Source organism: Drosophila ficusphila, unplaced genomic scaffold, assembly GCF_018152265.1.
Source record: "Drosophila ficusphila isolate 14025-0441.05 unplaced genomic scaffold, ASM1815226v1 contig_607, whole genome shotgun sequence".
NCBI lineage: Eukaryota > Metazoa > Arthropoda > Insecta > Diptera > Drosophilidae > Drosophila > Drosophila ficusphila.
Genome location: NW_025064537.1, coordinates 1284981 through 1337874, shown reverse-complemented (window position 1 = coordinate 1337874; position 52894 = coordinate 1284981). Strand labels below are relative to the sequence as shown.

The window sequence follows — 52894 nt, the reverse complement described above, 5'->3', positions numbered from 1 at the left end:
TAAAAATAAATTTTTGGGCATGTAAAGTAAATAAAAAACCTGATTAATACACAATAATGAAGCCCCATACGCCACAACAAAGCAGGAAGAAAGCTTGCTTATGCGTGTGCAAGGACTGATTGTTTACCTGTGTAAATTGTGAACTTTCAATGGAAGGTCGCTGGAATATCTCTGTTCGGAAACTAAATGTCAAACTGCATGAGAAATATGTAAGTATGTATTTATTTTCTTCTGTGATTTTGCAATCGAGTCAAGCGCTCTGAACAAAGAAAAGTGCAAATGAGTTCAACTAAATGGCTATAAATATGCACTCAGAGCTAACCACACCAACGCATAGTGCATTGGAAAAGCACTCTCGCCTGACTGTATGCTTTCCAATCGCTGCAAAAGTGGATTATAGAAACACGTATAGAAATCAGTTTTGGTTTTCTCTTTATTTTATAAGTAATACCTAAATCAAACTTCATAATTTGAAACGCACTAAGGCTTAGCAACTAAAACGTGTAAGTCTGAATTAGTTTAGGAATATTTAGAAGCTAAGAGTAATATCTTTTTTTGTTTGTGAAATTATAAGCGAATTAAAATTATTATAAAGTTCACAAAGTTTTCGCCGTTTGAAAAGTCGATGCACAGTTAAAATGCACAGTGTATTTCCAGGTGGCTTTTGTGGTTCTCTCTCTCGTTCTTTCCTTTTTCTCTTTTTCTTTGCTTCCAGCAACTGCTGTGATTTCAACCGTTTTTTCCTTTCCTTTAAATTCGAAGATTTCTTTTCTCCAACACTCTCCTTCTTTTCGCCGTTATTTCTTGCTCGCCCGCTGCCCCTCCTCCGATGCCCTGCATCAGTTCTTGCAGGCGGCCGCCTTCTTGTTGTTGTTGGTGTTCATAAGTTTTGTCAAAATTTTCCTGGAGTGTCCTGAAGGATCAAAATGGTTGGTGTGTTCGCTGGCCTCCTTTTTGGAACGCTGCTTTCCACTGTGTCCGGAGAAGATGTGCTTGTCATGGTCAAAGTTGTAGTGCTCGTACTCATCATCAAAGTGCGCCTCGGACATTATGATGGTTTTTGGTTGCAAAAAACTAACTGCGTTCTTAGTTTATTTTCTTTAAATTGTTTCTGCAGCTTGCAGACTGGCTTTAACTAATCTTTTTCCACTTTTTTTTTGCGGAATGAATTTTTTTCGGCCGGGCTACGGCCTTTTATAAGGCACGGGAGCTTTTTGTGTGCGGTGAAAGCTCCCTCTCTGTCAGAGTCGCCAGGCTTTCTTTTTTATATAGGTTTTTTCGGAATAAGACATTATTGAAGCTATTGTTAGCCAAAAATTATATAAAAGTTGTTTGGTTTTCGTAAGTTTTTATTTTTTTATTGATACATTTTTTATTTGACCTTTTTTAATAATTTATAGAGACTTTTTCGTCTCTGACAACCCTGTCTCTCTCTCAGCGAGAGAGTCGCTCTCTTTTTAAACATTTTTGCTGCGCAATTTAATTTTTTGTTGTTTACAAAGTGCGCGGTAAACAAAAAAAAAACACTTATGTATGTATCGCCAAACATAATATTTTGCCTTGTCCATTTATTTTAAATATTAAAGAACTTTTTATAATACCGACGTTTCAAAAGAATTATATAACACCCGCCCACCTTGGCCCTCAAGAACCGACCCCCAAAGTGCATTTACCCAGCATTTATTTCTCCACATTTTAATTATAGAATTAAATGCAACATGAGGTCTGGATGATCCATCACTACACCGTTCAAAATGTTTTACATTTCTCAAAAGTAATGCTTTGTTTTTTTTTTAAATTATTTACAAAAAATAAGCTAAACCAATACATACTTATTTTTATTTTACTAAACATACATACATATGTATGTACTTAGTACATATTTTTTATTTGCGTGCATTAGAACCTGATCGGCTGACCCAGTTCCCTCCCACCCGTATTGTATTTGTTTTCTTGTCTAAAAACCAAAAAGCTTTTAATTTGTTTGAGTTTATTTTTTTCTATAAATTACAGATGTTGCGTAGCCTTCTTGCGGTGATAAGGTGCCAACTATCGTTTTTGTTAGTCATTTAGCAGGTATTCGTTCAAAATATTGCTCTGGAAACGACGCAATAGTTCGTTATCACCTTCTTTGATAAGATAGATCGGCACAAACATTACTCGTTCAAGAACCTTCCACAATAAGTGTAGCACAACATTGTTTACAACTTATTGGTAGCACATTTTTTGTGATTGTTCGTGATGGATTCTTTTTGAACTTAAACAAGGGAGAACGGTACAGCCGAGTGCCCTATAAGATACCCGTTACTCAATTAAACAATATGCGTGACAAATTTAAATCTCGACGTCTATACCACCAGTAAAGGTGACACTCCATATATGTAGGCTGGTTGGTGTAAAAGACCTCCGAGGCTGGCCGGCGAAAAAGTGAGCGCCGCAGATGAGGTCGTAAGTGTTTCCTTCGACCTGTTACATTTTTTTCTAAAAATATGTATACCCTTTTAGTCAAAGACCAACAGGTGATCACTTTGCACGTGACATAAAATATACATATTTTTTATGAATGTTACGCGTCCCATACTTGATATTTTCAGCAGGATTCTCTTCTAACAAAAGGTTACAGAAGTTACCATCATAGTTTACCATATACTGATTTGTATGAAAAGTTTCTTCGCTTGTCATTAACTTCTTTTGGTAGTATCAACTGTTCGTTTCTGCTGAATTTCTATTTAATTGTTTCCTTTGGTAGTAGAGTTTTCAGTCGCTTATCGGTATTTGTATCCCTTTTGGCTTTGTTTTTGACTGCCTTTGTTTTTTTCTTAGACGTCGAAAAAGTCTCAATCACGGGGAGGTCAAAGTCATCGGGAAAGGCACTGTCCACCGTCTCCGAGAGCTCCAATTGCACCGCTTTCTCCGTGTGAACCCGCTGAACGTGTTCTTTCATTTTGTCGGACCGATGACTTCTAAACCCACACAGCTGGCACTTGTACCGACTCGGACCATTCTCAGTATGCTTTAAAGCGTGACGCTTGAGGTTCTTGCTCTGGCTGAACTTGCACCCGCAAATCTCGCAGATGAAATCCCTGCCCTGTTTGTGGGTTTCGATGTGCAGCTTAAGGTTCTCCTTGCGATTGGCCCGGTGTTTGCAGCCCGAAACAGTGCAGGCGAAGAATTCCCCAGTGTGGAGCAGTTTGTGGGACTTGAGTGCCTTCATGTGGGTGGTGCTGTAGCCGCAGACGTCGCAGAGCATCTGCTTCTCGGGATTGTGAACCAGAATGTGGTTACTGAGGCCCTGTTTCCACTTAAACCCCTTGCCGCAATGAGGACAAATGTGCGGCGTTTCCGTGGAGTGTTTCGGTTGGTGGACGAGCAGGGCAGCTCGGGTGGTGAACCGAGTTCCACATTGAAGGCAAAAGAAGGGCTTACGCAGATCACCGGAGTGTCTCCTTAAGTGCGTGTCATACTCCCGCCAGTCCAAGAAGCCCACTTCGCACAAGGAGCAGGTCAAATGCGAGGGCTCACAGCTCCCCATGTGCTCAATCATCTTTTGCACCTGGTAGCACTTGTAGTCGCAGCCGATGCAGTAGTTAACCTTGCTGCTGGACTTTACAGCTCGTGGGTTCTTAAGCTAAAAACGGAAGAAGTAATATGATGAGCAAAAAGGGATTAATATGTATCGCTACCTTAAAGTAACTCTGTCTATTCTCAAACATATCCTCCGCTTTCTTTGCAGGCTCTGGATTTACTTTCACCTCTCCAGGAGCTGCGTCCTCTAATGTTTCCTTGACCTCGCCCGAAGGCTGCAACTGGTAGAGATTGAGCAATTCTGTGACAGCCAGGATTTGCGCCAACTCCCGGAAGTGCGGCTCGTGGTCCTTGGACACGGATACAATGTCCTCGTAGAAGAAATCTACAATTGTGTGCAGGCACTGTGTGCAACTAAAATTTCGGATAGTGATCTTCAGCGGATTGTGAATGGAGAACTGCTGCTGCTTTTGGTTGGTGTTGATCAACTGGCTCTGGGCAGCCAGCACGCAGAAATGGACGCTCAAGCTGAGGGAATCATCTGAATCCAGTTCGAGGAGCAGGTCGCAGAACTGTCCGGTTCTCCGCTGGTTGTTCAAGTAATTTGACACCTTGGAGTGCAGTGGTTGGTGCAGCGTAGGTATGGATTGCACGGCCTGAGGATGCAACATTTTCCCAGTTTGGTGTTTTGTTTGATTTCAAATCAAAACAAGTAATGTAAATGAATGGACGCCAAAACAGCTGTTAAATAGTGTGCCCAAAAAGCGTTAGTTGAAAATACCGACAAAAAATACTGTCCAGTATACTCGGACGTTAGTTTTAAATTGAATAATTTTGTTTTGTTACATTTAAAATCATCTTATCATTTTGATCCTATTTTTTTTTTTTAGCAAATCTATTAAAAATGAATTGCTTAAATAACAAAATAATTGGGGATTCCAGGATTACTGGGACGATACTGTTCCACGGCGAATTAAGTAAATCTTGAAGTAATAGGAAAGTTAATCTTATTATTAATAGTACAACTTATTATAAATAATTAAAAACCAAGTAGAACGCACTTCTACAATAAGTGATAAAGTCATTACAAAACAAACCTTTTAAAAATTAAAAAACAAATACATCCCACCAGCGCATAAGAACAAATATGGTTGTATTACAAAAGATTATTGCCTTAAATGGAACTCGTAATGTTTATTCAAAACTTGGCCCTCAAATATCAACCGCTTACTTGGAAAGTGGGAAAGCTAACAAATAAAGAACTCATTTTATAAGCTCTTCTCGGTTCGGTTCTCGCATTGAGCTTCAGTTAATGGGCGACTTTGGATGTGAATTGTCGGAAACGGACTGATTTTAAGCTTTTTACAACAATTTAGTTAACCGGTGCGCAGTCGAATCAAATCGTAGCTCTTCCATTGTTTATCTTCCTATAGGAAATACGCGTATTCAACCTTCGAATCTAGTTGTTTTCTCAAATATCAAACCCCAAAGAACATTACACTGCCAATTAAAGTATAGTGAGAATGAACCAGTGCATGTAATTTGCAAATCGCTGAGAACTTGCGAACTTATTGTTTAGAATCTTATCAGATCGCGGTCAAACGTTCTACTTTCGCATCCACTGAAAATTCTATTTAGTTTGCTCAGTAAATGTAAATCGATTATAATCCTTCGGCTAGCATAAGGGCTAATTACTGGGAATCCCAGCGTAAACAGAGAATTTAATAACCTGCACGCAATTGAGATAGAGTCTAGGAAGTCGAAACTTTTCTTGCTAAGCTTTCGTGTCCGGTTCCAATTGTTCTAACAACCGCCAGCCCGACCATATAGAGCACATAGATAAACGCCGACCTGGCCCACTGGATTCGGGGTCTGGGTTTCAATTCATTAAGTCCGGAGCTCTCGACGCTAGCGGTTGATCAGTTCTGATCTCTCGGGGTGTCGTGTTTATATTACTGCTCTGATTCCGAACCGCTGATTAACGTCAGTTGCAATCAGCTCGAATCAGCAGTAATTCAATCAGAGATATGGTGGGAAAAGTTCTACAGCTTGCGGTGGCGGTTCTCCTTGTCTTCTGGACGAATGCGCAGACCGAATCCTACGAGGATCCCAACAGTCTCAAGCTTTGGCTGACCATCAGTGCCCGCAAGAGATTCGTCGAGGTTTCCTGGAGCAATGCTCCGGCGAACAAGGGTGATCATGTGCTGGTGACGAGACAGGATGCCCTCAGCTTCCAGAAGAAAGCCTCTCCCAAGCGCACTCCCTTGGCTTCCTTCAGCAGCGAGGAGGGCAGTGGATCCGGCGAGGGAGCGCCCAGCTTTGTGCCCATCAGTGGGTTCACCATTAGACCGGAGGCCAGAACGGCCAGAAACGAGGTGGAGCAGGAGTTCTGGGTGGCCAATGGAGGAGCCACTGAGGTGGTGGCGGCCATCCAGCCGAGTCAGGGTCTCTCCAGCCAGTGGTTCACCACCGGGCTGCCGTTCGATTACGAGCTCTCCAGGAATGCCACGATTCACACCTCCTGCTATGGCTTCTGGGCCAGCTACATTGACGCCCAGGGAAATATCCTGGCCAAGACGTGCCTCAAAGTGTTTCCCCGCTGGATGAACGAGCTGAAGTCCAAAATCGGGGAGATGCGCCTGCGGGATCTGTTCATTCCCGGAACCCACGACTCAGGGTCATATCGACCCAACTTCGATCCGCTGCTCAGGGAGAGTCTGGTTACCAAGTATGCTTTGACCCAGGACGACGACATCAGGGGGCAACTGATGCACGGGGTGCGCTATCTGGACATCAGGGTGGGCTACTACCGGAGCTCGCCGGAACCGTTCTTCATCTACCACGGGATCACCAAACAGCGTCCCCTGCAGGAGGTCATCAACCAAGTCCGCGACTTTGTCTACGATACCAACGAGATTGTCATCTTCGGACTCAAGGAGTTCCCAGTGGGTAAGTGTGTTAATTAATGGAACATAAAAAAAAACATTATAGGAAGCCTGTTTACTTTTGATCAATTTTTATTTTGATTCTGAAATTTTTAAAATTTATTTTACTAGATTTTTTCCTAGTCACTTCAAAATATTTAGATTCTTAGGCAGCTGTTGCTCGTAAAGTCTTGGTAGTTTTGAAATAAATATAAAACAGATAAAAGATAAACTTTCGATCTCACGAAGTATTTTTCTGGATGAAGATCACTAGACCGTCTGTTCGTCTGTATTTCGTATTTCGGCAAAACTGCGTATAGGAGCTTGGGTAATGTCATTGATCATGTAGATCGCAGTGATAAGAGAATAAGATAAAAGCGTTTAAAATGAAAATGTTTCATCTGAGTAATGGGATGCCTGCTTGTTTCTTTTCAATTTAAGAATCCCGCAATGTTTTAAGAAAATCAAATCCTATCCCAGTGAGTTCTAAAATTGTTCTTTTTGGTCTTTCAGGCTTTGGTAAAGGTCTTGGTGTTCACCGCCTGCTCATCAGCTACTTGCGGGATCAGTTCCAGGACATCATAGCTCATCCGTCGCTGACCTGGCGCGCATCCCTACGAGACATTTGGGCCCGGAAGCAGAACGTGTTCCTGGCCTACGACCACGAGGCGATGGTGGAGGAGTTCCCAGAGGTCCTGTTCGGATCCGTGGAACAGCGGTGGGGCAACAAGCAGTCGTGGCCACAGCTCGAGACCTATTTGCGCAACGTCAATGACTTCGACGTGTCGTGAGTTCATCTCAAGTTCTCGATTAGATAAAGTATATTTATCGCACTTTACTGCCGCAGTCGGTTCTCCAGTCGACCGGTGTCCGATATGGCGGAGTTGACCCCGGAGACCTGGGACGTCATCCTGGACAAGCAAGGTGGCCTCCGAAAGATGGCCGATAACGTTAACTGGCGGATCTCCCAGCTATATCGAAATGAACTGGGCACGAATGCCAATATTGTGTCGGCGGACTTCATTCGGGGCACCACCCTCGTTGAAACTGCCATAGAATATAATACTCGTAAGATCTATATGTGAATAGAAGCCACTATTTTCAGCGGTGTAATAATATGAAGGAGAGGTCAGTGGTTGGGACTGCTGTTTCTTTAAAAATTAAAACCAACGATGAGCAATCCAAGCACACGGCTGATTTTTGTTTAACTATTAGTAACAATAAAAAGGGAACTAAAATACATGGTTTCTAACAATTAAGTTGCCTCATTATTTTATAAAATGTATCGGCTTTTCGAACTTTTTTCCCAGCAAAAATAAATTTTATTTAATAAACTATGTATAAACAAAAAAGCTTCCAGCCTGCAAAACCTTTCCCATATTTTTGTTGTTTAAATGTATTCGTAAAGTTTGCAATAAATATTTCTTTCGTTGACCTCACGGCCTATAGTTTTTTATATATAAACAAAAACTATGTTTATATAACAATATCTTAATTTTGCGAACTTTTTTGTTTTTCACTTCCACAGAAATTTTTCTGATTCTTAAACTCCCGGCACATACATCAAATTTTTACAGCACATTTTGATTTTGACTTTTCATTTACCCAGATCGTTTACAGTCATAAATTGCCCAAAAACGAGACCAGAAATAATTTTTTTTTAACTTTCGTCGTACCTTAAGTGGAATTTGTAAGTCCGATAGTTTGGAAAAATTTAAATTAATAAAATTTTAAGAATTTCTTTATTAAAGAAGGTAAGTATAGCAAAAAAAAGTGATAACTACTTAATAATTTCTAAACATTATAAAATGAGCGGTCGACATTCTTTTATATTTTTAAGAAGATTTTTCAAGAAGATTTTGTACCTGCAGGTAATCAGTTAAGATGAAAGCTCATTGGTAGGAGAATTAAATACCGATACTTAGCATAAAAGCTAATTTCGGGAAATGCTTGTGTAAATAGAAATTTTAATGAAGAGCGAATTGAGGCTGCGTATACGAAGTCTAAGAATTTAGATTTTCATTTCCATATACATGTAGGTATGTTTTTCTGCAAGTATATGGATACAGCACACCCAGCCTTCATTAAGTTCGGAGCTCTCGACGAGGACGGTACATCATGGCAAAAATTTTGATGCTTTTAGTGGCGGTTCTTCATGTCTTCTTGGCGAAGGCGCAGGCGGAATCCTCCGAGGATCCCAACAGTCTCAAGATTTGGTTGACCATCAGTGCCCAAAACAGATCCCTGGAGGTTTCTTGGGTCAATGCTCCCGCGAACAGGGGCGACCGAGTTCTCGTGACAAAACAAGACGCCTTCAGCTTCCAGAAACAGAAGACTTTCTGGGAAGTCAACGGTGGAGCCACCAAGGTGGTGGCGGGCATTAAGCCGACTCGTGGACTCTCCACCGAGTGGGTCACCACGCGCGTTCCCTTCGATTACAATTTGTCTAAGAATGTGACTATCGGAACCACCTGTTACGGATTTTGGGCCAGCTACATCGACGGGAAAGGCAAAATCCTGGCGAAATCCTGCCTCAAGGCTTTTCCTCGCTGGATGAACGAACTGAGGCCCAAAATAGAGAACTTGCGCCTGCGAGACCTACTTATTCCCGGATCCCATTACGCCGGCGCATATCGTCCAAACTTCGATCTGAAGAACGAAACTATTTTGACAAAGACTCGTCTGGCCCAGGATGAGGAGATTAGAGGACAACTGATGCATGGAGTGCGTTACCTGGAACTTTATGTGAACTACCATAGGAACCGGTTGGATACCTATAATCATGAAATTTTCACAATGCCACTTAGGACGGTGATCAGGGAGATTTCGAACTTTGTTTCAGAGACCAATGAGATTGTTATAGTTGGAATTAGGGAATTTTGGGGTAAGGTTGCAACACAATATTAACTGATAAAAAGAAAATAAGATAAGATTAAGTCTGAGGCCTAAAAATCATTGTCATTTCTCAAGTTTTGAAAATCATAATGTCCTTGATAGCAAACAAAAGATTAATGTCTAATTAAAACCCCCAAAGATTTTTTTACGGAGTTAGCCGAATTTTTGCGGGACGAGTTCAAGGATCAGATAGTTGACCCTTCGCTGACCTGGAACGCAACATTGGGAGAGATCTGGGCTAGGAAGCAGAACGTGTTGCTGACAATTGACGACCCGGAAGGGTTGAGTAAATCCCCTGAACTATATTTCCAGTCCCCTGAAGAACGAAGTGGTAACAATCGGACTTGGAAAATAGTTGAGACGTATTTCCGCGGTCAATACGCAGGATTGTGAGTTCATATACAAAATCAATTTCCGGTTTACTCTTTAATTATCTTTGTTCTTTCTTTTCCCCGCAGGAAGGATTCAAAGGATCCGTGAGTTTGTCGTATAGTTTATACTATATGGGTTAATTTATCCCATTTGGTTTTCCAGTCGACCGGTGGCTGATTTGGCAGCTTTGACCGCGACGGACGACGACCTCTGGTATGGCCGTGTTGGATTGCGTGAACTGGCCGATGACGGAAATCGGAGGTTCTCCCAGCTATATCGAAATGAATTGGGCAGCCGAGCCAACATTGTGTCGGCCGAATTCATAAGAGGCACCACACTCGTGGAAACAGCCATAGAAATCAATACTCGGAAGACTAAATTGTGAAGGAAATGCTCTTCTCGGTCGTTTTATAAGTGTTTATAAATCTACGATATTAATTTTATAACCGAAGTTGCAATAAACAGAGTTCTACATTTTTGTAGTTATCGAATTATATTAAACCCAGAAGGGAAAGCTAAAGTCGATGCGTCGACTTTCAGATGTCGCAAGGCTGAAAAGTTGTTGGGCATAAACCTCAAAATAACTGAACAGAAAACTCTGGGAGCCGCTGAATTTCGAGGTTTGAAGCATAAATGTGGGTGTATCTCATTTCCTTTAATCCTACAAAAATAGATGCCAATATTCTAGCTTAATTTAAATTAAAGATAGGCGTAATATAAGAGCTTATAGCTTATATAGCTTTTATACCCTTGGAGACATTTATATAGTTAGTTCGATCTTTCGCGTCGGCGATAAAGTTTAATAAACAGTCCATCTCCAGTTTTCTCAAATTTTCCATAATTTTGCACATTTTACAATATGTAAATATCTTTTAAAAAATACATTTTTATATTTATTAATGTAATGAGTTGATGATGAAGAACATCGAAGCTTTTTCGATTTTTTTGTTGATTTTCTATATGATGTAGTTGTCCGATTTAAATTCGAAATTCAAGAGTCTTTAGAAAACTCTATATTGAAAAAATTGTGCTTGTATATTAAACTAAAAGTATAATTTTGGATGGATTTCTTTAATTTTCCTATTGCAGGTATGTTATAGTCATCCGAATTTCATTACTTTTAATGACTAGTTTATAAAAAACTGATAGATGGACAGACGAAACTTCCAGATCGGTACAGATAGTGGTGGGGATCTAGAATATAAATTTTGTTATGGTGTCTCCTTTACCGCGATGCAAACTTCTGACTGATATTTAAATACTCTGCAAGGGTATTAAAAAAATTTTGGCGCCTCAGAATCTCGCTGTTTTCTAAAATCTTGAAAAAGCTTTATCCCAATATTCAAATTTTGCAAATTATAAATACTTGTCTTCCCTGAGCTTTTAGCATACATGCAAAGGTCTAAAAACTACAGGCTAGATAGGCATTTTAATGGCCGCCACGCGACTTGGGAATCTAAACAAAAAATATTTGCTTAGACAGTTTTTAACGTTATTATACTCTTGCAGAGGGTATTATAAATTCAGTCAGAAGCTTGCAACGCAGTGAAGGGGAGACCTCTGACCCCTTAAAGTATAAATGTTCTTGATCAGCGTCACGATCTGAATCAAACTACGTCTGTGCGTCTCTCCGTCTGTCTGTTTCCATGTTAACTAGTCTCCCAATTTTAAAGATATCTTCCTGAAACTTTATCAAAAGTTGTGTAATTTTTGTACGCAATAGGCCGGATGAAAAAATGATGCGAAAAAATTATTACGCCGATGTTTTTGATCATATCGATTTTTTCGATAATAACTACTGTTGAATTTCGAACTCAATTTTATTGAAATCGGATTACTATATCATATATTTGCCGAAAATCTATATAGAACTAATGGACATGAAATGATAACGTCGTTGTTTTATATTTATATTTATATTATATTATACATATTTTATATTTTTATAAAGCGACCATGATATTTTGAGTGCCAAGTTTTTTAACCCGCCTTGAATCAGAAACAAATTTTATAATAGGAAAGACCGAGAAAAAAAACAGTTTTAACTGTATGGAACAAAATTATATTATCGATGTATTTTTATCATAAAAAGACGATTTTTTGGATATAATTTTCTAAAAGCTCCTGAAATTGAAAATAAATTTCAAGCAAATAAGACGGCTAATTGTGCTAGAAACAATAGTTGAAAATAGGCAAAAATTAATAGAAAAATCGTCATTACTTCGATGTAGTTTAGCCCTTATGCATTTTGCTCGACATTTGTGGTAACTGCAAGGGTATATCAGCTTCGGCTTTAACTTTAAGTATAAGCATCTATCTAAATGTGTTAATATATTACTATTATATACAAGAAATTTCCTTCTGACTACAAAGCCTGATTGTTTATGCTTATCCAATATAATCGTAAATAATGCTAAATTGCTAAAAGTCTAAGAATCTATGTTTTATAACACAATCATTTTCTGCACGCTCTCTGTATGCAAATGTATATAAAGCATATGGATACAGCACACCCAGCCTTCATTAAGTTCGGAGCTCTCGACGAGGACGGTACATCATGGCAAAAATTTTTCTGCTTTTAGTGGCAGTTCTTCATGTCTTCTTGGCGAAGGCGCAGGTGGAATCCTCCGAGGATCCCAACAGCCTCAAGATTTGGTTGACCATCAGTGCCCAAAACAGATCCGTGGAGGTTTATTGGGTCAATGCTCCCGCGAACGAGGGCGACCAAGTTCTCGTGACAAAACGAGACGCCTCCAGCTTCCAGAAGAAACTCAAGAAAAGGAAGACTGTCTGGAAAGCCAACGGAAGAGCCAACAAGGTGGTGGCGGCCATTTTACCGAGTCGCGGACTTTCCACCGAATGGGTCACCACGGAAGTGCCCTTTGATTACGATTTGTCCAAGAATGTGACTATCGAAACCACCTGTTACGGATTCTGGGCCAGCTACATCGACGCGGAGGGTAAAATCCTGGCGAAATCCTGCCTCAAGGCTTTTCCTCGCTGGATGAACGAACTGAGACCCAAAGTAGAGAACTTCCGCCTGCGAGATCTGTTTATTCCCGGATCCCATTTCGCCGGTGCATACCGTCCAAACTTCGATCTGAAGCGCCAAACTATTATGACGAAGACTCGTCTGGCCCAGGATGAGGAGATTAAAGGACAACTAATGCATGGAGTGCGTTACCTGGAAGTCCAAGTGGTATACCATCGGAACCAGTTTGACTCCTATAATAATGACATGAACACAATGCCACTAAGAACGATTATCACGGAGATTTCGAACTTTGTGGAGCAGACCAACGAGATTGTCATACTTGGGATTAAGAAATATTGGTGTAAGGTTACAACACAATACTAACTGATAACAAGAAAATAAGATAAGAATAAGTCTAAGGCCAAAAAATCATTGTCAATCGGCTAAAAAAAGTTTTTTAAGATCGATTTGAAACTCATATTGTCCTTGATAGCAAGCTAAAGTTTAATGTCTAATTAATATTCCCAAAGGTTTCCATCTGGGGACGTGTGATGATGGGGAACAGAAGTTAGCCAGACATTTAAGGGACGAGTTCGGGGATCGGATAGTTGACCCTTCGCTGACCTGGAACGCAACCTTGGGAGAGATCTGGACTAGGAAGCAGAACGTGTTGGTGACTTTCGACGACCCGGAGGTGTTAAAGAAATTCCCTGAACTGTATTTCCAGTCCGTTGAAGAACGGAGTGGTAACAGTCGGACTTGGGATCGAGTTGAGACGTATTTCCGCGATCAATACGCAGGATTGTGAGTTGATATACAAAATCATATCTCAGATTACTCTTTACAAATCCTCTTTCTTTCTTTTCCCCGCAGGAAAGATTCGAAGAATCCGTGAGTTTGTTTTATAGTCTATACTATACAGGTTCTTTTATCCCATTTGGTTTTCCAGTCGACCGGTGGCTGATTTGGCAGCTTTGACCGCGACGGACGAGGACCTCTACTACGGTCGTGTTGGATTGCGTGAACTGGCCGATGACGGAAATCGGAGGTTCTCCCAGCTATATCGAAATGAATTGGGCAGATCTGCCAACATTGTGTCGGCCGAATTCATAAGGGGCACCACACTCGCGGAAACAGCCATAGAATTCAATACTCGGAAGACTAAATTGTGAAAGAAATGCTCTTCTCGGTCGTTTTATAAATGTTTAAACCTCTAAGATATTAATTTTATAACCTACATTGCAATAAACGGGGACAGAGTTCAACATTTTATTTAGTCATTAAATAAATGTGGGTGTATCACATTTCCGTTAATCTTATGGAATAAATCCCAAAATTCTAGCTTAATTTAAATAAAAGATAGGCGTAAGATAAGAGCATATAGCTTTTAAAGCTTTAATACCCTTACCGTTCGATCTTTATAGCGTCGGTGATAAAGTTTACTAAACAGTACATCTCCAGTTTTCTCAAATTTTCCATTATTTTGCACATTTTTTTCAAAGCTTAACAATATGTAAATATGATATAACATCTTTTAAAAAATACTTTATTATAAATATATTTATTAATGTAATAAGTTGATGGTGAAGAACATCGCAGTTTTTCCGATATTTTATTGATTTTCTGTTTCCTTAAATCTTGAAAAATCTTTCTCCCAATATTCTAGCTTTTGCAATTTAAAAATACTTGTCTTCCCTAAGCTTTTAGCATACATGCAAAGGTCTAAAAACTACAGGCTAGATAGGCATTTTAATGGCCGCCACGCGACTTGGGAATCTAAACAAAAAATCTGTGTTTCGACTGTTTTTAACGTCAATATACTTTCGCAGAGAGCATTATAAATTCAGTCAGAAGTTTGCAACGCAGTGAAGGGACACTTCAGACCCCTAAAGCATACATATTTTTGATCAGCATTACGAATTGAATCGAAACACGTCTGTACGTCTGTCTGTTTCTATGTTAACTAATCTCCCAGTTTTAAAGATATCTTCCTGAAACTCTATCATCAGTTGTGTAATTTTTGCACGCATTATAAGGTCGGAATTATTATTTATTTTCATATCACGATTATGATATTTTAAGTGTCAAATTTCATAAGAATAGGAAAGACCGAAAAAAAACAGTTTTAAATGTATGGAACAAAATTATACTATCAAGGTTTTTTATCATAAAAAGACGATTTTTTGGATATAGTTTTCTAAAAGCTCTTTAAAATAATAACTTTAAAATAAATTTCATGCAAATAAGAAGGCTATATAATTGTCCTAGGAACAATAGTAGAAAATAGGGAAAAATTAATTACTTCGATGTTGTTTAGCCCTTATGCATTTTGCTCGACATTTGTGGTAACTGCAAGGGTATATCAGCTTCGGCTTTAACTTTAAGTATAGGCATCTATCTAAATGTGTAAATATATTACTATTATATACAAGAAATTTCCTTCTGTTACAAAGCCTGAAACAATTTAGTAGAATACTGGGACGGATTGTTTATGCTTATCCAATATAATCGTTAAATAATGCTAAATTGCTAAAAAGGGATGTGGTGTATAGAAAGTCTAAGAATCTATGTTTTATAACACAATCATTTTCTGTACGCTCTCTGTATACAAATGTATATAAAGCATATGGAAGCAGATCTACCAGTCTTTATTAAGTTCGGAGCTCTCGACGAGGACGGTACATCATGGCAAAAATTTTGCTGTTTTTAGTGGCGTTTCTTCATGTCTTCTTGGCGAAGGCGCAGGCGGAATCCTCTGAGGATCCCAACAGTCTCAAGATTTGGTTGACCATCAGTGCCCAAAACAGATCCGTGGAGGTTTCTTGGGTCAATGCTCCCGCGAACGAGGGAGACCAACTGCTCGTGACAAAACAAGATGCCTTCAGCTTTCAAAAGAAACTCCAGCCCCATAAGGGAGATCAAGAATTATGGGAAGCCAACGGTGGAGCCATCGAGGTGGTGGCGGCCATTCAACCAAGTCGGGGACTCTCCACCGAGTGGATCACCACGCAAGTGCCCTTTGATTACAATCTGTCTAAGAATGTAACTATCGCAACCACCTGTTACGGATTTTGGGCCAGCTACATCGACGCGGAGGGTAAAATCCTGGCGAAATCCTGCCTCAAGGCTTTTCCTCGCTGGATGAACGAACTGAGACCCAAAGTAGAGAACTTGCGCCTGCGAGATCTGTTTATTCCCGGATCCCATTTCGCCGGTGCATACATTCCAAACTTCGATCTGAAGCGCCAAACTATTATGACGAAGACTCGTCTGGCCCAGGATGAGGAGATTAAAGGACAACTAATGCATGGAGTGCGTTACCTGGAAGTCCCATTGGTATACCATAGGAACCTGTTTGACTCCTATAATAATGACCTCTTCACGATGCCACTAGGAACGATTCTCAAGGAGATTTCGAACTTTGTAAAAGAGACCAACGAGATTGTCATTCTTGGAATTAAGGATTTTTGGTGTAAGGTTGCAATAGAATAATAATTGATTACAAGAAAATGAGATAGGATTTTTAACCTAAATCATATGTACGAATAAGTCTGAGGCCAAAAAATCATTGTCAGTCGGCTAAAAAACGTTTTTCACAATCAATTTGAAACTCATATTGTCCTTGATAGTAAACAAAAGTTTAATGTCTAATTAAAATCCCCAAAGGTTTTCATCTGAGGACGTGTGATGATGGGGAACAGAAGTTAGCCAGACATTTAAGGGACGAGTTCGGTGATCGGATAGTTGACCCTTCGCTGACATGGAACGCATCCTTGGGAGACATTTGGGCTAGGAAGCAGAACGTTTTGCTGACCTTTGACGACCCGGAAATGTTGAAAAAATTCCCAGAACTATATTTCCAGTCAGTTGAAGAACGGAGTGGAAACAATCGGACTTGGGAAATAGTTGAGACGTATTTCCGCGATCAATACGCAGGATTGTGAGTTCATATACAAAATCATATCGCAGTTTTCTCTTTACTTATCCTTTTTCTTTCTTTTCTCCGCAGAAAAAATTTAAAGAATGCGTGAGTTTGTCGTATAGTTCATACTATACTATATTGGTTCATTTATCCGATTTGGTTTTCCAGTCGACCGTTGGCTGATTTGGCAGTTTTGACCGCGACGGAAGAGGACCTCTGGTATGGCCGTGTTGGATTGCGTGAACTGGCCGATGACGGAAATCGGAGGTTCTCCCAGCTATATCGAAATGAATTGGGCAGATCTGCCAACATTGTGTCGGCCGAATTCATAAGGGGCACCACACTCGCGGAAACAGCTATTCAATTCAATACCCGAAAGACTAAATTGTGAAAGAAATGCTCTTCTTTTTATAAATTTAATAAATGTTTATAGCCCTACGATATTAATTTTATAACCGAAATTGCAATAAACAGAGTTCAACATTTTATTTATTTATTAAATTAAATTAACCAGAAGGGAAAGCTAAAGCTGAAACGTTGTTGGGCATAAACCTCAAAATCATATGACAGAAAACTCTGGGTGCCGCTGAATTTCGTGACTTGTAAGCATAAATGTGGGTGTATCTCATTTCCTTTCATATTACAATAGCTCTTCCCCCATATTCTATCTTATGCAAATTAAAGATAAGCATAAGTCAAAATCTTATAGCTTATATACTATAGCAGACATTTCTATTGTTAGTTTGATCTTTATAGCATCAGCGATAAAGTTTCTCCGTTTTTTTTTTTTTTTTTCGGTATGATGTAGTCATCCTTCTTGTGCGATACAGATGGTATATATACTTTATATGGTGTCCTTAAATCTTATATCACATTTTCCAAAATCTTGAAAAAGCTTTATCCCAGCTTTTGCAATTAAGAAATACTTACTAAAAACTACAGGCTAGATAGGCATTTTAATGGCCGCCACGCGACTTGGGAATGTAAACAACAAAATCTTTGTTTAGACTGTTTTTAACGTTATTATATTCTTGCAGAGGGAATTATAAATTCAGTCAGAAGTTTGCGTCGCAGTGAAGGAGACAACTCAAACCGTTTAAAGTATATATATTCTTCATCAGCGTCACGATCTGAATCAGACTACGTCTGTCCTTCTTTCTGTTTCTATGTTAACTAGTCTCCCAATTTTAAAGATATGTATCTTCCTGGAACTTTATCAAAAGTTCTGTAATTTCTGCATGCAATATATAGGTCGGAACAGGCCGGATCTGGCGACCATATCGGATAGCTCACATACGAGAGATCAAAAAAATGACAGGAAAAATTACGATGCCGATGTTTTTGATCATACCGATTTGACTTTTTCGACTGCCATTGAATTTATATAGCTGTCATATGAACAATAGTTGGAAATATGGAAAATGAATAGAAAATCGTCATAGCTTTGATGTTGTTTAGCCTTTATGTATTTTGTTCGACATACATACATATTTAATGATTGCAAGGGTATATACAGCTGTGTTCATAATAATAGCAGTGCTGATGACGTAAATGTTTAAGATCGAAAAATCATAGTATAAACACTAAATTGGGACAAATTTGGTTTACATCAACATAATATATTTAATTTTAATTATGTTAACATTTGTTTCAGTTTAATAACTCCATTTTTTTCGAAAATATTCATAATAACAAAATAATAACGACAAAATGTGCTGTTCATAATAATAGCAGTGTTACCAAAAAAAATTAAAAAATTTAACAAATCTTAAAAATAACTTAATACAATTAACAATAATGATAAATATTAACTAATTTTTTGTCGTAAAACCTTTATTGGCTATAACAGCTTCACACCTACGTGGCATGGAGTCCACCAAGTCCTGGCAACGCTTGGGGGGAATCTGCGCCCACGCATCCGGTACAAATTGCCAAATCTGCGACTTTGAAGTCGGGGATTTCTTTGCCACATATCGCTTGATGTCCCCCCATAAATTTTCAATCGGATTTAAATCCGGGGACTGTTCTGGACACGACATTAATTCAATGTTTTCTTGAATAAACCAGCTCTTAGCCAATTTGGTGGTATGTTTTGGGTCGTTATCCTGCTGGAATGACCATTTTAAGGGCATATCCCACTGTGCATAAGGAAGCATAACATTTTTGAGTATGTCCACATAGACGTGTTGGTCCATGATCCCATAGATCATATGTATGCGACCCACGCCGCTGTACGAAAAACAAGCCCATACCAATATTTTAAGGCCACCGTGCTTAACGGTCTTAAGAGGGTGGTTTGGGTGGTACTCAGTGTTTGGGGGTCGTCGGACATACTGTCTTGAGCCTGTCCCACCAAACAAGACCAGTTTGGACTCATCTGTCCAAAGAATACTGCGCCATTTCGTCACTGGCCAGTACAAATGGCTTTTGGCAAACTCCAATCGAGCTTGGATATGCCTTTTACCAAGTAATGGCACCTTTCGGGGGCTTCGCGCATTTAAATTTCCATTTACTAATCGAAGGTGAATGGTGACGTCGCTGATCCCCAACTTCAGCTCCACTTTTACATCCCTAGAAGATGCAAGAGGATTCGCTTTGCTGAAGCACACTATTCGTCGGTCCTTAATATCGGTTGTTTTTCGTTTGGGCCCACGTGTTTTGGACTTCCAATCATATTTAAATGGCATTGGATGCCATAAATGGCATTGGATACCATTTTGGTAAAACAAATTACCATATCTTGGATTTGTTGATAGGTTTTTCCCTGCTTTCTAAGCTGAACTATCAAATTCCTCTCTTCCTCTGAACAGTGTTGTCCTCTACCCACTAAAATTAAAATTTTTGCATGGTTATTGTGTATTTTCATTTAAATTATATTAATTAACTCAAGCAAACTCACTTTTTGCAAAATTTTTAATGTTTTCGGCACTTTTTGTGGATTAAAATGAAAAACTGCTATTATTATGAACAGCCAAAAACTTGTGATTTTGCACAAGAATGTCCAAAAAACGAAAATAAAAAGCAAATCTAATGGAACTTTTTTAGTTTTCCTATCTCTATATTCCATTTTACAAAAAAAATGATCAAGCGATCAACTAACGAAAAGGAATATGCTAAAATTACCGTTGTTTTACTTCGTTGCTATTGCACTGCTATTATTATGAACACAGCTGTAAGCTTCGGCTTGCCGAAGCTAGCTTCCTTTCTGGTTTTTGACGATTTTTTATATATAGATTATATGTCGGACGACTACCGATTTTCATAAAATTTGATTAGAATTCCACGCCGGTGATGTTTCCCGCGTCGACTCCAGCGGCGGCACCGAGTCTCGCTACTGGTCTTTCTCGGCTTAGAGGATGTTAGGCAGAACCTGCCTAGCGGGGCTAAGCTAGTGGTGCCTGCAGTCACCACTCTTCGCTCCACACCCGGAGTTCGGTCTGAAATTCGTCGGCCCGGCACCTGCAGCAGGTCCCCACTCTCGTGTGAATCGACGCCCGGTTGCCTCGCACAACCCCACTGGATCTTCAACGGCCCCGGAATCTCAGCAGATTTCCACTCTCGTGAAAACCGACACCGTGTCGCTTACATTCACGCCAAGAATCCACCAACCTATACCTTACCTCTGGATTTCAGTTTATGTTTTTGTTAGTTGATACTTCGCTGACCTGGAGCGCATCCTTGGGGGACATGTGGAAGCATAAACGGAATGTGATGTTGTCTTACGACCACAAAGCAATGCAAGTGGAGGTTCCAAATGTCATTTTCGGTCCTCTGGATAACAGGTGGGGAAACAAGCAGACTTGGGCCAAACTTGAGACGTATTTGCGGTTTTCGTATGTTTTCGAGAAAGTTTATTTCCAGAATAATATTTTAGTAGATGTCATTTATCCCTTTTTGTTCCTGCAGGAATCGAGATGGGGATACGCCGCAGAGTGATATGGCGGAGTTGACACCACGTTAGCATGATCTAGTAATAAGCATAAGGGCAAATATGCCAACATCGTGTCAACGGATTTTATACGAGGAACCCCAATCGCGGAAACTGCTTTAAAATATAACGAGCACTTCGTTGGAAATGCTTGGAATAAATCGGTTCTTTCGTCGGTTTTTTTTAAGTAAAGGTTTAATAATACATTTATTTGCTAAGCGGTTAAGTCGGACATCATTATGCTGCTTATTGTACTGCTGTGTAGCTTCCCTAAACATGTCACATTTTGTTTTATAGTTTGTTCCCATCAAAGCGCAATTAATTGATTCCTGATTGTATTAAAAATTAGGTTTGTAACACCTAGCAACAAAATCTAAAGTAAAATGATTGGCAAGTGGGCCAAAAGGCCTTGTGTTGAAATCAACAAATTTAATCCTGATAACTGAGAAGCTGACTCAAATAAATACATATTTTAAAACTAAATTCTAATAGATGCCGATCTTGTTGTGAGGAATGCCAATTGTCTAGCGAAAATATCATACATATGGGAGAGGGTGTGCTTAAAACTGTTTAAAATTCAACAAGTTTTTAGAGTTTTCGAATATCAGATACGAGTGTTTTTGGACTTCATTAACTACGATAATCCGTTGGGTTGCGTAGATTTAGTTAATCGCCTCATTCGATTCGATTATGGTGGTATTGAAGATGGCCCGGCAAATGTTTACGACGGAGTTGGAGAGTCTTCCGTAGCACTTGGGCTTGGTCTTCCAGGCGATGAATACGTAGTAGAATGGAATGCCGGCCACGGTGATCAGGATGCCGATCAAGAGGTTACCTGGCTCCTCCAGATTCGGCAGCAGGACCAATGTCACGCAGATCACCATGAAGATAATGGGCAGCGCGAGATTTACCTTTATGGGGCGTGGCATGTCAGGTCTGAAAGTAAATACGGTAAGTTATTTGAACTGGTTCATCAGTATTGTAATTTATAGCAATTTTTTAAACTTTTGTAAACTGAAACTAAATGAATTGTACCATGGAATAATTTGAAAGGTTCTAACTTTGTGAAATAAAATCTGGTAAAGATTTTTTTGAAATTCTTTAAGTTTTCGTTTTGAAGTTGTAAATCGAAGATTTTAGTTTGGCAAATATTTAATTAAATAATACTTTTTCCGTACTTTAAAACAAATATTTAATAATGGAGGTATATGATTGGTTTTCGAACTGCTACGATTTAATTGAAAACTTATACTTATTAAAGAAAATACCCCTTCAGATATAAACTTAGTATAGAAAGCACTAACCTCTTATGCCGGAGCCACAACATTCCGGCTATGCTGGCCACCACTGAGAGCCAAAGCACCGAACTGAAGTAGTTGATCAACTGGTATACATTATCCGTGAGTAGCATTATCAGCGACATCAGGCACTTAAAGTAGATATTGAAAAGTCTCATTGCAATCCTCGATTAACATGAAAAGCGCTAAAATCAACTTACTGTAAAAATCAGAGAGGGAATCGGGGTCTGCTGCTTGACATGGAAAAGCTGGAAAAACTTGGGCAAGTGACCCTCCTGGGCTCCAGTTGCGAACAGTCGGGCCGAGGTGAAAAGCACCCCATTCACACCCCCCAAAAGTGCTCAAGGCCACGAAAATGGGCACCATGAACGCCAGCGGTCCGAAAACGCGGTTTCCAAAGGTCACAGCCACGGCCAACGAACTGAGCATCTCCGGTTTGTTCACCACTGCGAAATAGGCCAAATTGACCAGAACGTAAATGCCCGTGACCAGAGGCATGGCAATCCAAATGGCACGCGGAAGATTTCTGTCCAATGAAGAAAGATTTACATGAGTATTTCGTTTTATCTGTACATTGGAAAACAGTGCGGAAAACTAAGTGAATAGTTTATAGATATAAGTAATAATACAATAGTTTAATAATAATAAAATAGTTTACAATTTAAAAATTAAAATAAATTTAAATGCTATCCCAATGGTACGAGAAAGATTTTTGCCCAATGAAGAAAGATTTGTAAAAGTATTATCTGTATATTGGAAAAAGATTTGAAAAGAGCGTATATATTTTACGATTTCAAAAAGATGCCACAAAAATTTGATTTTCAATTTTCAATTGTTTGCTGTGTGAAAGAGAACGTGCCATTTAACTAAGAATCCCACTTGGCCTGAAAATGGGGGGAACACTTAAATTGATTGCAGCGCTTCGAGAGCAAATTGAATTCGTTAGGGAGGAGGCAGCATCCCACCCACTCGAACAAACTGGAGGACCCATGACATCAAGGACGCTCAACAAGTTTCAACTTGTTGCTGCCTGCGCATGACGCAACAGGCATGAGTAGGATAAATAATCCTGCTCTACCCCCACCACTTTCGCAGCCATTTGTCATGATGACAGACCCCACCCACTCACTTGTAGGGATCCTGCAGCTCCTCCGTCACAAAGTTCAAGTAGTTCCAACCGCCAAAGGCAAACAGGCCGGAGTAGAAGGCGTAGCCAATGTTGCGGGCACTGTAGGTGCCCTCCCACGGATTGCTGAAGTTCTCCAACTTGCCGGTGGCCATGTAGTAAAGTCCGGCCAGGATAATCATGATGAGGGCCAGCAACTTGCCTACCGTAAACACATCCTGCACCTTCATGGACACCTTCACCGACAGGCAATTGATGGCGGTGAGCAGAGCTGGCAAAAGCGGAATAATTAGAGTTAATTATTGACAGGAGATTGGTTGGTTCACTCACTTAGACAAACGGCGGCCAATAGTTTCACCGACATTTGTGGCGGATCGCAGTCCGGGAAAAAAGGTTTTGCGGCATAATGGGCGAAGGTTAGGGCCACGATGGTCTGAAAACAAAAAATGTATTTTCTTTTATTCAGTTTTCTTTAATTGCTTTCACTGGAGAAAGTTGTTTTGCGTGTTATTGAATTCAATTCCGGTCGAAGGCAGTCGCCACTCAATAAAATTCTATTTATTTGCATCAACAACCCATCAATCAAACAAATAAACATTCCGTAATTCAATTGACGGGTCTTTGGCACTGACCTGCGTTGTTGGCCGGATGATGAGCAGCGCCAGCCAGAGCCGCAGGAATCCCACCAGCGGTCCAAAGGACACCAGCAGATAGGCGTAATCCCCGCCAGATCTAGTGATGCTCGTTCCCAGTTCGGCGTAGCAAAGAGCTCCGATTGTCGACAGAATTCCACACACTGACCAAATCAAAAGGGAGCTTCCCACGGATCTGGAAGAAAATATGGTGTAAGGTACGAGTAAACAAGGAAATTAAACAAAGTAACCTTATATCAGTACAGTAGTACCAACAGTATCTAAATAACTACTATGTATTGAAAAGTAATTAGAATTTAAGAATAGAATAGAAACAAGAAGATTTATATGTACATACATATATTACAATACTGATTTTATGAATGTACAGATTTGTGAAAGTACTTAAATTTTAAAAACCATAAAAAACTCTTCTTTGTGCTAATGGTTTCAATTTCCATGCCTTATTTTTATGACGCACACCTTTTCTTATCAATAACTTAAATGTTTGGCACGCCTTATTGACGTTATTCTTGTAACTGGAAACCAACCCGATCAAAAAACACTTTAAAGCTGACGCAATATTTGCGCGATGTTTCGTGGGCAAATCTTCAAGGGAAATTCGACAACTAATAATTCATCTTAATTGGTGCGAAAGGAATGTTTGTGAGAATCTTTCCGTTAATTAACAGTTAAATTGACCTTTTTGTGCATAAATTGAATTAAGGATGATACTATATGCAGTGTCCACTTACTCGGTGTATATGAAGACTCCAGTCGGCGCGATAAAGATGCCCGATCCAATGATGGTTCCCACTATAATGGCCACTCCATTGATAAGGGTCAGCTTCCGTTTCAGGACAATTTTCTCCTCGCCGGCATTTTCAGTGGGAGTGGTTCCATTTGTGGGCTCAACCAGACTGGTGGTGACTCCATTGGCATATCTGTCCGCCATGATTGAGTGCTGAAACCTGGTTCTCCTTTATTGCTGATTAGCTGTCATTGCCACTGAAAAGTAAAAATAAAAGTATCAAACTTTTGCGTTTTTTGAAACAAAAACAAAAGCGTCTGGCAGGCAATTTTGCTATCAGTAATTGGGAATTCAGCACGTGTTGCGCAAAATGTAAACAAATGGCTGTTTTTTTACATTTGGTTTCTAACTGCGAGTAGGCACTAATTGAAGACTCATTTCTTTGCTTCGTTGGCACCAAACTAATCTCTCATTGTCAGACATAAACTTTAATTACAACTGTTTGCTGACACCACTATCTTCGATACACAAAATTAAGCTTTAAAGTACGCCGTTTTTGGGGTTGGCGTTCTGTTTCCCCATTTATGTTAGTGTGTTTTTATTCTGACGCCTCTGCCGCGTGCCAATTTTCACGATTTCGTCATCATCGCCACTTAAATGCAACGCGTGGCAATGGAATAGTGCAGTTCCAGATTTTTAGTCTTCTGGCATTTGCCCCTTGACTTTTTTTGTAACGTTTGGAATGCAGTTTTGCTGATTATTTTGGTTTTTCTTGTTCGAGTTGTTCGGTTGTAAAACACGATTTAGATTACCTCGAGCGCGACACAACAAAACGGCTTCGACTGCGGACAGCAACTGTGCGTTGGCATCGAGACCGGCATTTTCATACTAAAATTAACGCAATTTCCACCCCAAGAGCCGAGAGGTAGAGAGCGATTTGCGAGTGTGCGCCATAAGCCCCAAAAGAGAGCTGTTTCGAGGGAGAAATCAATGCTCAAAACCGGAAATCGGAGTCGAATTGTTTGTTTACAAATCGGTTTCGGCAGGTGTCCGCTTGAAGTTGCCATTGAAAACTGGTTGTAAATATTTTTGAAAATACAACAAGTGTTTGGTTACGTTTTCAGCAAACGTAAAAGAAATTAAGAAAAACAAGTTCAAACTCCCGCTGAAATTTCAAACACCCTTGCCAGTCACCCTGGAAAGCAGACAGCTGATCCAAATAACATTTATCGATAACAAAGCATCTGTGGCACTGAGTCCATCCCTATAATTTTTTTGTTTTGGTAGTTGCACGTGTTTTCTTTTGATTGCGTTTTAAAGGACCAAAACTAGCAATGTCGGACAAGTAATTACACTAGTAACTTGATAACTATGTTTATTTAAAGCACGATTTCATAATTCACTTCATAGATATGCAGTACCCAACAAATTGCCCGGCAAAACAGTCTCGGTGCTGAAGCATCGCAAGAGGAGGATTCTCCAAGATGAGGCTGTCGTCACGCAGAAGAGAAATGACCGCATCAAGAAGAGGACCGCCACCAAAAACCACCACAAGTTCCGCCGTGCCGAATCCTTCGTAATGGGCTACTTAAAAGCAGAGCGCACGGCGAAGCGAATCAAGCAAACCATTCTTCGCACCAATATCACAGATCAAAGTACCAAGGCAGCCGAGGATTGCAACCCTAAGCTGCTCTTCGTGATGCGCCATGCGGGAAAAAAGATCTTCGACAAGACCACCTCGGATATATTCAGAACCCTTCGCATGCCCTCTCGCCACAATGCCGTCTTCCTAGAAAACACCAAGGAAAACCAACTGTTGCTGCGCGTGATCGAACCTTATGTGGTCTACGGCAATCCATCGCTGAGCTCCGTTCGCGAGCTGGTCTTCAAGAAGGGTTTTGCTCGCATTAACGGCAAGAAGACGGCCATCCAGTCGAACACCATGGTAGAGGAGCAGCTGGGCGAAAAGGGTGTAATTTGCTTGGAGGACATCATTCACGAAATTTGCACAGTGGGCCCGAACTTTGCCGCTGTCAACCAGTTCCTTTGCTCTTTTGCGGTGAGTTTAGTCTTGAATTTCAGCATTTTAAAAATCTTAATGTTTAATTTTCCATTTCGTAGTTGTCGAGTCCGAGCAATGGCTGGCAGAAGAAGGTCTCCGTTTCCTACAAACGCGGCGGTGAATACGGCGATCGCGGCGCTGCTATCAATGAACTGATTGCCCGCTGCTTGTAGAGAAATTAAGATAGTAGACTTTTAAGTGATTGTTCAACCTCAATAACCCATTCTGTACCTAAGCCCAATACAAAATTTATATACAAACTGAGCCTCGAGGTCTTAAATATGAATTATCCTTAAAGGAAATAAGTAGCAGGAGCCACCTTACCAGCAGTTTACTGTATGCCCATAAAAACAATCCTCAGACTATTAAGGAACCACATGAAACTGTCTCTAACGACGTTCCTCATTATCCTGCATGTTTATAAATATGATAAACTCCACCCACGAAACAACTTCCTTGCTCCTTGGCCTTGCGTGTTTCAGCCGAGTTCCCAAATTGAACAAACCAGAAAATCAACTTTTTGCTACGAATAATAAATAACTCATAACCGAGCAGGGGAAGGAAGTAGAAAAGGAATGCCAAATTGAGCTACTTGTTGCCATGAAGGAGGGAAAGTTTTTTTCCGATTAGTCGGAATCAGTGCTACTAACCTAGTGCAACTCGGGACGTCGTACGCTTTCGTTCGGAATTGTCCTAGGCACTGGGCCATAAACTTCAAAACGTTCACGTTCGATTTACTCTCAATGAATTCAAGATTTAAATCCGACGAGTGGGAGGTGGAACGCAATGGACTGAGCAGACTCCTAGCCACATCCCTCAAGGAACCGATTCTGGGCAAGCACTTCGCATTGCCCGGACGCACTGCAGAGGGTCAACACATTGAACTCGACACCAGCCAGAGCTACATTGCCGTATACACTCACCTTAAAGTGCACGCCACCAAAATGCTAGAGAGATTGCCTACGCCGGAAGCGATTGTGCGGCTCCAGGCGGAGATCCAAGCGAACTCAGAGGGAAAGCCCAAGACCCGAGCTGCTAAGCCACGCTGTGACCTTTCACAACTATGATTGTTCTTTTTTAATATAAAGATATTAAGCGGCAGGCCCATAAATTTACACGACCCAAGGATATTTAAACTCGTGTTATAAAATAAAATATTAATCATAATATAAACCTATCTGTAAACCTTTCAAAAAAACCATTACAAATAAAAACACTATCATAAAAACTTATTTAACCCCATATTTTCAATCCTTTTAGCCACCCACATATTGAATAAACCAACAATGAAATTAATATGTTTAATAAAATATATGACGTTATTTTTTTTGAAGGTTCTCTCCAAGGATGCACCATTATCATGTCCTTCCTTTAGGTTCTTGCTAAGTAACTTAAAAATATCCTTGAAATCATTGTAAATCCATTGTGTTTACCAACTTCTTGCTAATAAACGATTAAATAATTATGGTCAAATATTACGATGCGGCCATTTAGCATCGAACATCATCTGATGAACATTGCGTTTTAAATCTTGTACCCTTATCTTCTTGCTAATAAAGGATTAAATAACAGTGCTGCAGTAAGACATTTGGAGTGGGGTTTTCCAAAAGATTCCAATGTGGCAATCGCTGTTAATTGCTTTCATTTAACTTCTGTAACGAAAGTGTTTCCTTGTCATCCTCGCTCTTAGTTCTGCAGGACTCGCACGGCGTTGTACATCTGGGCGATGATGGGCAGCTGCTTCGATTCCCGTCGACACAGACATTTGTAGGCGTGGGACAGCAGTTTGTCCAGGGCAGCCACATCGATCTCGTCGGGCTTGGTGGCCGCGATTTGGATGTTGTGCTCCGTCATTGGCTCCTTCTGCGTGAGCGGGGCGAAAAGTGGACGTGGATCAGTACTGCGGATGGTAAACACTGGCAGCACTTACCAGGTTGTCAAGGTAGGCCAGTAACTGGTGGCCTACGGAGGCAATCTTCAGAAACGCCGACTGCGAGCTCTCCGCGTAGAGATTGAGCCTTCGACCGGCTATCTCCAGCAGCAGGCGGCCCAGCTCCTCGTCGTCACTGATGTCTTGGAGCAGCATCTGGGCCTCCGCATCATACCCGAAGGCGTACAACTCCACCACCTGGAGGAGGGGAAATATATTTAATATATTTTTGAACTCGATGTGTTTCCTCTGTTGTGCTCTCTAACGAATAAACTAACAAACTGAACTTGTAAAGCGAAAGCAGCTTAGGATGCCGCTAAGATAAATTTCAAGGATTCCTAGATCCCAGAATACATGTTTACGAATTTGATTTGCTGAATAACTTGGTGGAAAAAATTCAAACGTTCTATGTTTTGAAAAGCATACATTTTCATATATAGCGAAGAAAAAGTATAATAAATTGTTTGCAATTTGCCAAAACTTAAAAAATTGTCTTATCCAGCAATGAGAAAAATATATATAAATTATCTTACCTGTCGTCTTAGGATGGGAAGTTTATCGACTTCCCAGCTGTCGGCTAGCGCACAAATCTTGGACATGTAGAAGACGTGGTCTAGGATGTACAGTTGTTGCAGGTCCTCCCTAATCAGATCCATAGTGGCGGCCACAAGGCGACACAGAAAATCAGTGCGCTGCTGTTGCAGGACGAGATCAGGTGCGGGCAGAACGTAGGGCAGCTCCTTGTTGATGTCTGCCAACAGAGCCTTGTTGCTCATCGAGTCGAAGAGCGTGGTCAGCGGCTTGGAAATGCGCAGTTGGAAGAAGGACACGAAGTGGAGTACACTACACAGCTCCGTTTGCAGACGGAGCAACTGCGGCATGGCATGGTGCTGCTGGAGTGCCAGAAACTGCAGGGGAAGGGCTCCCTCACTCAGAGACTGCTCGAAGTGCAGCTCCCGCTTATCGTGCTCCATGGAAGTGGAGAAGTGCTGAAGGAACTCTAGGCTGAGTTCCAGAAACTCTGGCACTTTCCCCGCCGACATCTCTAGATCCTGCTGGCACATCTTGTCCACGGGAAGGCGGCCCACCTTCTGAATGAGCTTCGCCGCCGCTTGGAGGGGAAACTTGAGGGTGGCGTTCCACAACATGCAACAGATTCCATGCTTCAGTGCCCAATCGGGTTTTCGGAACTGGTTCAAGCAGAGCAGAGCTGCCTTCAGGTGATCCAGGGACGAGAGCTGCTTGCTCCACTGAACCATGTACTGCCAGGACATTAGGCTTAATAGCACGCCCGATTCCAAGCTGAAGGGAAAGTGGGCCCGGAGCAAAGCCAATCGCTCCAAAATCGGTTCGTGGACATTTTTGCTTGGCGCATGCACTTCCTTTGCCATTTCCAACTGCTCCTCTGACTCGGAGTCCTCGCTGACCTGCTCCTCTTTTTTCTCCTCCTTCGGCCTCGGTTTACTCTCTTCATCCACCTCATTTTCCGGCGGCGTGATCTCCAAAACTTTGCTGGGATGCAGTTGGGCACTGATTAGCCACTTGGCCGTCAGTTCGGTGACAATGCCCTTTCCGCTACTCACAATGCTCTTAAGGCTGCAGTCTGGTGGTTCGTAGGCCATCTCCGGGCCAACAGGTTCTCGGCAGGTGAGTGGCTTTCTAAAAATGATGTATTATTAGTAAAATTATAATCAGAAAGGCAGATTCTGTGCATTACCCTAAAATGGCTCCCAGAACAGCCACATCCTCCAGCTTGCCAGTGAGCAATCCCCACTGCGCTTCGTCATGGGAAATGCGTTCCCAGCGCTCCTCCACCTCGTTTTGCGAGGACTCGTCACAAGATCCCTTAACAAAATGTAAAATTAAGAAATGGGAATCCGTGATTTTACAAGTTTTATACCAACCTCCTTTCTGCTGCGCCACAGGTTACTGGCAACTGTTTTACAGACAATGGCCACCAGCAAACCAGAAAACTGTTTGCTCTCAAGGAGAAGTTCGCGGACCTCCTGCCACCACGGAGAAATGGCATTGTAGGCGTAGTCGTGGATGTGCTCACCAGCCAGATCGCAAATGGTCTGCACCATAGCAGCAATCCTGGACATGTCATCCACTACCTCATCACTAAAATAAGGAAAGAATTAAGGATCGAGATACAAAGGTTAAAAATTAAGAATATCTGACCAGTTATTATACTTAAAGGGCTTTTCCAGCCAAAACCAGATAACTAGTTTAAGCAAATCCTTGCTGGGCAGACATGCCTGACTGATCCACTGCTTGAACTGTCCAAAGCACAGACCTTGGGCAAAAAACTGACTGAAGAGATCAATGCTAACGGCTCCAAACTTGTCGGATTTCTCCATCAGCAGGCTGATGCCATCCGGACTGTCGATATTGAATATGCTCAGGTAATCGACAAACTCCTCGGTTTTGTGCTCCTCCTGCAGCTTGAAGCTTACCTCGCGGGTGGAGGCGGGCTTGTCCTTTTCGCTTCCATCGTCCAGGAGTACAACCAACTTGTTAATCGCCACCAGATCCGCGTCAGAGAGCTCGAGAAGTTCCACGGGCGGTTCATTGTCTTCCCGCTGGTTAGCTTGACTTAAAGTCAAATAAAGATCAGTTAAGCGCTTATAGTTTTCGATTTGAATGACGAACTCCTCGGAAACTATCGTGTCGGGAAGGGGTTTCTCAATGAAGGCATCAATGATGCACTTAAACACCCGTGGCTGTAGCTTCTTGCTCTTGAGAAGCATTTCCAGGCACTGCTGTCGAACTTCTAATGTCTGTAGTTCACTTGCCAGTTCCGCAATTTCGCCCAGCATCACATCTTTGGTATCGCCATGATTGAGAGTTCTCAACTGGTTTCTAAGACGCCTCAGCATGTGTATATCCCGCGATGTCTGCGAACTGGTCTCGCTGAGAGCGTAGTGAAAGGGAATGTGCACCTCCTTCAGGCTGCCGTCACTGGGATCCAGAAACAGGCAGTGATTGATGGCTAAAGTCTTGCGTGACTGGCCAGAGCTACTTGATGATCCTGCACTTCCACCAAGAGCACTGTGATTGTTGTAAACCAACTGTCCGCTTTTCGAGACATTGAAAGCGGCAACCTTGGGACCATTTTGTAGGGCCCAGATGTCCAGACAGCCTAATCGAGGAGCGTAGATCACCAGAAACAAAGCCTTTCGCTTGTGCGTCTTGATCCCGCGCACAGATCGCTCTTTAACTGGAACGAAGGCGCACTGGGCATCGCGATAGCCCTTCCACACACGCAGGATAATGGCCTGCTGCGTGTCCACCAGCATCACACGGTCCAGATTGTCCGTGACAACGGCCAGACGTCCACCTGGTGCCACGGCTAAGGTCAGCCCATCCCTCTTTCCGTCGTACAGGCGACAGCGAATCCTCATCGGCGCTTCTTTTGTGGGAACGGGCAAAGGGGATTCCTCTGGTGATGGTAGTGGCTCTGGGGCGCGGCGAAAGATTCCTCCGAGCAAGTTCTTGTACGCTATTCCAATCACATCCTTCGCAACCTCGGTCATCGACATCGTTTTGTAGCCCTCCTCCGCCTGGAAGAAACCCAAATAGGGCTCTGCCCCGGCGGCCAGAACCTGTGAGCTTCTCGGTGGCGTGGCATGCACCTTGGCAAAGTACCCAAGCCCTATGCTCTGTTGCACAATGTAGTCGTATGTGGGGGGTCGCTGTGTGCTAGATACGGCTGCATCGTTGATCACGCCCTGCCGCTCCTGTTTAAACTTGTACTTTTGGAATGGCACCACATCCACCGTGGGATATGAACTTCGCTCTAGGGCATTTCTTTGCACATTATGTCGGCAGTTGGTCAGTATGGGAAGGATGTCGTGGCCCTGAATGAAGCACAGGCAGCGTGGATAAACGATATAGAGCAGAGAATCGGCCTCGGAATGTCGGGGTGCAGACTGCAACTTGACTCCAATGACTGGATCTTCCTGGCAGCTGGAAAATATACCTTATTTAGCGACGAATTAGTTTGATTTGCCAACTAACCATTGAGAGAATAGCTTCAGGCCTGAATCTGTGTAAAATATGACCATGCCTGAGACCAAGCCCACTGCCACGCAGGTCCATTCGATGGCTCCATCTGTGCTTCGGCTGTGTGTCATTGGCAGGCAGGTGAGACTGGTCACGATTTGGTTGCGATCCTCCAGCTCGCCGCACCAGCTCATTATGTAGGTGTTGGCGTTTCCGTGGCTGCTCCAGCAGGTCGAGAGGAACGCCAACTTTTCACCCTGGGCCAGAGCAATCAGTTCGCCAGTGGGCGAAATGGAGTGGTTTACCGCATTCAACCAGTTGTCATCTGCTTGGTGCGGAAAGGTGATGATACCCTACTGCAGAGGCTAATGCTGAATTAATCTCACCGTGTCCCAGTCCAAAGTACTCCTGAACTTTCCTAAAATCACGGATTTCTCCGCAGTGTTTTACTTCGCAGGCCATTGTCTATTGTTTTCATCACACAGCTGATTTGCTGTAGTGTTGACAATTTCCGATAAAAATAGCTTTTTATAGCGGGTTTGATAACTAAATAATAGCTAATTTAAAATATGATATCGCTGTTTTTATTATCGATTCCCGCGCAACAGGTATCGCCACTCACAACGAACTAAGCGCGCCATAGTTTGACTTAGCTGATAAATAAATTCTTGAAAGTTTTGAGTTAAATAATTCCGAAAATAAATTATTAAAAATCTAAATCCTTAGATAGTTTTTGATTCCTAAGTATAAATGTTTTTATACTCTATCTTTCAATAAACATGTTTAAATTTTAGCTGAAACGTTTTATTTTAATACAAACTCCGAAAGTAGGTTTATTGTACTGCAAATATTGTAACGCGATCTATGATCTACTTATAAAGAAAAACTATTTTAAGTCCGACTCCACGCCACTGTCAATGAAGTCCTTAAGCATGAGGCCACAATGATCCGGCAAGAGTCTCGTCCAGTTGTTGATGTGCAACAGGCTACTGGGGATGGTTACCTCCATAAGGTCGGATCGATGGGCCTCCACAATCCGCCTGGCAACCTGTTTGGGATCAAGTAGGCCCAGAATCGATGGGAACTTCACCTTGGGATGTTTGCATAAGCCAGTGTTGGTCATATACGGGAATATAGTGGTTGTCTTTATCTGTAAAAAGCACCTATTAGTTCTGATCTTATTAAGCAACTATATACTTTTCCTACCAGATCCCTGTAAGGTCCCTCTCGCAACTCAGCATGCAGTGACTCCATTAAACCACGAACTGCGAATTTTGTGGCACAGTAGGGAACCAAGTTGGAAATTCCCACCAAGCCCGCAATCGAAGAAAGGGAGATAATGTGGCCTCGATTCTTCTCCTGCATGTGAGGCAGGAAGGCCTGAATGGTCCAGAATTGCGAGAATACATTGACATCGAAAACCCTCTTGATTTCTTCTTCCGACTGCTGCAGGATCGGATGGGTGGGCATTATCCCAACATTGTTCACAAGCACCGATATATGTCCAACTTCCGCTTTAACCCGATCCGCCAGAGCCATTACCTCTTCGCGCTTGGAAACATCGCAGCTGGAAAATAAAAACCTTGAGTATTTTGTATAATTTGATTGTATCATAAATACCTGTAGCTGTACACTTCGCCCAGATTTAGACGTTTTGCTTTCTGAACCGTTTGCAGGTTGTTTTTCTCATCGATGTCCACACAAACCAACGTGCTGCCCAAGGAAGCGTAGTGAAGGGCCAGCTCCCGACCTATTCCGTGTCCAGTTCCGGTAATCTTGAAATTTATTTGAAAATTAGATACTTCACTTTTAAGAATCTAATCCATATTAAAAGACTTAAAGTTAATCAATTTTTATACTATAACTATAACCCCCAAAAAAAAAAATTTATAAATGTTTTACAATCAGAAAAAAACAAAGAATTAAAAGGAACTTTAACAAAATTTTGAAGTGAAAAAAAGTGTTTAATTACAAAACATATCATCAAATCGACAGGTGTAATAAAACATTGATTAACTTTCTACCCCAACTTTTACCAACTCCTTTGCTGAGATTGGTTCTTCTGCAAAATGAAACATAAATAAATGCATTTACCAGAACTATCTCCCCGCTGACATCCTTCTGCTGTTTGGGCAAAAAAGTCTGCACCAGGTTAACAAACAATTCAAGAAGGATGCGCACAAAAAGCAACAGGAACTGCAGAAGATCCTGAAGGACGTCGAAGAGGCGCTTTGAGGCGGGAGTTGTGCTGAAATAAAGAACAAATATAGTGAAGGAACAGAGGAGCTAAATGCCCAACAAATCACCGCGTTTGCTGTCCACTTCGAGTTGGCAAATATTTTTTCAAAGTTGAGGCTCGGCGAACCCCGAAATGATTTAATTTATCTATTTGTATGCGCCCACTGCATGTGCAATGTTCAAACGGTCGGACAGAAGGCGATCGGTGGACTTTGCCAAGTCCCCATAATATAGTACAACATAAGATAATGGAAATGCTCAGACTACTGACTCGAGTATTGACACTGGGTCTTGGCCCCCTTTTCGGACACTCGAACGGCCCAGCGAACTACAGTGGAAGCTCACTTGGCTGGAAACTTATGTTTCAAGGAGGGTTTCGCTTAAGCTTGGAGTGCATGATTTTTCAATAACAAAATCGCATTTGTAATATTAGGAAAGGTATAAAGAAATTATTACTGGTTTTATAAACGCAAGCTCTTATAGTTATTTTTGCCTTTACATTGATTAGATCAATTTGGTTGCTCCTGCCCAAAACAACTAAAGCTACTTATTAAATGTACATAAATTTATCCAACACTGAAAGGTAATTAAGATTATCTTAGTTTTTATAACATTAAAAACATAAGGAAGTGAAAACAATACTGGAGGCGACTGGCAGCTTATTAAAGAGTACTTTTACCGAATAAACTGATGGAGCAGCAGTTCATTTCCGTTTTACTTGGGACACAAGGCGATAAGCATTAACACTTACTGGATAATTTCTCGTTCTATCATGTTGTTTTTTTATCTGGTATATGGTATATGGATTCTCAGGATCCCAAATTCCGTCGCCCTTTGACAGTCGAAGTCAAGCAGAACCAACTGCGATTCAATGTCTGTAATGAAAAATAATGATTTTGAGTCACGGATAGTTTGACACTCTTCCGTATTTGCGGATTTCCTTTTCACAACTTTTGGCTTTTGAGCTTGGAGAGGAGTCGGTTTTCTTTGTTTTGATTTGTTGTTTTTACTTTTTTCCCCCGATTTTACAACCGGCTGGCCAAAAGCAAGCGGCGTGGGCGAGCGAGGAGGAGTTGGAGCGGAAAAGGCCGACGCCAGTCCCGCATTTCCACTTTCGTTTTCGATTCGGTTGCCACTAAATGGAAAATTACGTGCACTCCAATGTGGCACAAAGAAAAGACACACACGCACACGAAGAAACCAGGATAAAGGGGTGTAGAAAGGGGGTTTGTTATAGTAAACGTCTCTCGAAATTTCAATTGCATTTTTAATAGCTCTTAATTAATGTTTACAAATTGATAATTGCATAATTTAGTGTTGAATGAACATGCAATACAAAAATGATTTGCGATAGTAGAAATGTAGAGTAACCTGTTAAATGTAATATTTATTATTAAAACAAATAAATAAAAAAGGCAATAACAATTAGTTATTTTTAGATTGAAATGAAATAGGTAACAAATATAAATTAATGAATACGCCACTGCCCTGATGAACGGGACTCGATTACGCGGTGCCAAAAAGTGCAAAGTCTCTTGTGCTCTTGGGCCAGTTCTCTTTTCTTTGGCCATTTGCAGCTCTTTCGATTTCCTGGCAAGAGGCAACTACATCGACGGCAATGGGGAAGCCAAGTGTTTGTTGCAACAACCAGAAGCCATAACCATAAAATGCTACGAGGGTGTCTATAACACTTTCTTGCATTTGCGGTTGCGTCGTTAAATTGGTATTTAATTAAAGCCTACTTTTCCTTGTTATTTGCATACTATGTTATTTGAGATTGTTAAACAGCAAGTTTTGGAAAAAGTTATACTTTTTATATTGTATTAATACAGAAAGCCTTGGTAAGTTAAACCTTAATTATTATGGTATCTTTTATGTCACTGAAACTAGAACTTTGATGTTACATTGAAGGCACAGAGGTTAAGAGTAACCTTCCTTTTTGAAATTAAAGATTATATAGTGGTTTGTTAGCTAAATATTTTCACCTAATAAATTCATATAACTAATATTTTATATATTTAAAAGGCGTTAATCTTAATGGACTTGTCTGTCTTATCACGTATTTATGAATCCGGTTTTTATGGGTGTTCAGGTGTTTCCATTTATTTAATGGACAAGCAATTGATTTGTTCGGCATGTAATATCCTGTAATTAAACAGCTATCTATATAATAAATTGTTTGGGGAGTTATATCACTTTCACGATTTAAACACTTAAGAGTGTCTTAAAATGTTTATTGCACTATCTGGATAAAACAACATTAAACTTCAGCGATATTTACACAATATTTCCAAAAATGGATCGTTAAGTGTGGATACGATTCCAACTTAAGTCGAGACTGGAACGACCGATAAGTCTCGCTGTTCGCCGCCAAATGATTTCAGTTACTTGCCTTCCCAAGCGACGAAGCTTACGATCAAATCGGGTAATATTGAATCCCCAAGAGAAAACTTAAGAGAGTAATGAATCGGAAGAGAGCCGATTTGCGATCCTTGGGAGCCATAAAAACTGAAACATAATCATTACTTGGTTTTACTTTTACAGACAAACAAACCACACGTGACCTTCAGGGTCCAAACAAAAAAAAACAAAAGACCAGGAAACAAAAACGTGGTTTCAGCCAACTTGGCTAAGCATGATTTACCGTTTTCACGCTTCGCCTTTGCTGTTTTTTGTGATGAGTAAGCTGAAGTCCGCCAACAAGTTCAAGTTCAGTAATCATAAGTATGAAAAGAGAGCGAGGGAGTGTCATCTGGATAAGGCGGTTATCCAGTTTTGTCCTTGGTTGATAATCAAAATATGCATATGTATGTGTGCATATATGTTTTTTAAACTGGGAAGTCTACTTTTACTCAAATGACTTTCTTGCTTTATTTTTCCCTTTGTTTTTGTAAAGGTATATATTGGGTATATTGTTATCGTGCTGAGTAAGAAACAAATAAATGATTTTATAGTTTTTTTTATGTGCGTGAGTATAACCTATGTTTGCATAAACAGCAGTAAAGTTTTCTATAATCCGGCAAAAGTTATTGTCGAGCTATGCCAATACTTTTCTGTATTTTTGTTGAACACCAAAGTATATAGAATGTGTATAATTAATGGTGGGAAAATGTTTCTAATCTTAATTTTTATATTTAAATGTGGCTTAAAGTAAGGGGTATATTCTTTTCGAGAGACTAGAATATGTTGATTATACTTGTTTTTTTTATCTGCTTGGGGCAAGGTCATCGAAGGGCTCTCCCCACATTCGCCGTTCAATTTTATGCGATCGACGACCCGTTCACATAATTGGTGTCAATTTCGAGTGCAACAACCACTAAAGCAACACAACAAAAAAAAACAATAACAACAAATCGGTAACAAAAACATATATACATAGTACATATACGGGGCAGTGAGACAAAATCACTTACTTTGCAGACATAAAATCTTTAAATGAATCAAATTAAAAAGTAGTTTTAAAAACATTGTGTGTAAATCGTGTGCAGCAATGACTACTAATTACAATTCAATTTATTTTGAAATCTCCAAATGTAAACAACCCAATTTGCTTAGAAACACTCATAATAAATATAAGCTGCTAAGAACAGAAAATAAATGCGACTTGAACGCCCAGCTTGTCACTCAAACAATCATCGAACCGAACAAAAATCAAAGTAAACAAAGAAGTTCAGCCTATTATGTACTTCCCTTTTCCCTCGGATGGTGATTAATGGGTGGGGTTATTAGTCGGCAGCCAGCTTGTTGCTTAATGCTCAGTCTTTATGGTTATATTCCACCCCTCATCCATTCTACTACTTTAACTTATCGATGTGGCGTGCATTAACAATCAATATGACATGTCAGGCACCCGAATAAGTTAAGAAACAAGTCTGGAATAGACCAAAAGGGGGGCCAAAAGGGGTGGAAAACTTTTGGCCCGGTAAAAATATATCTCATCGGATCATGTCGAAAATAGTCACTAATGCGCCATGTGTACGATTATTACTCGGGGAAATTGAGAAATAATTATGTAGATGGTAAATCAGAATATTAACTTAAATCTGAATATCAATCCTGAATTAAATAGCCCAAACAAACCAGAAATAACCTTGACATTGGATAGCACTTATTGTTTTGTAGACATGTTCCATTAACGTAACAAGTTCTATATTGGAATATTTAAAAACGTTGCACTTGGTATGTTTTGCTAATTGTCAACCATCAATCCGACTGTTCGTCCTTCCATTAACATGCAAAACAAAAAGTGAGAGTTAATAATTCGAAAGAAAAGCGAAACAAAAATACTCTTTCCAAACGTGGCTTACTGTGTTTTTTAGTAAAGCCAATATAATTCCATAAATAATTAATAATCGAATCAATAAAAGATTAACTTACAAAGCAAGGAGTATAGGTAGTTTTTATTACAAATACAAATTCTTAATATATTATTTGTTGGTAGTACATTTTATTGGCATTAGAGTAGAGATCATTAAACCATGTTTGTATAGTATTGTTCTTAAGAAACAAACTTTAATCTTTTTTTTATAAAAAGGACTATTTTTGACCACCCATAACGTGCACGACACTAAAGCTAAATTGAGTTTTTGCATTTGATATTATTTTATTACTTCAACAATGGCATTTTTTATGGTTATTCAGTAATATAACTTTTATTATTTAACTGCTCCAACCATGTAAGTTGCCTGAAGATTCAACGGTGCTTCCCCTCTTTCGAAGGGTATTTAATTGGCCACGCATGTGGCTGTGCTGCATTTGGTGGCGGCCTGAAAGGCGGCTTCAGTTGCCGTTGTTTAGCCAAGCGGCAAACAACGCTCAATCGCAAGCGGAAAGCGGAAACCGGAAGCAAGAAGAAGACCGCGAAAAGGGATAGCTTCGAAATGTGAGTGTCTCCTTGCCTGCATTTTGTTGTTTTCCCCCAGTGTGTGTGTGTGTGATGGTGTGTGTGTTGGTGAGCTCGTGATTTGTTTACCTGTCAAAATAATAAATATAACTTTTGTTTTCGTGGGGCATAAAATACGGCCAGTTGTTGCTGTTGGCATTGGTAGCAAGCAGAGAAACAAGACAGCGAAGGCCTCTCGACGCCTGTCTGCCTCTTCCGCCTCGTCTCCGATTCTTGCCTCCGGTTCTTGGCCAAGTGCAGTGTCAAAAGTCAAGCGAAGGATAATGTGCCTGTCCGACAAGAGAAATGCCAGCCAAATTCGTGTAACCTATATCAGAGCTATAAACTAAAGTTGGCCTTATTGCAACACAAGAATTAAAAAAAAAACGAAAGTGATATTTGATAACAAAAGTGACATATTTCGGAAAAGCTATTTGGAGCCTTTCAGTTTTTAGTAATAAAAAAAATAACAAGATTATTTAAGGCTTATTTTGATTTCAATTTAAAGTCTTTATGAATCTCTTCAAAAATTATTGCTATTTAATTTTTGTTCCATCTTTAAAATCTAAGTGACCGGTAAAGCTAGCACGAATGCACATTTGTGATAATATATTCGGAATACAATGTTTGAGCAAATACAAATAAAAAATGTTAACTAGATGATTTCACATTAAAGGAAACATTACAAAAAGGACGAAATATAATTTCATTGCATGCATTTTATTAGAAGCCTGAAAGTATGCCAGTGTTTTTACAATCTATCTCCCCTTTAATTTTATGCCAATTCTTTGACATTTGATTTGAATTAATCTCAACCGTAAACAGGTCTACTTGCTTAAAACTCCACCAGGATGTTCCTGCACCATCGCCTCCATGGATTGGTATTTTCTAGGATTTTATCGTTCCGTCGAAGCCTGATGAGCCGGCCCCAAAATATAGGTTCACCCTTGGTTTGGAGGCAATCAAATCCCGGACAGACCACCGGAAAATGCCTAAAGCCGAGCCTTTTGGAGCGGGAACAGCCGAATCCTTTCGGCCAGGATTATCGCATCTACCAGCAAAACGTCGACTTGGATGCCTTTTTCGGGGAGGAACCCAAGTATGAGAAGGTGTCGGATGTCTGCCTCCTAAATGACCACTTCATCCTGGTGAAGATGCCACCACCTGATCCCTCCCCGCCTCCAACTAAATCCAGGATTCCGCGTTGCTTCAAATGCAATCGTGGCAGTCGGGTTTCCCCCATTCTCGAGGAAGCGGATGAGGAGTCAACTCCGGAGAAGTCCAACTGCCTGCAGCCCTGGTCAACAAGAGATCAGGACGAGATTGAGGTCTTTGATTCCAGCACCAGGTTAACGACTAAACCAAGTCAGGCTGCCCAACCAACTCCCGTGATAGTGGAGCAACCTCGTCCCACTCTCCAGTTGGAGGCCATTAAATCCGTGGCTCCTGAACAACTGCAGGTTAATCCCATAAGTCGGGGACCACTTCACTGGTTTCTCTGGCCCTTTCGTCGACGACTGGAACCCGGGAGCAAATCCAAAGCCCAATTGGCCGCTGTCCATAAAACTTACTTTGTAAGGTGGGCTAAGCCGCCGGAAACTCTGTGGCACGGATTTGGAGTGGACACGGTGGTGGAGAAGAAGTCGGAACTTCGGCGTTGCCGGTCAGCGGTTTTTTAAACATTCGGCTTAAGATTTTGTATATATTTTCTACGCTTACTTATTTAAGGGTCCATTGTTTAAAATAACTCCAGGGTTTCAGCTTAGAGTTGATAATTAACTTTTGGTTCAACAATACAAATAGTTTGGTTTACTTTTCGCTTACATCTTCATAGGGTTTTTGTAATACCGAAATATATTTTAAATATGTATATGAAAACAAAAGTTACTATTATCATTAAAATAACAATTTAATTACTGATATTTTATTTATTTATTTACTTTAGGTAAAAATAATAATTTATTAAATTTACACCTTTGACTATAGAGTATTTATAAATTTTATGAAGTGGACGGATCTATAAAAGGTTAATCTATTATAATATTTTAGTTTGAGTGTCGTAAACCTTTTGAGTCCACCTTAAGAATTTTAAATCGCTTTGAATTTCAAGAATTCAATTTGTAACCCTAAAAGCACTTTATTTGATAACCTAAAAATCAACGAACATTAATTTAAATTGAATAGATTAGTGGCACCTTCGCGGTAATTCACTTACCACACTCCGAACAGTAAGTACCACAGTCCCTGCAGTAAGTTACACACTCCTAAAAGTATCTGAACCCAAGCCCTCATGGGCACATGTCAAACTCCAATTTCCGCATGCAAAATTAGTGGCTGCCGCGGCAACTTCGACTTGCCACAATGTGTGGCTCGGAGCCTCGAGTCTGGGGAGCTCGGCGGAACTGCAAAATAATACAAAGAAGCCAAGGAACAAAGTACCACGTAAATTGTTGGGCCAATGCAGATAAAGCCAGGCGGCCGAGGAATAAAAAGCGGAGTTTAACTCCTTTTTCAATGGAATTTGCACGCGTCCGTGAAGCCTGAAAGTCTGAGGAATACGAGGAGTCCGAAGAGGGGTATAAAGGGTTACCTGGGCTGTTGCTTCATTAGCTCTTTGGGGTATGAAAATGTCGGGCAATGTCGTTCGTTACTCCCGCCACGGCCGGTAGGTGGCGCTGCCGCAGGAGCTCCACAACTAATTACGAGGGAGACCCGGTCATAAAAACAAGTTCATGATAAAACGCTGAAAAGGAGGTAGGGGGAGCAGGAGGGGAAGGGGTAGGGGGTTGGCGGGGTGCCATAGACTGCATGCGCCACCATATACATAATAATAAAATAAAATTAAAACCGTCACGCCAGGCGTCAGTGCAACTCGCATTGTTGGCCGGGCCAACAATCGCGGCCCAAAGCGAAAGCCGTCGAAACCCCAAGCGAACCGCGTCCACAAGGAGCTGCCTTTGAGGCTGGGCCCTGCACCTCCATGTCCGACTCCATGTCGAAGTCCAGGTCCACCCAGGTCGAGAGCGGATCGGGCCAGCGGGTCACCGTAATGAACCATTAATATGCGAGTTCCCCCCTTCCCCGAAAACCCGGCGATAAGAACGCCGCGCTTTTCCTACACCCGAAATCGAAATCGAACTGTGGACACTTGGAGAAATGGTTACAATTAGTTTACACCTTCGTATTGATCAGGAATTCCTTTTAATCATTTGATTATATATATGAGCCTGTATTACTTAAATGGTTTAGAACGTATATTAGGTAAAACAGTTCAGTCATGACTCATGACATTTAAAAAAGTTTTTAATTTCAAGAAACTTAAATTAAATTTAATTGCAAAATGTTGCTGAGTGCAAATTCTTAATAATGTTAAAGAGGGAAAATATAATTTAAATAATGTTTACTATTTTAATTAACATTTTTAAGATTAAATAAAATGTAAAAAACTTTCCCTAATTATTTTACAAGTACATATTTCAAAACTTTCTCATTATCATAACATTAAAATACTGATGACATGAAAAATACTTTCCTTATCAAATATTATGATTTAAATGAAAATACTAAAAACTACTTTCCTTATAAAATATTATGAATTCAATAAATTAAAATGCAACTTATTTTGCACAGTGTATAAAACAGAGTTCTCCATTGTTTTCCCCTCCGCCGCCAAAGGGCGACTTGTGCTTATCATTAATAATAATGTCGGCATTGAGGCGAGCGCATTACCATTTGGCCAAATGCTCAATTGGATGGCCAAGACTGCTTGTATTGTATTGTACGTGAAATTGGCTTTGAGCTATTGTGTGTGGGCATTTTGGGCGGGGGTAATGAAGGCACCTGTCGAGGAAAGAAGGCAAATGCAACAAGCCAAGTTCGAGCTTAGTGATAGTATCTATTTCAAATGGGGAGCAATTAAAAGCCCATGCAGTACACAAATACAATGGAAGTGAGAGTACTTAAAATTAAGTGAACACTTAGGTGATTGTGAACTAGATGAATTAAATAGAAAACTGACAATGGGGTAGGTAGTTTTTACTATGATACAAATTGTAATATATTAGCATTTATTATAAGTTTATGTCTGTCAAAGTTTGAGTTTTTAAACCTTCTATTTTAAATTGGCTACAACAAAACTGGTTAAGATTAGAAAAATAAAATCGTTTTTATCATTAATTTTGTTCTTTTGAAAATATGAATTTCAAATGTGCAATAATAAAGCTATTTATCACTTTTCTTAGCAGATTTGATTTTTCCGTCTTAATTTGCATTAACTTTTGTCTTTATTTAAGGTTTGGTAACCATCAAAATATTCAAGGTTACCCAATGCAAACACAAATGGTTGTTTTCGTCACCTTTCGCCCTAAAGCCACACCTTATTAACCCGCTAACCGAAACTCTCATCCGATTCCCAATACAACTTAAATTGGCCAACGAATCGGAGTCTGCAGATCCGCTTAATTGGTAGAAAGTAGCGTAACCGTTCCGGCCACGTTAACTTTGGCACTCCGAGGGCGATGGAACCGCTCAGCAGCCGTTTTGGCCGTTTCGGACAGAGGGCACTTGCTGTTCGCAGATGCCAACAGGAAGCTGACAAGTTGCCAAACCGTCCAGGCACTTTGGCCAGAAGGAGCAGAAGGTCCCGCCGAGCATTCAAAATCGATTACGACTCTTTTCGAAAGATCAAAGAGCGAGTGGGACATACAGCCCGTCCCGCTTCCGCTCGAGCAAGGTGTTTATTAATAAAACTCCAACTATTTCGCTCCGAAAGAGATGGCTAGATCGAAAGAGAAAGATAATAGCCATCTCTCTCTCTCTCTCTCTCTGCAAACAGAAACAGTTGGTGGTACGCAAAGTGTTGACAATGCGCAAAGTCCAAGTCGTTGGCACCGACTGCGCAATGACCTTCGGCAGGATCTTCGGATCCTCGGTTCCCTAGGGTCCTGCAGCAATCATCGTTAATGATGGCAATGTCCTTGTGCGCCCCGATTTGACAAATCAATTTGTGCGCTAACAGCATGCGCTCGACTCCCAGCCCGTTTGCAAGTCAGTGGGATAACTCGAGGACGAGGACGAGGACGAAGATGACGTAGAGTACGAGGACACACAAAATGAGCTCTTCGATCCCTTTCTACATCGGCGATGACAGGACGCACAGTACGAGTAGTTCGAACGACCAACATACTAAACCGAAATGTTTGCCAATATGGACGGTATCTGTTTGGACGGATCGTGGTGAGCAAGTGTTTCTGCTGATAAATGAGCCGCAGAGGGTTGCTCGTATAACAACCATAATAACTCAATCGTTACTTTATGTTAAATGAAAGAGCCTTGAAACCAAGTCCATTTGTTTATGAATTTAAATGTAATGAAATTGTAAAATTATTTATAACTATTACTATTCTTATATCCAATACAAAGAATTGCCTTCGCCTTTTATCTCTTTTTCTAAAACATATATACCAATTCATTACATATGGTTAAGTTTAAAAATAACTTTAACAGATCTACATTTTCAAATCCATTTTAACATCCATTTATTAAATGATGATTTATATCGCGGACTTTAAAATAAAACCTAACCTTTATTACTTATGTGTCTGAAAAGGTATTTTTTCAAATAAATAGAGCTTATCAAAAAGCGTTAATTTCATACCTATATTCACATATATAATGGACGTTTAAAATAATTTAAAAACTAAACAAATTTTAAATCGCTCCATTTTAAGCACTAACAAATAGTTTACCTAATCTAAGACTCATAAAAACCTTTTGATGTTGCTATAAAGAAAATCTTTCTTAATCAAAGTCCCTGTTCTGATTCAGCATAATTGCTTCATTCATTTGGATTGTTTCCTTGCAATCTCCGTAATCCCCTTTATTCTCCGATTATCCTTGACTTACGGACTTTCATCCACCTCGCCCATCTAGATTTCAACAGCTCTGCTTTGCACAGGACACCTCATTAGCGAGGATTATCGCTGCAGCTCGAGACTCGAAGACAGGACTCTACCTAACCCGAAAAAGGAACCCTGCTCCTACCTGACTTTGACTCCTTTCGGCCGACTGACTGACTCACTGACTGAAAGCTAAGCCTTTCCCGCTCGCCTTTCCCTTAACTCTTGCCTGCGAAAGGACCTTTTATTCGGCGAGGAAAGGGGTTCGTGTCCCGGCTGAGCGATGGGCACCGCGCACGAGGACGAAGAATGACAGCAAATAAAAGTTTATGGCACCGTCGTAAACCGGGCCAAAACGAGTTGACCTGGCCGAAGGGCTGTGCGCCGTTTACTGCATTCTTCCTGGCAGCAAAGGATTATTTCCGAAACGGCCTAATCCTGGCAAGAAAGAGAGAGCGCTGACGCTACAAATCCTTTCGCAACCTTTCGCCGCCTCCTGGAATTGAGAAACGTTGATTCGCAAACTCTTCGCAAATCCCACTTTTGGGTTAGTCCACCTTGCTGTCGAGTAAATATTTTGAGGTTTTGCGCTGCTTATGTGCTAGGAAACGCCTGGGTTTATTGGTTCATCATCGGATCAGCAGGTAGATCTCTCGATTTCGATCTCTATCGCGATCTCAATCTCAATCCCAATCTCGATCGGGACCTGCCTGCCCCAAATCCAGCGACGGACGTCCAGCAACAATTAATAAAAAAATAAATTAAATTTCATCTTGGAGTCGCGTCGTTGTAAATTACTGTTTTCCCTGCCTTTGATGTTCAACACTTTGTCAGCTCATTAATCACGGTTTATGTTTACGGGGAGGGCATAATGCCTTACTCGGGAGATCGGGCTGCCTGTCCATGATCTTTGGTTAGCCCCCGACTTCCATTATCGCCACAGAAGCCTCCTTACCTTTACCATTTGGAGGTTACATCGCCTTCTCAGAGCTTTTCCTCTCGCAGCTTTGCTGGGTAATTTTTTATCGCTACCGAAAATTAATGCGTAGTATTTCGGATTTAATCATTTCCCGATCGAAGCTTTCTTTGCTACTGTGCCTGAGAATTTTCTCCCCAAATCAGCGGGTAGCGAATTAAAATCGTAATTGGTTTATTAGCCCAGTTGGCCGCATTGGGTGCTATTAAATTGGCATTAGATTTTGTTCAGAAGCGGATAGAGAAGTAGGATAACAAGATGGTGACCTGCTAGTAAACTTAGAGAACGAAATCAGCGAGAACTTACATTTTTTTAATTTTCGTTATAATGGTTATCCTCAACTCAGTTAAGAACAAATTAAAATCGTGATTTTAGCTTTGCTTTTATTGATACGGTCAGTAATGTTAGATGATATATTATTAAATTGGTATTGGTATTTACGTCTTGTAATAAAAACAACAACAAAAATACGACAATAAGGTAATATTAAACTCAGTAAATTAGGTCTTAGAGTAACAAAATAATCCAGGAGCCTTGTTTTTTTTTATCAAATCCTCCTTAATTTAAAGCCAATATTTACTTGTATGACAGATCATTGATCAACAAACAATAACTCGATTTTTTTTATAAAGATAAAAGTAAATTTATTAGTTTCCCATTAAAAGCTTTCTTTGCTACGGTGATTGAGTATTTCATTCACATTTTTACATTTCAGTGGGCAAAAAATGTCAGTCGTAATGACTTTATTACCCACTTGTTTGCTTTTGAGTTGCCATTAGTCTTAGCCTATAAGCAGACAAAGATGTCAGATAACGTATTGGTATCCTAAAAATCAGGGGATTATGGTTTTAAGCCATGGAAATCAACTAGATCTTAATTTTGTGCAATTTTCCTTGCAAATCTTTGTGTTTACCTGGAAAATCCCTTGCCGAATGCTAAGTCGATTGAAAAGTCAATATTTACTTTTCTCTCTCTGGTCAGAGGAAAACAAACAGCGATTAGGAGTTTTTTCTAGATTAAAATAATAGAGCCAGTGCCTTAGGCTGTCTGAGCTGTCTGGTAGTGAGGATTGGACGACTCAAGGATTCAAGGATAATGACTTCATTAATTGCCATCGCTCAGACACGTAGGATCGAAGGATTGAAGGATGATCCCGGAGGATGAGGTGTGAATTTGAGGTAAGTCCGAACGAGAGCAATTACTCTGTTCGATGGAACCGAGGGGGCAATTAACACCTTGGTTGGAGTTGTCTTCGCTTTTCTGGGTGAGTTTGTTTCCCTAACATTTTTTTTTATTTCAGGAGTTTCTCTTTTTCCGGAAACTACTTTTGCGAGCCGTCACAGCTTGAGCAGGAGTTCCGAGAGGAGTTGCGAGGGGAATGTGCCCCGTGGCGACTGTTGAGATCTCCAGCCAGGTCCGTGGAAAGCGCAGCTACTTAAAGGCTCTAATGGCCCGAAGGATTTCCCATTTCCCGCTGCGAACAGAAGCGTGTCAAGGCTGCTGAATGGCTTCGAGTTTCGAGTGAAAGATCACGGAGTACGGGATAAATTAGCATAGTTGTATTTATTTTCAAGGCACTTGCTACTTAGTCTATTCAGCTTAACTTGTACTTAACTTGTACTTAACTTCTACTTAATATAAACACATAATAGTAACTATACTTATTTCTAACGAATTGGAACTATTTTGGGGGCGAGTCTGTCAGAGGTTTTCCCAGATGGAAAATGTCTGTACTGCCCCCCTACGATACGGAAATATTTCTTCTTTTCCCCCCAGCTATTTACATCTTTGGCGATCTGGTGACACCTGCTCCTGATCCTGGAGGAGGAGGTGGAGGATCTGACTCCTGATCCCGATGGGGATCCCTGTTCAGTACCAGGAGTGGTAGAATGGCTGCGGCGGCATCGTTGGGTAGTTGACCTTCGAGGGCGAGGGAAAGGCGGCGGCATTGAAGTTCTGCGGCATGAAGTGCGACGACGAAGTGGGCGGCGGATAGTGCGGATGTGAGCCGGCGTACTGCGGATGCGCGTGCGGATGTGCGTGCAGATGCGGGGCATGTGCATGCGGATGTCCGTGATGCGGATGCGAGTGGGCGTGTCCCGGCGCCGAGGGATACGCGGCATACTGCGGCGTATGCTGGTACGGATGGAACATCTGGTGGGTGGCGGCCACCTCCAGCGCCTGGCTCGTGGAACTGGTCGAGTTGAGGGAGTCCTCCGGCGACAGGGGGGCATTGGGACGCAGTGCCTGCATGGAGCTCCACCCGCCGTACAACTGCGACTGGCTGGCCGCCACCAGGTCGACGGTCTCCACCTTCAGACCCGCCGACAGCTCCTCACTTCCAGCGCTGGCGTTGCCCAGCGACTGTGAGGGATCGGCGCCCGAGCTGGAGGTCACTCCACCGCCCCCGGAAGGTCCACTGACCACCGCGGACAAGCTGTTGGGGGTGGGCGGCAGCTGGCCAAAGGCGGAGGACACCGACTCGTTGGGACTCTCGTTGCGTGGCATCGCCGAGTGGGTTTCCGTTTCGGTTCCGTAAACCGAACTTAGTTGTGTCTCATAATTAGATACGATGATGTTTCCGGTGGGAGTGGTGTTGCCAGTCTCGCCCGGCATCAGGTAGGAAGCTCCACTGCCGTTGGGATTGTAGAAATGGTGGTGATGGGGCGGCGTGGTGGTGATTTCCGGCGAGAGATTGCTACTCGGCGCCGTAGGAGCGCCGGCGGATACGGAAATGTTGGCGGCACTGCCGTAGAAGTCGTACTGCTGCTGGTAAACACTGGCTGCGTCCAGGGATCCCGGCATCATGGAGAGGGGAGCCATGCTCGGAACACTCGACACCACACTGGGCAGCGAGGAGGCGGTGGCCACATGGACGCCGGAGGAGACTCCACCCGGAGCTCCACCCGAGACGGAGGTGTGCTGCTTGCGGAGGCGGGCACGCCGATTGCTGAACCACACCTGGATGCGCGCCTCCGTGAGATTGGTGCGCTGGGCGAGCTCCTCGCGGGTGTAGATGTCCGGGTACTGGGTCCGCTCGAAGGCCCGCTCCAGTTCGTCCAGCTGGGAGGCGGAGAAGGTGGTGCGGCAGCGGCGTTGCTTCCGCTTCAGAGCGATTCCCGGCTCACTTTCGCAATCGGAGATGTCCTCATCGGAGGGCTTGTTGGTGTTGCTGCTGTGGTGGTGGCCACCCGATATGTCCGATCCGCAGGAGCTGGAGGCCTTGGTCACAGCTCCAGTGGGAGATCCCGAGGCGGAGGACAGGTCGTTGTCCAGCGGAGCATCGCGACCGCGCACCAGGCGCGAAATGGCCGAAACCGAGGGAGCCGTGCTCCTATCGCAGACTCCCTCGCGGATCAGCTTCTCCCTGATCTCCCAGGAGAACATTCCCGGGTTGCTGCGCTTGTAGTCCTCGATTCTATTCTCGATCTCTGGCGTGGCGATCCTCGGCTTGGAGCCACCAATGACTCCCGGGCGAATGGAGCCCGTCTCCTGGTAGCGATTCAGGATCTTCGATACGCATCCGTGCGAGACGCGCAGTTGTCTGGAGATCACACAGGGTCGAATGCCATCGGCGGCCATCTCGACGATCTTCAAGCGGATGTTGTTGGGCAAAGGACGACCGTTGATGAAAACTCCTCCTAGTTGATTTACGCGCCCTTGGCCGCTGTTCATGTCTGAAATTGGTAGGAGAGAGGGAAATGGAAATTTTAGAGGCTTTTCCAACTTGGTGGCTAGGTAGCGAGGAGCGCGTGTCACTTGATTTACGACACCTCCGCCCGGAATTGACTTCCCGGGAAGAGGGAAACTCGAAACTCGACGATTGACGATCGAAGGTCGAAGGTCAGAGGCGCGCGACTCTCCCGCCGGGCAACTAATGGCCATTAGAGAGTCGCCGACGGCCTTGGTTCGCACCGAGATCTGAGATCATTGCAATGGAAGTGAGCAGTGGGTTTAGAGAGGGATCAGTGGGAACAAGACATCTTAGTACTTGAAGATCTCGGAAAAATCAGTGATATTTAAGGCAAAGCTTAAAGGGACTTTAGGAACTTGGTAAACTTTAAAGTATGAAACTTAAAAAAATGTTCAGAACATCTTAATATGTTAAAAGTTATCAATTTACTTAAAGTTTAAATTTTTCGTTCAAAAAATTAAAATTTAGTTTTGGATAAGCCAGGAAATGTTAAGTTTTCACTATTTGGTAAATTTCTGAATTTGAATTGAGTATTTAAGAGCAGTAAAAAAGTTTAACAGAGATCTGGGATGAACTTGTAGACAAAGCTTGAGAACTTCAAGTGATTATGGGATCATTAGATCCTAAAAGCTACAAATAATATCCAAGAGGCAAATGGTTTTTTTAAATTATTAAAACTTACCTTGCATGGCAGAATATCCATTGAAGAAGGGTCTGTGCATGGCGGCAGCAAAAGCGGTTACGGTCATAATTTCTGGGGCTCCAAGATCCGTGAAGTTGTCCCGGCGCAAAACCGGCGGAAACTCAGTCTTGGAGTTCGTGTGTCACTTTGGTTATCACTTTGGGTCTAGACGGTTTTCGGACACTTTGTCAAGAGTCATAAGTGAGCGTTGCGAGGTGCTAATTAACCGATTAGTTTCAGAACGAATTTATATATTATATCTCAAGGCGCAATCTCGAAGGCGAAGGCAAAATCGAGGAGACGAAGACGAAGACGAGATGCGGTGTTGCTCGTTGCGCAGTCTGTGCCTGACTGACTTCTCCATCCGAACATCGGCCAAGATCGTTGCCTTTCTGTGAAGCCCCTTCCCAGACGTCGGCCATATCCCACTGCCACTTGGCAGGTAACCACCACGCGGACCAATCGCAGAGCTCTATTCTAGGGCCTCTCGCTTCCACTCACTTTCAGATATATAGCTATACAGTGCACCCATCTCACTCGGCGACGGGGGGCGTCTCAGCTCGAACGAGAGAGAACTTTGGATGGGGTGTACGAGAAGAAGGGAACCCTAATGTTTCAGAGGGCACCTTGGATCAAGAAATCCAATCCTGGGCAAGGTGTTTATTGAAGGTTATCCTGACTTCCGGAAATCAAATCAAATAAGCTACTAAAAGATTCCTTTCTTTTCGAGTGTTAATTATCCTTTATTATTACTAACACTTCCTATGATTTCAAGTCATTTTTATATGATATCCTTAAATGCTTTAAACAGTTAATACCTCGTAGATACCAGAACCCCTCAAGTTCCACTTGACCCCGGAAATCAAATTAGATATTCACTGGAACCCATAATGCAATCGAGTACGCATTTAACACTCTTTACAAGCGTAATATATCCTTTATTGATACCTCATTAGGGCTTTTAAATTATATAGGCGCGAGAGCAGTCACTTTTCTGGCAGTTTCTATGTATAACTCGAAACCGGTTAACAAAAGTGTAAGCAAAAATTGTGACTTTAAATTTTAAAGAAACTAAATTTGACAAGATTTAAGAATAGTGATCTTTTGTGTATAAAAGCGAATGAATAATTTCACTTACAATGTTGAATAAGGAAACAATCGAATCGTATCAGTAAAATGAAGTGTAATATTTTTATTATTATATAACAATTACAATTTCCCAAAAGCTTAAGCATTTAAGAATCCCATATTACAACTTTTCTTTTAGTTATTTTACCAATTAAACATAAAACATTGGGGTTATAAAGAGCCTATCCATAACCACATCCTTGTCACGCTTTTGCAACCATTATGCTCCGGTGCTCGAGGTGATGGCATCGCTGCGACCCTATTCTCCGGTCTGCCAGTGAGTTTGATTAATTATGGAATTTCACGCAACAGAGGCCCTCAAAAAGAAGTTAAATAAAACCGCTGGAAAAGAAAGCGCTGAGCGGGATGAAAAGAAAAACCCTAGTTCGGTTAACAATGGAGAGCGCCAAGTGTTGGGAGAATTAATGGATGATGGAATGGAACCCGGTCGAAACGCCAGCGAGGAAATTGGCCCAGAGAGACGTGACGAATGCGCATCCTCCTGGCCAGGATGCGTATCCATAGCCAGAACCAGACGAAGATCCAGATACCGATCAAGGACAACGGAGGCCGCAAGTCAACAAAGGTTGGGTTTCTACTGCTCGGTGCGAGTTTGGTTAAGCAAACCCAACGGGAGGAGTTCGGAGTACCAGGCACCCACTGAGGATACTCGACATTTTCGCCTGGCAGGATAGCAAAATCCCCGACGACCTTGAGTCGCTGACCTTGATTGCGAAATTGGTTACTAGGATGTGTTAATTTAGGAGGGAATTGAGATGTAAGCTTAAGAGGCGCCTCAATCCTCGATCGATACCCCATCCAATTGAATCCTTCTTGATTTCACAATTTAGCGAAACAATGAGCGCTGAAAGGCAACTCATATAACGCTAATTTCGCGCTATCAACGCCTGAAAACTGAAATGTCCTGCAACAGGATCGGGGATTCGTGGGCAAAAGGTCCTGGCTGAAATGCAGGAAGCCGCAGGAGGCATTGGTGCCATAAACGCTGCGAGTCAGCTTCGCTCGCATTTCCACGAATCGGCCAGCGGGAAA

General features: G+C 41.6%; 12 protein-coding genes and 1 pseudogene across 14 annotated transcripts; 7 read left to right on the top strand and 6 right to left on the bottom strand.

Annotated features, from left to right (window-relative positions):
• Positions 1-415: 415 nt before the first annotated feature.
• On the bottom strand, positions 416-1175 carry LOC108093513 (nuclear protein 1). Its single transcript, XM_017193605.2, has one exon. The coding sequence runs from the start codon at positions 1047-1049 to the stop codon at positions 840-842; it is 210 nt and encodes a 69-aa protein (XP_017049094.1). The 5' UTR covers positions 1050-1175; the 3' UTR covers positions 416-839.
• Positions 1176-2066: 891 nt separating this feature from the next.
• LOC108093512 (zinc finger protein OZF) lies at positions 2067-4635 on the bottom strand. The gene is made up of 2 exons (XM_017193603.2): positions 3684-4635; positions 2067-3628 (listed from the first exon to the last, which is right to left on the bottom strand). Exons 1-2 carry the CDS (start codon positions 4194-4196, stop codon positions 2726-2728), a joined length of 1416 nt encoding a protein of 471 aa, XP_017049092.1. The 5' UTR covers positions 4197-4635; the 3' UTR covers positions 2067-2725.
• A 179-nt stretch (positions 4636-4814) lies between these two features.
• On the top strand, positions 4815-7888 carry LOC108093517 (PI-PLC X domain-containing protein 1-like). The gene is made up of 3 exons (XM_017193609.1): positions 4815-6474; positions 6963-7236; positions 7297-7888. Exons 1-3 carry the CDS (start codon positions 5553-5555, stop codon positions 7532-7534), a joined length of 1434 nt encoding a protein of 477 aa, XP_017049098.1. The 5' UTR covers positions 4815-5552; the 3' UTR covers positions 7535-7888.
• Positions 7889-8567: 679 nt separating this feature from the next.
• Positions 8568-10101, top strand: LOC108093468 (annotated as a pseudogene).
• A 2160-nt stretch (positions 10102-12261) lies between these two features.
• On the top strand, positions 12262-13962 carry LOC108093474. The gene is made up of 4 exons (XM_017193560.2): positions 12262-13051; positions 13221-13494; positions 13564-13581; positions 13640-13962. The coding sequence occupies exons 1-4, from the start codon at positions 12274-12276 to the stop codon at positions 13860-13862; spliced, it is 1293 nt and encodes a 430-aa protein (XP_017049049.1). The 5' UTR covers positions 12262-12273; the 3' UTR covers positions 13863-13962.
• Positions 13963-15375: 1413 nt separating this feature from the next.
• On the top strand, positions 15376-17034 carry LOC108093467. The gene is made up of 4 exons (XM_017193551.1): positions 15376-16162; positions 16357-16630; positions 16700-16717; positions 16781-17034. Exons 1-4 carry the CDS (start codon positions 15376-15378, stop codon positions 17001-17003), a joined length of 1302 nt encoding a protein of 433 aa, XP_017049040.1. The 3' UTR covers positions 17004-17034.
• Positions 17035-20927: 3893 nt separating this feature from the next.
• LOC108093487 (large neutral amino acids transporter small subunit 1) lies at positions 20928-24852 on the bottom strand. Its single transcript, XM_017193575.2, is given in 9 exon segments — positions 20928-21476; positions 21845-21969; positions 22039-22170; positions 22172-22364; positions 22968-23235; positions 23295-23397; positions 23597-23792; positions 24352-24604; positions 24744-24852. Coding segments are annotated over 8 exon segments (1491 nt in total). The 5' UTR covers positions 24552-24604; positions 24744-24852; the 3' UTR covers positions 20928-21202.
• A 716-nt stretch (positions 24853-25568) lies between these two features.
• LOC108093488 (60S ribosomal protein L7-4) lies at positions 25569-26673 on the top strand. 2 transcript variants are annotated; one of them, XM_017193576.2, is made up of 3 exons: positions 25569-25692; positions 25758-26406; positions 26469-26673. In XM_017193576.2, the coding sequence occupies exons 1-3, from the start codon at positions 25682-25684 to the stop codon at positions 26580-26582; spliced, it is 774 nt and encodes a 257-aa protein (XP_017049065.1). In that variant the 5' UTR covers positions 25569-25681; the 3' UTR covers positions 26583-26673. The 2 variants fall into 2 exon arrangements, with proteins under 2 accessions (XP_017049065.1, XP_017049067.1); XM_017193578.2 differs by having other exon boundaries at positions 25629-25704.
• A 107-nt stretch (positions 26674-26780) lies between these two features.
• Positions 26781-27641, top strand: LOC108093489 (WD repeat-containing protein on Y chromosome). Its single transcript, XM_017193579.2, has one exon. It carries the CDS (start codon positions 27153-27155, stop codon positions 27474-27476), a length of 324 nt encoding a protein of 107 aa, XP_017049068.1. The 5' UTR covers positions 26781-27152; the 3' UTR covers positions 27477-27641.
• Positions 27642-27696: 55 nt separating this feature from the next.
• Positions 27697-32828, bottom strand: LOC108093486 (rab3 GTPase-activating protein regulatory subunit). Its single transcript, XM_017193573.2, has 8 exons — positions 32731-32828; positions 32360-32669; positions 30521-32308; positions 30244-30460; positions 30057-30184; positions 28873-29998; positions 28340-28537; positions 27697-28272 (listed from the first exon to the last, which is right to left on the bottom strand). The coding sequence occupies exons 1-8, from the start codon at positions 32804-32806 to the stop codon at positions 28096-28098; spliced, it is 4020 nt and encodes a 1339-aa protein (XP_017049062.1). The 5' UTR covers positions 32807-32828; the 3' UTR covers positions 27697-28095.
• A 304-nt stretch (positions 32829-33132) lies between these two features.
• On the bottom strand, positions 33133-36952 carry LOC108093472 (short-chain dehydrogenase/reductase family 16C member 6). Of its 2 annotated transcripts, none has more exons than XM_017193557.1 (6): positions 36864-36952; positions 35334-35457; positions 34439-34592; positions 33965-34119; positions 33551-33911; positions 33133-33494 (listed from the first exon to the last, which is right to left on the bottom strand). In XM_017193557.1, the coding sequence occupies exons 2-6, from the start codon at positions 35354-35356 to the stop codon at positions 33231-33233; spliced, it is 957 nt and encodes a 318-aa protein (XP_017049046.1). In that variant the 5' UTR covers positions 35357-35457; positions 36864-36952; the 3' UTR covers positions 33133-33230. The 2 variants fall into 2 exon arrangements, with proteins under 2 accessions (XP_017049046.1, XP_017049047.1); XM_017193558.1 differs by lacking the exon at positions 36864-36952 and adding an exon at positions 35593-35724.
• A 2428-nt stretch (positions 36953-39380) lies between these two features.
• LOC108093511 lies at positions 39381-41384 on the top strand. Its single transcript, XM_017193602.2, has 2 exons — positions 39381-39464; positions 40290-41384. The coding sequence occupies exon 2, from the start codon at positions 40316-40318 to the stop codon at positions 41141-41143; it is 828 nt and encodes a 275-aa protein (XP_017049091.1). The 5' UTR covers positions 39381-39464; positions 40290-40315; the 3' UTR covers positions 41144-41384.
• Positions 41385-47874: 6490 nt separating this feature from the next.
• Positions 47875-51069, bottom strand: LOC108093510 (segmentation protein paired). The gene is made up of 2 exons (XM_017193601.2): positions 50714-51069; positions 47875-50014 (listed from the first exon to the last, which is right to left on the bottom strand). The coding sequence occupies exons 1-2, from the start codon at positions 50778-50780 to the stop codon at positions 48207-48209; spliced, it is 1875 nt and encodes a 624-aa protein (XP_017049090.1). The 5' UTR covers positions 50781-51069; the 3' UTR covers positions 47875-48206.
• Between the last annotated feature and the right edge of the window lie 1825 nt (positions 51070-52894).

Bases quoted from the DNA above. Each gene is read 5' to 3' on its own strand.
- LOC108093472 (XM_017193557.1), bottom strand. From the start codon at position 35,356: ATGATAGAACGAGAAATTATCCA. The intron at 33,912-33,964 runs GTATTTATGATA...TTTATTTTCCAG, and splicing joins GGCGAAGTGTACAGCTACAG to CTGCGATGTTTCCAAGCGCG. The intron at 33,495-33,550 runs GTAGGAAAAGTA...TGCTTTTTACAG, and splicing joins AGGGACCTTACAGGGATCTG to ATAAAGACAACCACTATATT.
- LOC108093489 (XM_017193579.2), top strand. From the start codon at position 27,153: ATGAATTCAAGATTTAAATCCGACGAGTGGGAGGTGGAACGCAATGGA.
- LOC108093511 (XM_017193602.2), top strand. From the start codon at position 40,316: ATGTTCCTGCACCATCGCCTCCATGGATTGGTATTTTCTAGGATTTTA.
- LOC108093474 (XM_017193560.2), top strand. From the start codon at position 12,274: ATGGCAAAAATTTTTCTGCTTTTAGTGGCAGTTCTTCATGTCTTCTTG. The intron at 13,052-13,220 runs GTAAGGTTACAA...ATATTCCCAAAG, and splicing joins TGGGATTAAGAAATATTGGT to GTTTCCATCTGGGGACGTGT.
- LOC108093467 (XM_017193551.1), top strand. From the start codon at position 15,376: ATGGCAAAAATTTTGCTGTTTTTAGTGGCGTTTCTTCATGTCTTCTTG. The intron at 16,163-16,356 runs GTAAGGTTGCAA...AAATCCCCAAAG, and splicing joins TGGAATTAAGGATTTTTGGT to GTTTTCATCTGAGGACGTGT.
- LOC108093517 (XM_017193609.1), top strand. From the start codon at position 5,553: ATGGTGGGAAAAGTTCTACAGCTTGCGGTGGCGGTTCTCCTTGTCTTC. The intron at 6,475-6,962 runs GTAAGTGTGTTA...TTGGTCTTTCAG, and splicing joins ACTCAAGGAGTTCCCAGTGG to GCTTTGGTAAAGGTCTTGGT. The intron at 7,237-7,296 runs GTGAGTTCATCT...TTACTGCCGCAG, and splicing joins GTCAATGACTTCGACGTGTC to TCGGTTCTCCAGTCGACCGG.
- LOC108093513 (XM_017193605.2), bottom strand. From the start codon at position 1,049: ATGTCCGAGGCGCACTTTGATGATGAGTACGAGCACTACAACTTTGAC.
- LOC108093512 (XM_017193603.2), bottom strand. From the start codon at position 4,196: ATGTTGCATCCTCAGGCCGTGCAATCCATACCTACGCTGCACCAACCA. The intron at 3,629-3,683 runs GTAGCGATACAT...TTCCGTTTTTAG, and splicing joins ATAGACAGAGTTACTTTAAG to CTTAAGAACCCACGAGCTGT.
- LOC108093486 (XM_017193573.2), bottom strand. From the start codon at position 32,806: ATGGCCTGCGAAGTAAAACACTGCGGAGAAATCCGTGATTTTAGGAAA. The intron at 32,309-32,359 runs GTTAGTTGGCAA...TATATTTTCCAG, and splicing joins CTGAAGCTATTCTCTCAATG to CTGCCAGGAAGATCCAGTCA. The intron at 30,185-30,243 runs GTTGGTATAAAA...CATTTTGTTAAG, and splicing joins TGTGGCGCAGCAGAAAGGAG to GGATCTTGTGACGAGTCCTC.
- LOC108093510 (XM_017193601.2), bottom strand. From the start codon at position 50,780: ATGACCGTAACCGCTTTTGCTGCCGCCATGCACAGACCCTTCTTCAAT. The intron at 50,015-50,713 runs GTAAGTTTTAAT...TACCAATTTCAG, and splicing joins TGGATATTCTGCCATGCAAG to ACATGAACAGCGGCCAAGGG.
- LOC108093488 (XM_017193576.2), top strand. The intron at 26,407-26,468 runs GTGAGTTTAGTC...TCCATTTCGTAG, and splicing joins AGTTCCTTTGCTCTTTTGCG to TTGTCGAGTCCGAGCAATGG.